We start from the raw sequence: 72089 nt of genomic DNA, 5'->3' as shown, positions 1-72089 counted from the left end.
TAATTAAATGGCGTAAAACAAATATTCTTTGAACAATATACACAACTATTATTACATTTTACACAATTTAACCATCCCTCTAAAAAAAATACATAAAAAATGTTGAATTTAATTCGCTAAAGACAAGTTGACCTTTGCATATTGCCAGCATATGTGCAACCACATGTTGTTCCACCTCCGCTCCTGCATATTTGACATATGTTTTATTCAACTTAAACGCATTCTTATATTTGTGAAGTTTGCCTCAGCCATTTATACAGTACCAGGAAACCCAATATATTTCCACAATGCTAAACTACAGAGCATCAAATGGCTTAGAATTTTAAGTACTTGAATTTCATCTTAACATAACCATTTTCCAATTTGCTGAAATGCACTGACATTGTTTTTCTGCTAATACTCACTTCTATTCAGTGCTGCCCTCTTTACGTAAATGTTTTCACTCGCCACCAGCTTCAAGACTGTGATACCTTGAGACTGTCGTTTAAGAATTATAATACTGAAAAGAAAGAATAAGTTAATTTTGATAAACATTAATAAGCTATAAGTATCAATATATTTATATCAAAAGTAACACGAGCTAACCAGTAAATAGCAGCAATCTTAATGTAACCCGTCTAACGTCATTATAATATTACACTAGTATATTAGTGTACTGGCTAATTGACACATTTCATGATAAGAATCTTAATTCCTTTAATCAACATCGCAGAGTTCCATTCTTAGACAACATATTTAAATTATATTCTAGGTGAAGGAAAAAAATGAAAATATCAATTGTATATTAAATGAGTTAACTGGTGAATAAATAACTCTAACGATTACTGACAATGTGCAGTTAAATCTAAACTCTTTTACCTACCGCAATTACTACTTAAAAATTCGAGTTTAATTTCATAGTTTTAAAACTCCAAACCTTCCTTAGTCGTAAGCCTATTTTATATTAGAAATATTTAATGAGTATAAGACTCATAAGTGCCATTTAATTATTTTTTTTATAAGACATCCATTTCAAAATATTGATACTAAACCATACGGATATTGAAATATATCTAAAATGTTACCCTGTCTTACTTTAGTCGTTGTGCCATTATATCCAAATGTCTTATTTTTAGTATTTAGATCTCCTATTATAATCAGTCTTTGGTTATGTTCATTCAGTTTATTTAATAGGTTTACATTTGTAGTCTTAGAGGACGAGCAGTGAATTCTTTCTTCTGTAATTGGTTTGGTTTGTTTTTAATTTTGGCAAAGCTACACGATAGTTACCTGAGCTAGCCGTTCCTAATTTTGCAGTTTAAGACTAGAGAGAAGGCAGCTAGTCATCACCACCCACCGCCAACTCTTGGACTACTCTTTTACCAACGAATAGTAGGACTGGCCGTTACATTATAACGCCCCCACGGCTGAAAGGACGATCATGTTTGTTGTAACGGGGATTCGAACCCGCTACCTCAGATTACGAATCGAGTGCCTTAGCCACCTGGACATTCCAGGCCTTTGAGTGTTTGAATGTTACATGAGTAAAACTTAAACTAGAGACATCACCCAGGCAACTCGACAGTTGAATCTCTTGGCTTTTATCTGTTGGGAGGTTGAAAATTACATGAGTCATCCTTTGTCACAAGACATTGTGAATGCTCCTCTTGAGTTCGTTGAATCTGTGCAGCATGGCAGTGACTTTGTCCGTTTTTTGTTAACAGAATTTTCATAACTTCCCAAAGTTATCACCATAGCTTATAAATTTTAGTTTTTGTAACCTTGAGGGAAATAACATGGTTTGGATTAGTTTTCAAACAAAAGACAAAAGTGTTAATGGACACTGTCACTGTCTGATGGATAAATCCACTCGAGTTTAAAAAGCTAAGAATTTAAATTGCATAGTACTAAGAAACCTTAGATGGACTCAGCGAGAGGAATAGTTGCAAATAATTATATTTGTAATAACTGTTAAAGCTGTGGTTACTGATATCCAAAATGGATATATTTTCCAGAGAGAATCAAAGCCAGGCTGACCCAACTGTGCTTTGTCAACACCATTGTTTGTAAAGTCGAGAAAGGAAGTTATTAGCTTCAAACTATTTCTAGACATTACCGAACAAATTGGAGGTGAGTCAAATGCTTGTCATTAGTCTACACGTTGATTATTTCAGCACAATTCCATTGAAATCTGCAATGCTACATAAGCTCTTAGTTTGGCGCATTGTAAACAGGATTGTTGATACACTGTTTCGCATGTCTTTTCCCCTCTTAAGAAATAAATTAAGAGCTACATCTCAGAAAAAAAAAAGAAGAAAATAATCAACAGGTTGAAAGTTTGTAGTATTCACAAGTACACCATGTTGACGATTTTGTTGTGGTAACCAGTCATTGTCAGATAGATTTGATTATCACATTCCTGCTAATCATCAATTACAGATTCTTGTTGCACTTGAAGGGGCTGTGGTACAACTACAGAAGCTTGCTGCAGCTGATCAGCCCTTCCTCTCCTTTCTCTTCCTCTGTATACAGCACTAGAAGGTGTTTGAATATTCGTCTGGGTTGTTGAAGGAGCAAATAGCTGGACTTCATCTGAATTCTCTCCAATTTGTACAACTGTATGTACTTTGTAGTGGATAATACTGTAAAAGTCTTTAGTTGCTGAGGACAGCTACCTTGTAATCAGTAGCAAACTTATCATTACTATCGGTTTCAACTGTACATCACCATTGCCATTTGTTATTATATTTTGTGTTTTCTTAGCTCTGAATACTTGCATGTGTGATTTGGATGCCATTTTTATAACGTCCAAAATACTATAGAATTTAAACTTTGTTTACATTTTACATCTTTGTGATTATTAGTGATAGTTGGTATTATTTCTCAAATATAAACATGTAACATATTTCTCAAAACATTTATTTTCATTTTCTAGATGCATATTTGGTGTTACAAAATCAAAGGACACAACATATTTTAGCCAAAGAGACCAAGGATCGTTATTCCAACAGCTGTCACTATCCACACCATAAGGGTTGATAAATCTCAATATGATATTATTATAAATATCATTTGTTTTGAAACGTTTAAGTATTTACTTGTTCAAGATTATTAACCTAAATTTGAAAATTGTCTGTTTTTCATACATTTATGTGATAAATTAGTATTTTCTTCATATTTATTTTAAATTAATTAATCTCTAAAGTTCAATACAAACTTTTAATTTTTTTTCTAATGGAATCACTGTTGTTTTAAAGGTGATTATAAAGATGCTGTAAGAACTGACTAAACTTTTGAAAATAACAAAATATAACAAAGGTATTATAACCACACCTTTGACTGTAATAAGCTTTTCGCTTATTAAATACAAACAAAGAAAGACAGGAGTAAGAAACCAAGTAATCTCAGCATTTTAAAAATGTACACCTTTGTATCTCGAAACGGCTGGTATGGGTATTAACACTTTTATTGATAAGGAGAGAACAACGTTTCGACCTTCCTAGGCCATCTACAGGATACACACTTAGTTTATTCAGTCATATTAACACGATACACTCCAACATTAAGTTCACCTGTGAATAGGAAAAACTAATCAAGTAGCATTTCTTAACTTCAAGATCACTAGAACTGATACACAATTCAAAACAGAAATCCACAGAAGAATCACCCTTACTGGATTATACATTCCTTGGGACTCAGCACATGAAACAAAACAAAAACTCAACATATTGAAAAAACAAATAGATACAGCTAAAAACTATGTTCACCTGATAAAATTAACGATGAAATCAACAAAATAAAACAACACTTCATCAACATCAACAAATTTCCTCAAAAAACCGTGGTAAAAATTATACGCACACACCTAGATCAACAACAATAAATTCCAAGACACAACAAACTACAAAACTACATACTGCTGCATACCATATGTTCCTGACATCAGCGAAAAAATAACCAACATTTGGAGAAAACTTATAACAAACCACAACATTCCAATAAACATCAAATTTATTCAAAAAACCAGATACAAAACTGAAGTGCATACTATGTAAAAACTACACTGACAAACACAACAACAACATAATTTGTAAAATACAATGCAACAACTGCCACAACTTATATATTAGAGAAACAAGCAGAAAAATGTAAACTAGATTCAAAGAACAAAAAATAAAAACACCTTCACACGTTTTTGAACACTGCAAATCAAATAAACACAACATAACCACAGAAAACACCCAGATATTGAGAAAGGAAACAAATATAAACAAACGTAAAATCAAACACCCCCTACTTATACAGCAACTAAAACCAAAATTAAATCAATTTATACCTGTGCAAATTAATAACCTAACATCCAACTGTAACGCCTCCTACAGTGCTGTAATCGTTTATACTCTCGTCCCTAAAACATGTGTCCGGAAACGGTCACTTGCAAACTCTCTCTCTTAACCTGAAGATGACCCAGGAAGGTCGAAACGTTGTTCTCTTCTTATCAATAAAAGTGTTAATACCTATATCAGCCATTCTAAGATACATTTTTTTTTATTTCGAGTGGGTTTCTCGTCAACAAGAGGTACACCTTTCTTTGTTATGGGAAAATTGGGAATTACTAAATTAACTGTGAGTAAAGGTGTAGCAATGTTACTGTTATGGAAATCAGACTATCATGAGAAACCAGAAGTATTTTGGTTAGAATTCGAAATAATATAAAAATGTTACTAATTTTCTTCGAATTTTATAATAAGAATAAAGTGTGAAAGAAGAATTTTGAATATAATGAGTATGAAAAAGCTATTATATAACTTAAAATGGAAATTATAATAGACATTTATAAAGTAAACTAATGAAATGATATGCTTATAGCAGAGAACTGTGGGAAGACTGCAGCGACTAAATTCATTAAATCACGTCTGAATATTACTGTTTTCCACTGAATGAACCCATGAGAAAGATAAATCGACTAAAGCGGATGTTATTTATTAATGAAGAAAATGCACAGGAAAAGCTTCATCTGTTGAATCTAACAGACAGACATCTCTTAGTGATATTACGAGACAGAGAAATAAACTTCCAAAAGTTATTTAAATATCAAATAACTCACCAGCTATAGCTAATTTTGATAATTTCTGACTAAACGTAACAAAATCCAGACACTTAGAGATCTGGAAGACATCAGTGACTCTTTGCTAGATTGCAAGAAATTTATGACAGAGAGGAGTACAACACAACAACCATCATCAGTGATATGGTATGCCTCAAAAGTTGACATTAAAAACTGGCATGCATACAAACACAATCTGTTCAATGTGCATTTAATGAAAGTAATTTTATATTGTATAAGGTAGGTGTTACAATGAAATATTAATTAAAGCTGCCAAAAGGAAAAGATGAGGGCATTCTGAAAGAGGACCAGAAAGAAAATTTGAATCAACAGAGATCAAATACTCCTAGAAATGTTACCATACCTTTTAGATCCCCAAGACGAGGAAAACTTTAGCAACTTTGCTTTTGATTAATGGAATAAAACTATGCCAAATATAACTTCATCAACACAAGCTATAATGCTATCTGTAGAGGTCTTGATAAGCACAAAGCTACACAATGGGCCATTTGTGCTCTGCCCACTATGTTTATCAAATCCCGGTTTCTAGTGTTACAATAACTCTGCATACATACCACTGTGACACTGGAGGACAGGTACAAACAGCATACAAGCATGTGGTTGATCTGCCAGACTTGTTCTCTATGCAAGAAGCCAATAGTAGATTCTTTCTGCACGTCTATGATGTAGTTACAATGCTGCCATGCAGACTCCAGACAAATGTGTTTTTGTTTTTGAATCCTTCTTGTAGAATGACCTTGACAGTAAAGTATCTTTCAAAACAAGAGTAAAACAAAAGCTCGTGTGTATACTACTGCATTTAGTATCAGATAACTTTGGCCGCTCATTGAGAAAATTACTTTTGGCGTTCCATGATCTTAATGACTGTGATAGCACGAGCAATTTCGTGGACAAAGGAAAAAAGAAGGACTTGCATATACTGAAAACAAATGAGAAAGAGCTACAGAGATTCCAAGACCTTGGCAATTCTTTCAAAATTACAAATGACATTACTGATGTATGTGTAAAATGTATTTGTTGACTCGACTATCCAAACAGAAAGATATCGTACATCAACTTTCTCCTGCATAAACTGTTTTGTAAGCATTCCAAGCAGAATTATAGTTTATTGCAATGTATGAATAACCTAGTCTAACACAGGAAAAGCGTGGTAAACTTCTAATGTGCTTTCTGGAAAATGGCACTCAAGCAAATACTATGTGGACGAGGATGGGCACAAACAGGAAAGTTATTTGAACGTAAACTAGTGACACAAGCATCAGGTCTGAAAGAGTTGACCAAACTAACTACATGCCAGTGTGTAAAGTCAAGGTGCACATCCATACAATGTAAATATATTAAGATAGAAATGAGATGCACACAAGCCTGTGTATGCTGAGGTGATCCAGACACATGTGACAACGGAAACCTAACCAACACTTGCAGTGATACACATTAAGAGTTGGAATCCGACGAGCACATTAATAATGACGGAACTTATACATTATAATTCTAAATTGTTTATTTAACTCTGTTGTATGTGGGATCAGAAAAATTACATTTCGCTTCCATTTCAGAGATAGCGGTTCTTCAACAACTAATGTTACGTGTTACGCTTCTGTTTTTTGTGGTTTGTCAATCTCTTGGGCTACTCATCTACCTGCGTGGACACAAAATTGAGGATTGTGGGAAGGAAAAAGGTTATTATGGTTGCATATTTGTTCTGTTGAATATCTTACATGGTCTTCTTTTTATGTAAACTGTTTGATAGACAATAAGTCAATAAAACCACTTGCCACTGGCCTGTTCACCAACTTATGGTCCTGTGAAATATTATTTAGTTAATAATAAATACAGTCATTTATTTCCAATTCTTGAATTATAAAACAAAAACATAATATTTTAATAATTCACTATACTCGGTAAAAATTAGACGGGATAAAGGTTTTTCCAACTCTGATTGTTCATTTTTAATAAAATTTAAGTCACATATGAATGATGTGTTCAAATGTATGAGAAAGACTTTTGACCATTTTACACACAATTGAACTCGATTTATTTTGAATCAGTAGCTTTTTCTCATTTCTTGTCAGTATTCCAGAGTTACAAATTTCATAGATTGCGTTCTCATTTTGTCAAATTATGTTCATAGAAACATCACCACTACACCTCTTTTCTTTTCAGAGCTAACTAACGTAACCATCAAATCTTTTTTAACAGGTGGGTGAAATGGAGAAAAGTTTATGAGATAAGGTCACAAGATTCAAAAGTTTAGTACTTATTATTTCTTGAAACATTTTCAACTACATAATTTATTTATGTTCTTCAAGTCCTTAAAATATTTTCATATGGTATTATAATCATTGTGTTGGCGCTGTTACATCATTGAAATGATAAATTATTATTGTTCAGATTGTGAACATCATTTTTCAGTGTATTGTAATGTTCAAAAGGGTAACCCATAGTTTATACTTATTGTAACACATTTACAGGAAACATAAAACAACGCCCGGCATGGCTACGTGGTTAAGGCACTCTCTTCGTTATCTGAGGGTCGCGGATTCGAATCCCCGTCACACCAATAATGCTCGCCCTCTCAGCCGTGGGGGCGTTACAAATTTTCGGTCAATCCCACTATTCGTTGGTAAAAGATTAGCTCAAAAGCTGTTGGTGGTGATGATGACTAGCTGTCTTCCCTCTGGTCTTACACTGCTAAATTGGGGACAGATAGAGCAAATAGCCCTCGAGTAGCTTTGCGTGAAATACAAACCATGAAACAAAGAATTGGTATGAAACGGTATCTTGAATGAACAGTTTTTACAATGGAGAAATTATTTTGTAATTCCAAACTCAAAAGATACGAAAACCTGAATTTCATCAACGTGATGAAGTGAGATGCGAGGCTGTAATTCGTACGTTTTTGTTTACCATTTACATTTTCTCCAGGATATAGAAATCAAGGAATTATCGAATAAATTCCTATTTTTTATTTTGAAACGGATTAGGAAATCAGAATTCACGAGTAACTATTCGGTAATCTATGAATTTGACAACAATGAAATAGCTTTTGAAGGTTATAACACGTGATAAACTTTGTAAATTCTTATTTTCGAAAGAACGTAATAATTTTTGAAATATAGTACATAATGTTAAAGGATTTGATGAACATAGTATCTTAAATTACTTTATTCGCCAGTTAATAAATCATAACATTAACATAAGTGGCGAAAAATTACGGTTATGAAAATTAAAATAATCGACAGCTATGGTTTCAAAGCCCTGTTCTCAAAATAGTTTGGTTTAAAGGAACTACAAAAATGTTATTTCCCACATCTTTTCAACAAAACCTTCGACCAAGAATAATGAGGGCGTGTAACAGATCCTAGATTTTGTTCTCCCGACAATTAGTCAACACTTGTGAGATGAACGTTTGTGGAGTGACACAAACTGAAACGAGAGGAAGAGATGTAGACGTAAGAAAAATAACTGTCATTGTTGACCCTTATTAACATTTTTGTTGGAAGTTATATTTATTATTATTTTTCTACGTATTGCCAGTCAGACTTAGATAATACTTTTTTACAATGTCTTCTTATCATGTAAGGTGTTGATAAATAAGTCGGTAAAACCACTTGCCACTGATTCGCCCGCTAAGGCATTATAAAGACACTGTATAAAACATCGTGGGTAAGTGGTGGTCCCAAAAACTACGGGTACACGCACGACGATGAAAAGCCATGTTGTAAAGTTAGAGGGTTTGTCCACAATTTTGTATTGTGATATCAAAGGAGGCAAGATCAAGACAATATCAGTTCCGGGATTAGAAAGTAAAGAAAACAAAAAAACAGTCGAGTGTGAATACCAAATAGTAAGAATATACCAGATTTATCATTTTCTTATTAAGTCTAGAAATATGTTTTTAAGAACTGTACTGGTACTTTTCTTGAATTAAAGGAGAAATTTCTGATTCGCCCTCTTACTGTGTAACATTGAAGGCAAAGCAACATTAGGGCTTACTGTATAATGAATGAGTGCAATTGAACCGTGCAACATCGATAAGACAAAAAATATCAAGAAGAGGACAATAATATTTGTTATCATTTCTTTAACTTCTTACTGTTAAAAATATAAACAGGATAAAAAATAAAACGAGACCAAAACAAAAATTATATGTGTAATATAATATTATATTGAAGCTAATAATAACTTAAATCAGTGCGCCGCGACATTCCAGGACTCTGCGGAGAACTCACGGGATCACCGCGGGATATTTCATATTTTCGAGGGAAACACAGCGATATCGGCATCTGTTGGACACCGCTCGAACTACTACCTCAAAGACGTGAAAAGTTCGATAATTCCATAATGTCTAGATTAAGAATGAATAAGGTGAAGATGACGAGAACCAAAATGTTAAGAGAACAAGATTAGTTAGTTGTAGACGATGATGAAAGGGATGACGTAACAGACAGAACTTAACCCTTGATGACAGATAGACACGACGACACTCTAATAGCAAGGAAATACTAATCAAGTTTAGAAGACAGTTCAAGAGAAAGATTATTTGGTAACAAGTCGAAGTGCGCGTTAAAAGTGAAATGCGCGAGTGATTTATAACGTGGCAGTTCGTGACGGGAATTTGGAAGTCGCTTGTGACCCGATACGCATAAGACGAGAACGTAGTCGAGATCGTGAAAGAAAACATTATCAAGTTGAATGTGGTTAGTTACACCTAACAGACTGATATGACTGCAGGAAGAAAAAAGGTAAGACTGCCATAGTAGAGATAAAAGGATTCTGGTGTAACTGGCACTTATATTGGATCGATAATTACAGTTTCAAGGCACAATTTTCACTCCAGATATTATATCAAGAAGATATATGGTATATCGAATGGTATACGACGTATCTACACGGGTTGAAATGAAGGCGAGTATTACTTCTCATGCATGGTGTGAGTATATGTAGGGACTTAAACCAAACCTACGACAACCGGTAATATACTCCAAGGAACTGGAAAAGTCAAGGTTGATTAGTAGAATAACCGGGATGATTTGTGTAAATCTGGAAAACGTTGGTTGTCCTCCTTAAAGATCTTTAACCAGCAATGACGCAGTCGTGTGTAACTGTCATATACAACTGTTCGAACATTACACCAAGTGAAAGGCTCGAGTGTTATATGAATGGATCATCCAAAGCGACGAATAAATATTTAGGTATTTCCGATACAAGTTGTAATGCCAAAGAGAGGTCTGAGCGTCTGGGAGAAAGATATCACTTGATTGTCAAGATGGCCTGCAAATTGAAGTAATAAGTAAACGTAATATGAAATAATTTTATGAAGTGCTCATATAATTAGTGTAACATCATATTATTGTGAATATTATAATTATTTTATGTGTATTTCAGAATATGTTAACTATTGTTGATAACAATAAACAAAGTATATAATGATATGAATACATATATATACACTAAAAAACATCAGTTTTAGGATGGTTATTGCTATGAGGTAAGAGAATTAAATAAGGAGTAGGATACTGATAGAAAAATTGTAAATGTTGACCAGTGTATAAATGGAAGGGTGAAAGCGAGGTTTGGTGATGAAATTTTTATCAGAATTAGAAAATTTTCGAAGGGAGAAGGAGTGAAGCACTTTTGAACATTACAAATGTTTTGACTGTTGATTCTTTGTGAGAAGTATATGCAGAGACATCAAAAATAGTTGTATTACAACGCTTGCCTAAGAGGAGAGACGTGTTGGGACACCTTCTGCTGGAATGTTTATGTTGTTACACTATCAAAGTCAGAAAAGGGTATGAGAAACTATGAAGGCTCATTAGCGAAACTAATCTGAGAAAATTCCCCGACAGCTTGGAGATGCCACAGCATGGGCTACATCTGTGGATGATTAATGATTTTCGTCTATAAAACTGCCAGATAAGGAAGGGAGTCGGCCCTCTGAAGAAGTAATGATAACAAGAATGTGTGTATAGATGTAAGAAAAGAGTGCAGATTTACTGACTCCATCTGCAACCAATGAATAAGTGGTTTTGTGTTTGTTCCTAGTTGCACACGATCACAAGGAAATTGACCAATTAAGTGTCAGGACTACTTGAGGGTAGTTGTGTATACTATTTGAAAGAATGTAAAATTACTACGGGAAATTTTAATGAAAACTCATGTAACGAGCAGAAAATCAGTTCTCCTGCAGCTGAAAAGACTGTATTCAAACTCCACGACCATTGAAGCCATCAACAAAACAAGAATGAACATCACAATGATGAGTTCACTGAACGTGTCTCGCTTGAATTCTGTGAGTAACAGATTGACACTATTCATAACATTGGTTAGCATAATAAAGGAAATTACACTAAAATCAAAACGTTATTGCTTTAGCAGTGCCCATTGATCGAACTTGTAAGATTTTGCTAGACTAAATATATAATGTTGAGCGTAAATTTTGTTATATGAAAAATTTATTAAAATAGTTTATTTGGAAACTCTTAGTCTCAGAGTTAAATCCTTTGCTTTAACTGTAAAGCTTCGAGTTAGTGTCTGTGTGCTCCACTTGCCCATTGCATCTTCAATTGAAACAAATTTTAGACAAAACTTCTATGGTTATGCTGAATCTATCCGGTCTGTCTCCGTTACATAAGAACTCAACATGGTGTTCACATTCCCTAGTTTGGTATTTAGTCTAGGATAATCATAAGGAGCACGTGAATGTGATTTTTAATACGAATGTTCGTTCAGATATACATCTTCTATAGGAAAAAAAAGTGATATAAGGGATTTCTCTTATCATTTCATTTTTTCTTATCCTTCATTACCCGATCGTGGTGTTTCAAATTGGTGAGTCAACTAAGTCTGCAGAATTGACTGGCTGTCATGCGAGATTCAATATTTGTCCTATTTTATCTGTGTGTAGTCTATTCCAGTTGTCAGATTATTTTATGTTCTATCATAAGGTAACGGTTTTCTTTCTACGTTATGATCCGTTTTAACTAGCTTTGATTTGTTTAAGAACTTGGTCAGATGTACAGAATATACGTTAGGTTTTTAAAATTTTGTTTGTGTTTATGGAATAAATTACATAAGTGTATCCTGAAATTTGATAAAACGAATAGTTGAAAACCAAAAAAAAAAAAAAAAAGATTTGTTATTATAACGTAATAACAAAACAATATAACAACATGTACAGCCCTAACTTCTGTAATAAGTGAAGAGAGAACAGGCGTGGAAGTGTTCGAAGTAGTATCCTCACAACACGAGATACTGGAGATGGTTGTAAGAATAATAATAATAAAAACGTTTCTTATCAGACAGCTGTTAAAGCATCCGAAGTAATGTCTCCAAAACAAAAGCTGAAGTAACGGCACATTATACGACAGAGGGTATAAAAATCCAGTTGAAATCCTTCCTAAGTTTCAGACGGAGCTGTTCTTTATTTTCAACTGCTAAATAGATAAGGACAACTAGTAGCAGTAGTTACCACTCTGATGTAACTATCCTTAACCGAATAAAGACGCTGATTAAGGTACTTAAAACACCGTGCAGTCCTTGTTTATTGTTATCTCCAGACTGTTTTAAACTTAAAGTAACCCGCATTTACTCAGGCCCCTATCTACACATACACTTGGTGCAAATAAATCATTTCTCTTTATGGTTCCATAATTATTTGCGCTTTCATTAGATAGGTATTAACTATTAAACATTTACATAAAACCCTTCAATGTTTATTAATTAATCCCTAAACTAATGTGGAGTCTAGTTTATAGGTGGCTGTTTTCTTTTAGTTTGAAAATATATATTTACTGAGGAAAGGTGTTTAGGACTATCCTCATCATGTATGCAGTATCTGTCTAGTTCGCTTACGAGTTCACTTTTTCTTCAATTTTTGTCAAAATAATTCATTGTACTATGTAGCAGTACTTTATAAGCTGTTGTAAGTAGTGTATTTTGTATTGTTTGTAGTTTTGCTTGCAGTAGTGTTTTTGCTTACATTTATCCATGCATGGGCTGCATAGTCAGTGACGGGTCTAATGTATGTTTTATATATTTTTTATGATGTTATCTGCCGTTGCTTCACTGTTTTTACCAGACTCCTAGCATAGTTTGTTCTTCTCCAAATTTTTGTTTTAATATTATTTGTGTGGTTTACCCATGTTAGCTATGAGTCAAATGTTAATCCTAAAAATTTTGCAGATGTAGCAATCTGAAGGAGTGCTCCATTCATATAGATCTGAGGTTGTGCTTTTTTATGTTTAGTTAGCTTTGTGAATACTACTAGTTGTGTTTATTTTAATTCTATATTTTTTACAATATTCACTTATTCTATTTGTGGCTGCTATTGGTGCACTTTTCCAGAGTGCCACATCGTTTGGATCTTTCAGAAGCATATTATTCACGTACGTGATTAATAGGGTAGGGCTAACCACCCATGCTTGAGTGACGCCAGCTCCTGGAGTAAAACACTCTGAGAAGGTCCCTTCTACATTGACTCTACATATTCTGTTTTCCAGAAAGTTTGATAGCCAGCGGTAGTCCCATTTCTTACATTCGGAACCGGAGACCGTTATGCCATGCAGTGTCGAGATCCTTCTAAATATCGAGAAAGCAAGCAACAGTACATTCTTGTTTATTAAAACTATAAACACTTGATTCTGTTATTCTAACTAAATGGTCTGTAGTTTGTCTGAATTTTCTGAACCCATTTTGTTTAGTAATTTTGATATTATCTCCAAGAATGTGGTGAGTTTGTTACTGATTATTCTCACAAAATTTTTGCCTAAACAGCTTGTTAGACTGATTGGTCGGTAGCTATTTGGATTATTGGCTGGCTTTCCTTCTTTTTGGAACCGGAATATAACCAGAGTATAATGATAAATTTAAAAATTGCTCTGAGATGTTCAAATAATTTCGGAGTGCTTTTTTTTAAAAAGGATGGCTTGTATACCGTCTTCTCTTGAAGATTTATTTTTATTATTTGTTACTGCTTCTATGAGTTCTTGTACAGAAATTGTGTTTGTGTATTCGTTTGTGTTGTTGATTTGATAGTTGTTTAAGTCGACTGCAAAGAATGATTCAAATAATTCACTGTTATTCGTTATAAAGTTGTTTACTTTGTCATAAAAGTTCATGTCCGAGTCGTTGTGTATTTTAAACGTGTTTTGAGTTGTTGTTTGAATGCTTCAGCTTTTACTTTGTTTGTATGTGCTGTGGTATTATGGTGTTCTGGTGTGGGTATTTTCTTGTTGCTGTGTCTCCATTCGTGAGTCATTTTAGGTGTATCCAAAATTGTTTCGAATCCGTTTTCTTATTTAGTTGGGAGCAGAAATTGTCCCATACAAATTTCATCACGGCAATTGTATGGTAAGTGTAAGTCTTTCTATTTTTGTTATGTATTTGTACTTATCTATGCAACCATTATGTCTGAACTAACATATATTACACCACTATTAACAGTACACCCTCATACGATAGTAAAGAAACTTAGAAATTTAAAAATTATCAACAGAAGAAATAACATCTATTTCATTCAACAATGTTGAAAGAAACAACTAACCCCTAACTTTGTAAAGGTAAAACTTTCAAACAATTTTAATACATACACAAACATTATCCAAAATTTACAGAAAAAACTACTTAAAGCCATGTTGAACACAAAATACAAAGAACTCCATAACTTACAAAAACAAAAAATTAACCTAGACCATCAACTGGCATGCTGCATTAAACCAGAGATTTACGGACTTATACAACGAAACATAAACCAAATCAATACTAAGAACGACAGAGACAAAAAGATCTGCCACAACAAAAAACTATGATGCAAACAACAGAAAAGACACCAAAACGACAAACCGTTGACTAACCTCATAATTAACAGATCCGACCGACAAGTAAACACAGACGAGATACATCTACTTAACAAAGGACTCAACTTCGCAATAGCAGCTAGGTACATTCCAACCTTAGAAATTAAAACATGTTTAGAAGACATAGCCAGGAGACTTGTGATAATTTCCACAGAAAACATAAACAAGAAAACAGCCAACAGAAAGAAGATAGCTTCAACAATTCTAGTGACATCAAACAGCCAAACTTCCCAAGTAAAATTACAAATTTATATTTTCCAGAAACAGCTACAAACATCTTAAGCGATTTTTTCATAAAATCATAAACATAATTTCACAAAACAGAAAACTAAAAAACAACCTTCAAAAAGAGACATTAATTCCATCAAAAACCTAAAACAAGACAAAAATATTAAAATTCTAAAAGCAGATAAAGGAAACGCTATATTCACAATAAATACATCCAAAAAATGGAGGACATCCTATCAGACACAAACAAATTTAAACCAATACACACAAGTCCAACAAAGACACACGAAACGCAACTAAACAAAATACCACTAAAGATGAAAAAAACAACAAAACCTCAGAAACAGTTTATTCCTACCTACGCAAGACTGACTCACGCACACCACAAATATACGGCATCCCCAAACCTCATGAACCAGATTGTCCACTACGACCAATAATGTCCACATATGAATGATTTAATTACAATCTTGGTAAATAAATAGCATGGGCATTCTCCACATATGTAACATTAGCCAGCTCATTCATCAAGAATTCTTTTAATTTCAAATCTAACCTTTATCAACTAAATCACAAAGCCTCAATGGCCAGTTTCGATGTTATATCCCTCTTTACAAAAGTCCCAACCACTGAAGCTTTGATTTCTCCAAGCCCGTTCCCTTGGCTGTGGTTTCGCTAGATAGGGACAGTGGGAATCTCGTTAATCTATTCATGCGCGTCACTAATTAGATGGCGAGGCATTTGGCTACCGATGAAATACAATTACCACAGTTAACATCAGGGTCGACGACACCGACAGATACCAGTGTGAGCGCATAGTTACTCCGTGCCATTTTTACCCGCGCTTGGTTGAATTTCTTCACTTTGACATTCAGAGCACTGGGCAGAAATCACATTGCGTCAGCACCGTCTGAACTCAGGGTCTCGGATATAGAGGCTTAGGCCATTTGTTTGTATATAGTTGTGGTTGTTGAACATGAAGTTTGGGCAATCCAGTATCATCACAAGTTCTAGCCAATATTTTTATGACACAAGCAATTAACACAGCATTACATCCACCACTATAGTGGTACAGATATGTAGACGACACGATTGCGGGATTCACATCTACATAATACACACTTAATTTTTTAAGTGGTCAGCTATCGGTCAGTTACCTTTTTCTTACTTTGTAAACCTGACGATGACCGAAGAAGGTCGAAACGTTGTTCGCTCCTCTACATAGTGCTTTCTCTATCCATACCAGCTGTTTTTACATATATATATATATATTTTTCTCTACAAGTGGGTTTTCTTGTCATCATGGATTAATTCATTGTAGTATATAATTCTGAGAATAGTGTGGTAAATGTGCTGAAAATCACATTTATCTGACAGATTAGTATAATAATTGCTTCTCAGAAAAATTGACATCTTACACTAAATCTTAAGGAAAGCAAATAACCATATGACTAATCTTGCTCCACATTCATTACAATTTGTTTTTTCTGTTCACTTTTACTGACCGTAAAATATACTATAAAAACAGTACCAGAAGATATGTTATATTGAATCGATTCTTCTGATAGTTTGTGAATGCCATTAATTACATTTATTTCAAAATGAGTGGGTATTTTCTGAGGCAGTATATTCTATTCCCTAGTTTCACACTCTGTGAAATGGGTGCTTTACATTATTTTATTCTGATCTTGTTTCTGGGCATCTGGAGTGATAAACATCCAAAAGAGTCCAATGCTATCAGTCTTCTAAATTTCACATTTTTGCGTGAATGAAGGTGATTGATTGACGTAATGCTATTTATGTGTGTAAAATTCTTTCAACTTGCTTTAAATCAGTGAGGCTGAATTATAATGCATGATTACCAACATACACTTTCCTATTTGGAGTGAACATTTTTTCTACTAGAGATTATAATTTTTAACATTTATAACATCCAATCCATCACTGGCCAACATTTATGAGCCAAACTGTAGCAAGTGTAACACAACAATGCACAGCTTGGTAATTACGTGAAATATACATTGTTGAAATTGCACAAAAGACAAGGGTTTTGGTTTTTTCGACAAGTATCTCAAGACGCATACTTTCCGTGAAATTACAACCATATAGCACACAATTTCAACAGTTCATTGCCATTATTTCACACCAAGCAACTTTTATGTTTATGAAGTAAACTGTGGATGCAAGTTTGTAAAACAGGTATCAGTAAATATTGTGTACTGTTAAACAAAACAAAAATACTATTACAAAATAATTTTATGATAAAATATATTTGTGACTAGTATTTAATACAGGAAAACGAATATTATATTGTGGAATTCTGTAATTTTCCTGAAAGAGGTTCACCTGTCTTAACCACTATACAGTGGTGTGTTGTTTGTCAGTCAATCAGTATACACTAAAGTGGCATCACGTAAGTGTCATCAGTAAACTGTGCTCACATCATGAATCACAAATAGAATTATACACTGTATAGGCTGCAACACATAAAATATGAACTTGAAAAGCAAGAAATAAAAATATTTGTTTCTCTTAATTTGATTTTACTTATCCTCGAGGCCTCTAGAAATATATGAAGTTTATATTTAGTTTTAACTAATATTCTATTCTAAATGGTGTTGTCATAGGAAACATTATAGGTGATCACACTACTCTTGTTAAGAGAAAAATTTTATGACCTTACAACAAAAATGACGAAATTACGTCATTTATAAACTGCCTAATAATTATTAAAACGTTTAAACCTACTGTTATTTAGAACTTTACACAAACAATAAATTACCCATGTCAGTTGAGGACAAATCATAATTACCATTAGTTTCACAAATACACAAATCAAACACTGGAGAGTAATGTACACTATAGTCTTTGTGATGCACATGAAAGATGAATACATATTTTCATGACACCAAAAACTTATGATACTAATTCAAACCCACTGCTGCCATATTTGATCCCTGTTAGGTAATAGGGTGGGTGTGTTTCACATTCAATGCTGTGCCCAACAGCCTGAACTTCCACTATATATCACTTTATACAATGAAATTTGTACAAGAAACATTAATCAAACTGTAACATATGGTTGTAAGAAAAGAAACAAATGAATTAGTTGTTTTCACAGCTACTATGTAATGATAAATGTTCTGTATATTCTCAAATATGTATATTTTCTTCAATCAGAAAATATTATTTCTGACAATATACCACTGTAAGCCATTAAAGATGGTAGAACTTGTTAGCAGAAACTAAGAATTCAGTGACCACTTTCAATTGATAAATTGTTTTTGAATTTTGCACAAAGCAACATGAGGGCTATCTGCACTAGCCATCCCTAATTTAGCAGAGACAAGAGATTAGAGGGAAGTCAGCTAGTCATTATCACCCACTGCCAACTCTTTTTGCCAATGAACAGTGGGATTGACTGTCACATTATAATGCCCCCATGGCTGAAACTGCACGCATGTTTGGTGCGATCGGGATTCAAACACTCAGATGATCAATTAAATTTATCAACTGATAAATTATTCAGAATTCTTCCATACTTTGCATAATTATTTACTATAGTAATTTGTTCTTAGCACTCCAAGTATCATCTGGTTAATCTTTCTCAATGGATAAAGTTCAAATGTTACATAATTTTTGCAACATAACAGAAAACTAAAATTACTGATAAGAATTTACAAGTGAAAGTGAAGAAGAGAGTATGTCAACCATACTACATTACTTATACCTGAACAGTTATGCAAAGTATAACACAAACTTTATTTACATCTATAGTTGAAAGTACAGAGCAAGTGAAACAATATGAGTAAATAATTTAGACATGAATCTTACAAAACTTTCCAAGGTGTAAAAACACGGATTTAAGTAAATATATACACTATTGAATTATTTAATCATATTTTTATAATCTATGTGGCAGGCCAAATGCTATGAAATATAAACTGTTAACCTAGAAAATGGTATTTAATATTTGTGTCCCTACAGGGTGATTGCATTCTGAACTCTATGAATGCTAATGCTGATTGGCTCAAGTTTAATATGATACATGTCATGAGGTGAGAAATATTCAAGGTTTCAAATCTTCTGCTAAACAAATAAACCATTATGTGTGAAAAAAAATCTTAATCATTACAAATCACAACAAACAAACAAACCAAAAGGAAAACATTTCATACAACAAAATGTTACAAGTAACTCTTTTTTCAGTTTGCTTCATGTAATTAATTTCTTTAATCACAATATTATACAAATTACTTCTAGTGTGGACCTAATTTCTCTTCAATACAATCAAGGGACTTGTGGGTATCACAGAAATCATCCACAGTCAGCTGATTTAATAGATCACCTGGAGATTCTGTGAGTGTTAAATCTCCTGAGTCACCCAAGTCACCAAACTGAAACAGAACGTGTAGATTATGTTTAATAAGTACTTCTCAATAAAGCTGAATACTGTAATGTAGCACAAGTTTAAATTACAAGCCTACTGAGAAAAAAGTTGAATCATAAATTTATTGAAGCATTCAGTAAGAGAAATATCCATAAGTCCATTTACCAATAAATATGCACACACACATTTGGTGCTTATTAGCTATAATTATTAGTAACAGTATAAAAAAACCAATAGGAAACAATGTGAAATTACTGTACCCTTCTATGACTACATATTATTGTGTGCTTCCTTTGCCAGCATATTAGCTGGTTTGTTCTCAAGGTAGTTAGTTATCTATAAGCACACAGGCTTGCCTAATGAAATTACCAAAAATGTCCTGAAGATTTCATAAGAGAATTAAACTGATCATCAATTAATCATTCTTACCACTTCAGTATTTCAGCACAACTATAGATTTTGTGGAGTATTTTAAATGAAAGTTATGACACAGAGGGTATTTGAAACTTTATTAGAATAATACGCATAAACCAGTAGAAACGTATGCTACTGCAGAAGAGAATTGCAGTACATGAACAACTTATTTAACATCATTATATTTATGCCAGGTGTAACGTATCACAGCCTTTTCTGAAGAGGGATATATCTAAGCCTCAGGGAAGCCAGTTTCTAAAAAGTTGTCCACAGCAACAGCAAAAAACATCCACGAGATGTAAAATCACCTGAAAGAAATCCCACAACATATGGGGCTACAACAATCTCTTCCAGTTTATGGACTGGTCATAAAGACTTTCACCAAATGATGTTAACAAGTTGCATGTATCTCAGTAAGTTGTGGTTAAAATAATTCTAAAAGACTTTGCTCTCCTTGGGTAATTTGCTACCAAAACTATAAGAACTCTTCCAACACAGTATACAATATTGCAATAATAAAAAGGAAACTCAGTATGCTTTATATGATAGAAACCATTAGTTTCTCATATAAATTTCACAAAGGTGCAAAGTAAAAGTGAACTTTAGCTGCTATCAGAAGAACTTGTCATTAATCACATGAAGTGAAATTTCTGCACTGTAGAGCTGAGACACTAAAAAAAGTATGGTTACTTTAGAGTAAGCTATCTAAATCCATAGCAGTGTTTAAATAAATCATGCACAATAATAACAGTGTTTATGCTGTTTCATTTTCTGATATCCCTGTCAAGTTAACTGACAGTGCATCAATGAATCTTCATGAATTTGTTTGGCCCATGTGTAACCTTTCAAGCATCAATGAAAGTTTAATCTCATCTTATATTGATGAAGACTGTTATAATGCAGTAGCATAAATGATGATGAAGGAATCAGTACATTACCTGGATTACTATTCTTATAATATATGAGTAACCCTCTGTACAAACCACATTAATGCACTTAATTAATATTAAAAAGAAAAACAGCACAGCATTAATTCACAACAAGTACAATAAAATTGGATTAGTATATTCCATAATAAATATTTCTGTATTCTTTTTAAAGTGAATGCAACAAACCACAAAATTTTACAAATTTATGAACTTTCAAATCTGTTGTATCAAGAGTTTCATAAGAAATGGCTGAAATTTTAGAGAATATCTGATGGACAACAAATACAAAATTTTTTATTTTCTATAGTTAGTTGAATGAAATGACAAACTGGAAATAAAATTATGTGTATATTTTTCCAAAATTAAACTGACCTGATCTAAACCAAAAGTGAACCAGGCTGAACAACATCCAAACCAAGAGCAGCAATGTCATCCATTGACTGAAAATGTTCTGATTCTTGTATTAGAGCATCTGTTGTTGCTGCCACATCACCAGATGTCTTATCTCTAGTCTTTACCTGAAAATATGTCAAGGTTCACTATTAAGATTTTTTTTTCTAACATATTATTATGTTAATATAAAGAATATTACAACCATCATACTCATATTACTATAATGGAGTAGCAGTATGTCAATATCTGTTATATCACAAAAACTCCCGTGTCATCTACTGAATTGCACCACATACAAAAGTTCATAACAAAATCTTACACTTCAGGTATTCAAGATTCAGACAATTAAAAAAATAATGGTGGTATGTGCAACAATCATTTCTTTATAATAAATAGCATACAGTTTAAAATAAAGGTACTATCTTCACAGCAAGAATGTGACATTCAGTAGGACTGTACATCAGGATTTGAATATATCTTTATTGGTGCAATTTTTAAACGAAATACTGAAAAACTGAAGTTCTTAAAAAACTAATTTTTTTCAATAAATGGCAGCACTTTTAATACATGTATAAACATTAAAAGTTTATATATGTAAACTTTATGAAAATTATGAGCTTTGTACATTCAATTATTTTAATGCAATGTGTTGTAAATGACAAAAGAGCACAATCCAAGCACTTTTCCTATGCAGCACTTCAAGCACTCATCCCCAAAAAATATTTTTTTAGAAAATATTAATTTTTCCTAAATTTTTCAATGAGATATGAATGCTACAATTAGTAAGCATTATGGGAAGCCTGATCTTGCTCTTTGTGTGAGATCATCAATGAGGATGGAACTACTGAGAAAAGTAGAACTCAGTAGTATGCAGCAGTCTATCTCCATATTACATCTCAACTGAATTCAAAGCAGCAGTTAATTTTCCTTTTTATGCACTAATGTGCAAAGACCATAGACATATTAAGTTTTCCTACTGTAATACATAACATAAACAAAACTTTTAAGTTCATTGCAAATATACTTTTATGAAAAGAAAATCATACCTGAATAATCAAATTTATAAACAATACGAGGGCTGTTCAAAAAATACGCGGACTGACGTCATAAAATAAAATGTACTTTATTTAGAAGTTACAGGTCTGGGACCCCTTCAAAGTACTCTCCTCCCCAACGCACACACTTATCCCAACGGTGTTTCCACTTGTTGAAACAGTCCTGGTACGCTTCTTTTGTAATGTCCTCCAGCTCCTTCGTCGCATTTGCCTTAATCTCGGGAATCGTCTCAAATCTTCTTCCTTTCAAGGGTCTATTCAGTTTGGGAACAAGAAAAAATCGCAAGGAGCAAGGTCAGGTGAGTAGGGGGGATGGGGAAGAACAGTAATCGAATGTTTGGCCAAAAACTCATGAGTTCTGATGCACAAATTTCGCAGAAACGTGGTGCATCTTCAATTTTTCTCGTAACAAAATCTCGTAACAAGATCCAACTGATATCCCACACTCTTCAGCAAGCTCCCTGACAGTCAGACGTCGATTTGCCCGCACCAGTGTTGATTTTGTCGACGTGTGGGTCGTCAGTTGACGTGGAAGGACGTCCAGGACGCTCATTATCTTCAATGGACTGTCGACCATCCTTAAAACATTCATGCCACTTGAAACATGCCGTACACTTCATAGCAACATCACCGTAAGCCGTGTTAAGCATAGCAAAAGTTTCAGTCGCAGATTTTCCAAGTTTAACACAAAATTTCACAGCAAGTCGTTGCTTCTTCAGGTCATTCATTCTGAAATCAGACAAACGAAAAAATCGCACTTCACTTAAAACCGAGTAGCTAATACACAAATGAAGATATCTGCAATCAGGAAATGGCGTCGTAATCAGCTGATCTGTGCAAACCTAGCAACACCAAGCGGATTCCCCTGGAACCAACTGGAGCCGCAATTCAAACAGTCCACGTATTTTTTGAACAGACCTCGTATACCTTAATTTAAACTAACAGTGAGTATGTCCACCCTTTTCTTTCAAAATCATTGAAATTCTTCTAGGGACAATTTAAAATAATTTTGACATAAACTCCTCTGTGATGGTGTTCCAATGCTTCTTCCAAGATCATTTAATATGATTTTTTTTTGTCCAAACAGCCCCATACAGCTTCACTGATACTGATATCTGAGCCTTGAGGGGGTCATACCATGCACTGAAAGACTCTAGCTTTCTCTTTCTTTGGTAAAAATTTTATTTATTCCTGTCAATACAAAAGTATCATTACCCTACTGTAAGATGAAGTTTGGAACAATATGTCTTGCACCACCAGGGATAGCATAGTGCAGTGGTTCTAAAACTGTGCACCACAGGATATTTCAAATTTTCAATGGAAACACAGCGATATCAACATCTGTTGGTCACTGCTTGAAGTAGTTGACAGTTTTAACATTAGATCACATGTTCTTGAATGTTTGAGATATGTTTTTTCTTTAATTGTACTTTCGGCTACCCCACTGACTTCTCAAACTTTCTCGTTTCTCAGATTTTGTATATAAACATCTGTTGACTCTCCTGGTCCATCAGTAATAGAAATAACTGAAAAGTATTGTAATCAAGTGTCTGCAAGGTCTAGCAAAGTTCAGTGAATTATTTTGTTAATTTTTAGTCCTTGTGCAAAAAAATTGAAAGATTTTTGAACTGTGGGAGTGAAGAAACGGAAGGCGAACCAAAAACCAGTGACAAAATTGTGAAGAAACAGAAATATTGGAAATATGACAACAGTTATCTAGATTTTGGTTTTACTTCGGTAGATGTCAATCAAGAAGAGTGTCCACAGTGTGTATGATGTCTAAGTTTTGGCTCCAGAGTGCATACTTCCAAGTAAACTGAAATGCCACTTAGAGACTAATCATCCTAACATGGCTAATAAATCTTGTGATTATTTTACCAGAAAGTTAAAAGAATTGAAAGAACCAAAAGGTGCATTTTTGAAACAAGCATCTCAATACCAAGCAATGCTTTGCTAGCATCCTATAAGGTGGCATATGGAGTCACAAAATGTAAAATGCTTCACACAATCACAGAAGAGCTGATTTTACTGGCTGCAGTGGATATTGTAAATGTTATGGTTGGTGAATCTGCAAGAAGACTGCTTTCAAAAGTGCCTTTATCCAACAATACTATCAGTCATAGAATCAAACACATGGCCAAAGACCTCAATGATCAGCCAATTGAAAAAATGAAAGGGAAGGAATTTAGGTTACAGCTAGATAAGGCAACAAGGATGCTCATTTGATTTACTACACACAGTTTGTGAATGGTGACAAAATTGTGGAAGGCCTTCTCTTTTGCAAAAGTATCACTGCTGGTAGAAAGGCTCAAGACTTGCTTGAGATCCTTGACACTTTTGTGTGTGAAAACATTTAGACTGGGCTAAGTGTGTTGGCATCTGTAGCAATGGTGGTCACTCTATGTCCAGCTGTTATGGAGGATCGCAGGCACTCATAGAAGCAAATATCTTGAAGCACTGTGGACCCACTGCATAATCCATAGGTAAGCACACGAGTCCACTGAACCTAGTCCTGGAAAGTGTGTTGAAAGTGGTGAACTTTATAAAAAACTTTGCCACAGAAGGCAATGTTTTTTTTAAAAACTGCGTGAGGATATGGAATCTGAGCACACATCTTTGTTGTACTACTGTAGCTCGAGATGGCTCTTCCGTGAAAATGTACTGTTTTGTGTGTTTGAATTAAGACAGGAACTATACTATTATCTCAAAAAAGAAGAACACGAACGTGCTAAAAACTTATTGGATATTGATTTTTTTGTCAAAATTAGCATACCTGTGCAATCTCTTTGAAAAAATGAATATGTTGAATCTTTCTCTGCTGGGAAGCAACACACATATTCTGAAACTCACAGAGAAGGTTTCAGCCTTCAGAAAACGTTACTACTATAGAGAATAAAAATTAATGAAGATAATGGCAAACACTGTTTCCCCCTGTTGCAGCAGTTTATTACATCCAGTGAAGTTGATTTGACCGACAATTTTCGAGGAGCACCTAATACAGCTCAGTGACTGGTATGAAAATTACTTTCCAGAAAATATGGAGAAGTTTGCATGGATCCAAAACCCATTCAAGGATAAGGCCCCATCTGAATTCACCTCTGCAGATGAAGAAAATTTTATTGAGCTGTCTTGTGACAAGACTTTAAAAACAAAATTTGGCAGCATGGAACTAACTGAGTTTTAGATATCAGTAAACGACAAATATCCACTACTAAGTGCTAAAGCTCGGCAAATCCTAATTCCATTTGCAATGCCATATCTCTGCGAAGCTGGGTTTTTAGCTGTTGCTGTGATAGAAAGCAAGTATCACCCAAAAATCAATGTGGAACATGAAATGGGGTGGCAGTGTCCAATCTGATTCCATGGTTTGAGAAGCTGTGCAGTGTTCAACATGCACACACATCCCATTAGTAATTGTGGTTATTTAAAAATGGAATACAAATATTGTTTTTACTTTCAATTTATGTGCATTATTCTTTCAAACAGCTATGAATTTGTAGAACATAAAACTTTAGTATTTAAGTTGTTTGGATCTAACTACTTAATAAACAGAACTGTTAGATTCTTGTTTTTGCCTAGGAACACCATGAAAAAAATGCTGAAACACTAAGGGTGTCATGAACTGAGAAAGTTAGGGATATGCTGGCATAGTGGATTAAAATTTGTTTGTACCATGCTGCAGTCAGTGTACCATACACTTTCATCAACTTTCCGACACTACTTGAGCATATGTAGCCTCAAGCTTGTACTAAACCTCCTCAATGCTTAATTTTTGGCTTAAAGCAATATTTATAAATTCCACTTGTTCATCATCTCACATACTGTCTTCTTTTAGATCCAAGTAACGGAAACTTGATTCATCTCCCCAAAGCACTTTTGACTATTGTTCTATAATCCAATTTCAATGGTCCTGTGCACACTTTAACCTTTTAGGCTTGTTCCCCTTTCTTAACAGAGATTTTATTACTACAATACATCCCTTAAGTTCTAATTTCAGAAGTACCTTAACACTGTTGATGAAAGGACAACACCTAAACCTTCTGCCAGTTCTACTGTCAACTCAATGCTTATTTCTCTTTCTTAAGGATATTATCTTCAAGTATTGCTTATCCTTGTTAAGTAGCTTTTTGGGTCATTCAGTTGTTGGTTTGTCAGTTATAGATGATGCTTTTCTGTATTTGTTGAATGTGTTTTATACCACATCTTGAAAGTTGAGAGATGCAAGTTATTTCCCTGAATACATTTTTCCTTTTTTATGCAAAAACACATTTCTACAGCAAACGTCTGGTGAAATGTCAGCCAGTTTTTTAAATAAAAGTTAATTCTGATAGATTCATATTTTGTAGCATAAAAGAAGCAAAATATCTTTGAAAAAAAAAAAAAGGTGAGTAAGCAAAAGATAGAGAAAAATAAGAAGACTGAAAATAAAAGAATAAAAGTAGAAGAAAAGTATTCTCAAGCTGAGAGAAGAGATTCAAGGGATAGAAGTACTAGAGGAAGAATTTCAATCATGAACTAGAGGAAAGGAATTTTAAGTTTAGAAAGGATGCAGTAACTAAGAGTCAACATGAAGTACAGACTAAAAGAACCTGCACATATGGAAAAAACAGATGTGAGAGGAAGAAAGGACAAACATTTTGTGAGTTCAGGTGCATGCAAGAAACTCACTCAAGAACAGGAAAGAAGGAACACATCATGTACCTACGATATCAGAGAAGCAGTGGACAAAGATTAGTGTTACCTGATCCTAGTCAGAGATAGAAGAATCAGATACAAGGGCAAATTGTGAAAAAGTTGGTCAAAAACATACAACAGCAAGGCAGACTCAGCAGAAGATACAGAATTAAAAGGCCTTGAGTTCTAGGTCCAAGATAAACAAACCACAATGTTCACCATTGAAATAATTCTAATCACCAATAAAAGAAAATAAGACAACTTCTACAAAGGAGGGTCTGGAATTCAGGAGTTTCATAAATGTGGTTGTGAGAAATTGTGGGCAAACAGGTTCATGGTGGTTTTGTTTTTATTAGTAAGTGTGTCATGTCCAAGGTACAAAACACTGAGTTAACAATGATTGGGGAGTACACCCTATAAGGAAACCATATCACAGTTTCAGGAATCTGCATGTTTTAAAATCTCAAGTTCGTCAACAAAAAATATCAAGTTAATGTAAGAAAATATAATAATATATAGTACAAATTCACTGAAAGTTTAATTAATATGCACAGAAATAGCCATAATTTATAATGAAAAACAAACATCAAAACACACTCAAATTCCTACTCTAGTTCTGAGAAAAAAATGAGCCTTTGATATTTTGTGTATTCAGGAGAAGTACTGGTGGAGGGCTGTAGTCTACTTTTAACTATCATAGAATGATTAGGTAAATGGGTTATTAAGTGTAGAGGTGGGAGCTTCTTTCAGAGACTTGGCATGTGCACAAAAACCTTTTCCAGTGGTGCAAAATAAGAGCTCTCAGTTCTGTAAAAGTAAGCAACACTTTTGAAATAAAAAATTCTTGAGACATTATACAGATCTGTGTTGCCCTTAAAAAATAAAATAATATTGATAACATAGTTACTAGATTCATATTGATAAAAGGCATATTAAAAGTTTTTATACTACAATTTGCTGATTTCAAGTATGTTTTCAAATCTTCCTTACCCAAAGGTTTTCAGTATGAAGTTTTGCAGAAAGTCTTGCATGAAGTATGCAAGCCGAATCCTCTTCCAAAGGTACAACAGGAGTTTTACATTCACCCTTTTCTCCTCCACAAGGTTTATATAATACTTGTTGGGGATCCACAATTATATCTTGTAAGAATTGAGGAAGAACTACAAAATGAAAGTATTATGCACAGGCACTAGAAATACAGCTGAGTTTTATACTGAACTAGATCAGGACATTTTTAAAGTAGTTGTTCTTTAATACTAAAGAATATGTTCCAAAGATTTCACTACTGTGGTTTAAGAACTATAAAAACATGCTAACATATAAACAATATTATTAAGTTTAATAAAATCAAGATAATACTATTTTTTATTGCAGGTATGACCATCATTTGGACCTACTTGTATAGTTTTATCTTAACATAGCACTACAGATATGTATTATGACAAACATAGTACTACTCCATTTTATATAAAATTTTGGTATAAATATATGCAAAATTTTATTAAATACTACAAGTGGCTTCTACATAAAACTGTATTCAATGAGCTTAAAAGTAATTAACTTGAGCATGGGGTACTTATTCATATACACATAATACCATAAAATTCTTTTTAACTTGTAGCTTGCATAGAGATTAACTTTACCAAACAGTCAAACTAAATTTTTTCTGGTGTTCCATACTGACATTGATGAGTATCATATTTCCTTAGTATCTTATAACCATATTACCTAAAATATTCTACACAAACAGTGTTAAGCTAAACTATACCTACTGTCTATGAATAATTGTTTTATAACTTTAGGTTTGATGGATACTATTCTGTTGAAGTGAGACCCCCTTTAACAACAGTGATTAAATAAAAAAAGGATACGAGTAAGACAGAATTTGCTTGATGGTAAAGCTGACTTAGTGCACTTCTGATCACTAGATTTGTGAATACACTGTGGTGCAGCAGGAGCAACATACTTGTTTCCATCTGCCATCTCTTTCCTCCTTTCTCTTGCTTGGTGTTTCAGAATGGCTTCTCTACCATACTGCCTGTGATACCTATGAAGTGCCTTTAGCTTCTGATAGGTTTTCATCTCAGTTGGTGATGAATGTGAACTATTGCTAATGCTTCCTGTCATATAATAGGGAATATACACTATTTATTAGTATAATAATACTGAATCTGTTATGCATATGCACTTCAACTTCACAATTCAACTTGCAATTCTAAGTGAAAGTCTAACTGCATGTAATTTCAGTACAAACAGAACAAGTAATTCACATAAACTACTGTTAATACTTTCTACTACACATGCTTTTTTAATTATGCTCATATACTCAAGCTTTGATGAAACACCTGCTTTTTTTTTTTTTAAGAATTACATTCTCTGTATTCCCAAAATTAATTATTAAATTTTACTTCTTACTAATTTGGTAAATAATCTAAGAGTCTATGTTCTTCCCCAGAGGATTAAGCTTGTACTCAGAGATGTTGACAATTATCTGTACAGAAAAGTATGTAATATGATAATTCATTTGACAGATAAAAACCTTGGCTTTCTAGGTTATGAATAACATAATATTGAATTTTTGAAAGAACTATTGGTGATTTATGAAAAAGAAAATGTGACACATGAGCATGAGAAGAGGGGTTTCAATTTCATATTCTTCAATAATATTGAAGAATATGAAAATTATGTTTTGCCAGAGCAGTGATAACATTATAAGACATTTACATTAAATTTCATACTTGTTGGAGGGAAAACAAAATAGAGAAGAGGTGATGCCTAGAGAAAAAATGTCAATTCTCACACTGTGAAAATTAAATATTTTTTTAAAATACTGACTTATAAAATTAAGAACTTAAAACTTATACACCTTTAAAATATTGATTACTATCTATATTTTTATGCTATACTTATATAAGCTTTTATTGTGAATTATGGGAGAATAGGATGTTATTTTGGACAATAGCTGCAAAGTCATAACTAATTCAGCTTAAGATTTATGTATGCATATCATTATTACAAAATACAAACCAACTCCAAATCTATTAAAGGTCTCATAAGCAATCTTTTAAATTAGGTTTATGGCAACAAATAAACAGTTCCCGAACAGCCACAATATAAACTCATTAAACTCTCATGAGTTTTAATTTTTGTTTACAAGTTACCTGAATATGTGTGTATATATAAGACATACAGTACTGTGCAACAGTGTTAGGAGAAAGTCAAAATGGAAGGTGAAACATCAATATTTCATTAATCCTTATTTTTAGTACAACAGGAACACAGTGGAAGTGTTTGGGTTCAGCAAACAGTTAATATTTTGTGTGTCCCCTTTTGCTTTAATAACTGCAAGCAATCATACAGTTATTGTTACAAAGTACTTAAAGAATCCTTTGGGTTTTTACTCAATGTTTCTAATACACTCCCATAAATATTCTTTGGAAGTAACTTTCAATTTGTCAAGTTTTTGATCTATCAAATTTCAGATCTGCTCAAATGGGTTGAGACAAGGGTTCTGTGGGGGCCACTGCATCATTTTAATGATCCTAGCAGCTTCTTTCTTAGCTAAGTAATTTATGCATAAGTTAGATGAATATTTGGGGTCATTATCTTCTTGGTAGTAGAATTCTTTACAAATAATATGCAAACCACAAGATATACCATGATGGATCAGTATTTGATGGCACTTGTATTGGTCTATTATTTTATCTATTTCACAAATATTTCTTGTTGTTTCAGCACGAAAAACATCCCAAAACAATCACACTGCCTCCCCATGTTTCATGTTGGGTGCTATGCACTGAAGTATCTTTCACCTTTTTTCCACTGAATTTACAACCTACACTTTGAATTAAATGTTTCAAACTTGGACTCATCTGTCAACAATTTTATTTTTGTACTTTTTAGCAAATTTCAGTCTCCGACATTATTTGCAGATCAAAGTAAAGGTTTATTAAACTGCTACACAACCAGATATTCCATAATTGTTGAGTCTTCTTGTTACAGTACATCTAGACATTTTTCTGTCATTTGGTACATGGTTATTTTATCTCATGCTTGAGATCAGTGGTAGTCTTCCTTCTGTCCTGAAGACTACATAAACAAATATACTTAACATAAGTATCACTGAATTTAGGTGTTCTGTCTCTTCCTTTCCTATTTTCAAATTGTCTTTGTCACACAAGCTAGTGTGTACATGATATTTCATGTATGCAGAAATTTGTTGGAGAGTCTAACCAGCATCACATAAAGATTTTAAGCAAACACTTTGCTTTACTGACAATTTTCTATGGATTTTTGGGCTGTGGCATGACAACAAAACTTTATATATAATGTTAGATACTGTTTTTATAAAGATTTATTTGTACAGTACTGTTGATTTCTTCTAACACATACCAGTAACATATACAGACTTATTTTTACATAATTAAGAAACTGCATGTGAAACCATGGCATTTATTTCAAACCCTTAATTTGATCAGTACACACATTCAAGCAGAACCCTTATGACATGCTCTTGGTACAAGTAAATATGAATTCCAAAGAATGATACGTATTTTCAATCTGGCTCATTCAGTTATCAACAGGGATCACTGAAGCATTAATATACTGTTGAAATATACATTCTGTAATGGAATGAAAGATTTAGCTCCATAAAATGGAAAATATATCAAAATATTCTCTTTAACACTTTTGCATAATGAGCTTTAACTCTACAAAATCCATATTTAGTAGAAAACATTACAAAATAAAAATGAAATGTGGCACTGTTTGAATAATTGTTGTAGACACTGTATACACTTATATTTATTTTAGTGTCTTTTTCTTGCTTTCAGATCTGTTACAAATTTAACTGTTAAAAAAACATGCAACTGCAAATGTCTATGTCCATTTAACTTTTATGATAACAGAAAAAACATAAGACAGATTATTGTTGTTCTTTTTATATTTTCATTGTTAAAAGCCACCTAAATTGAATATTTCTTTTTAAAGAACTTGTGCATATTTTTTTTTGCAGAAAGTAATGTTTAGGATCTATTATCATCATATGCTGTCAGAAATTATTTTCTACACATAAGCTAAAAGACAGAAATCCTGAAAAACCATCAACATTTTGCAGTGCTTCAAATACAAATATTTTCAGGAAACACTTGACCAGTTTTAGTTGTTTCATCATGAAAGTCAAATACACAAGCCAGAAGTCACAACAGTGACTGATAATAGAGGGAGGAGAGGTAGTAATTGCATAGAGAAGTTAGTGGCAAAATGATAGAGTGGCTTATGAGTGTAGTAACAGACACAAGGAGTTCAAGAATTGTTTTTTTTTTTATTTTAAAAAGAAGATATGGACACAAACTAAACAGGCTAAAGTCACTACAACCAAATACAGCAGGGTATGCTCAGACTACATGGATTTGACTGATCTGAAAAATGTATGGACAATTTAACTAGAACTGGTTCCCAAAATAGACATCACACCAACAATATCCTGTAGTACAGATATATGAAAATCTAAAGACACAGGAACAAAAATATTTTTAAAAAGAGCAAAATATCAATGTGATAAGCAACAACAGCTGGTTAATGGAGTACTAGACTTTAGAAAGCATATGAAAAAATACATTGAGTGTTCATATTCCTTTTTGTCTTTGTGAATAAAAGTGTAGTTACATCTGTTAAACAAAAATATTAAAATATAATCTGTTGAAAGGCTGAGCCAATTTCATTGACTTTATAACCACCAGACAGCCATGAAATTATATACAAGTCTGAATGTACTAAATATATTTTCATGCAAATTGGTAAGCTCTTAGTAAACCTTATGAGGATGTTGTATGTTAAAAATTATGTTTTAATGTAGTACTTTTACTAAAGATTTATCTGTGAATTTATGAAGCCTTTGCCAAGTCATTCTGTTTCTCACCTCACAGATGTCATCTTCCATTTGCATAACTTCCTGAATATCAATTGTCTGGGAGGTTTACACTTTTATATCTTATATTCTCTACTCTAACTCTACAGAAATCATCAATTTACAATAAATGAAATATATTGTATTCAAAGTCAAATGACTACAGACTGTAACAAATAATTACTATTATTTATCCTGACAACTTCAGACATCTTAAGTTTTTACACATCTGCTTTTATTTAATTTTAATGTTTTACTGTTCTTTGAGCCATATCTAACTACAGTAACAAAGGAATAAATCACCCAGGTTACAGTTTCAAGTAAACAATGACGTACATTACATAATGGTAGTTTTCATGTTCCTTGAACAGAGATCATGAGAATTCTTTTATTTAATTTTTTTTCATGCACATTCTACCTCAACTAATAAGTTTCTGATTTTTTACATTTTAGTTACCTTTGAAAGCAAAGCACAAATTAAGCACTTACTTTAATCTTGAGAATTTATGCATTTGAGTTCATGAATTTAAAGTAAGGATATTTATAGGGATATTTTTTTCAGTTTGCTACTTGCCCCAAAATAATTTAGCTTTCAAACAATATATCAGGCACTAGAACAGCATGTACCAAAACTACTGTAATTTATGTTGTTTTTTTTAACTAATGCATAAATAGATTTGAAAAAATAAAGTAATGTCTTTAGTCTAAATTCATCAAGCACTTCTTGTGAACTATCTGCACTGATCACTAAAACAAAACAGACAGTTAACTTATTTAGGTAGTGTAAAATGTGCTATTTCTACTGATTATATGCATGTCAAATAGCAAAGTCAGAGAGAACTACAAACATTTCTTAAATGCCAGAGGATATGAAGGGAATTGCATGTAGATTAAATAAATTTAGTGTTATTTCAGTAAAATACAAAGAGATTGAAACAGTAAGTATATCTAATTGTTTGAAAAATCTCAAGCTCTAGTGATGAAAGGAAAAGAAAAACAAATATATATGAGTTGTTAGAGTGCTGTTGGATCATGTGATTAAGAGGTGCAGATTTAGAATCTATTTATACATTTTCTTATTCAATTAAGAAGCTGAAACTGAAATAATATAAAAATTGGAATTATAAATTATGGTTTGATGACATGGTTATTAATATACATTGAAAATTAAGTAGTTTGACTGAACTTTAAATATAATTCTGTAAATAGGTTCTAACACATTCACTTTGAATAATCCATGTGCACAGGATTAATTACACCAATATTTTCCTTCAATCCAAGATTCTAACTTCAATATTTTTTCCATTTCTCAAATACCCCTGCAATCATAAAACGAATTATTAATAAAGGTGGGCCTTGAACAAAAACATTAGCCAAGAAAATAGCAACAATAATAATAATGTCAAATTAAATCAAAACTTTAACCTACCCACTAACTGAAAATTACAAACCTAGTACCTGATGGTACTTTTCTGTTTGTCAGAGACTTCTTGCTTCTGCTTAGTGGAACCACACTATCAACTAGTAAATTGCTTCCACTTGATGGAAGACCACTACACAGGTTTTGTTCTTGCAAACATACACAAATATTAGTGTGCTTTATGTGCCAATATCATGAATGAGAACCAGTGCATCATGAACTACCATGATATGATATAATGCATATTTACCAGTTACTGTTACTAAGCTATTTCCTCTTCACTTCTTCCTCTGCTATGCCTCAAACTCTCTTCAGAAAGCTCAAATTGATAAGGTTAAATGTTATGTTTATTACCATATATATTTTCAAACTCCTTCTCTAATTTAATTTGACAAACCAGCTTGACAGATGAAACTTCTTGCATAGGATTTCCATTACATAATTAGGCTATGTGACTTGCTACTTCATTAAATTATATGACTTAGAAGTGCAGCAAATTATTGATGGTTTACCCTATTTTTTTGGTCTGTAGGTTGCAATGTTGCATAAAACTGTGGCAGCATATTATAACAGACCTTGATTGTTAGAATGCTCAAAAAAGGTTTTAAATCACAAAAAGCTCAAAAATTTTTTTAACTCATAAATCCTTTAATTAACTGTACATACCCATCATTTCTTTTTCTTGCTTAACACAATGAAGATAGTCTCTTCTCTTCTCATGAAGAACATGCTGAAGCCACTTGAACTGATCAATGTAAAGCGACTGAAGGCGTATCAACTTCTCCCTTGTAATTTGGACTACTTCTTCAGCAGTGTAGACTCCTGCATGTCTGAGAACAATTGGAAACATATCTAATATAAAAAATCTCACTATGTGACACACAAACATCTTAATTTCAACCATTTCAATTTTAGAATGCATGTTTTAAATATCAATTTTGTATGTTATTAAACAACTGAGGCTGTTCCTTTCCCACCAAATCAATTGTACTTTCAATTCTTCTTCAACTATTTTTGCAGCTATATTTTTCTTCCAATTAGTTGGAAGAATAATTAAAGAAAACACCACATCATATAAACTGTCTATGCTTATACCAAGCAATCTGTCATTTTCCTGGTTTGTTTGTTCGTTTCAAATTTCTTGCAAAGCTACTCAAGGGCTATCCGTGTTAGCCATCCCTAATGGCTAACACGGGCTACTATTTTACCAACAAATAGTGGGGTTTACCATCACATTATAATGCCCCCATGGCTAAAAGGGTGAGCGTGTTTGGTGTGGCAGGGATTTGAACCCATAACCCTCAAATTACGAGTCAAATGCCTTAACCCACCTGGTCAGGCCAGGCCCCTTTTTCCTGGTGAGATCAGACTTACACAACATGAAACAAAACATATTTGTCTAGTTCCAGCAGTTATAAAATAAAGCATGCACTGATGATGCTGTTCTCACTTGATCTAAATTCATATTCTTCTTTATTATATACAAATAAAAGAATTTAAAATAAAATTTAAGAATGAAAAAAGAATAAGTAAGAGTAGAGATCAATGATTCAAGACCTACATCTAGAACAATCTGGTTCTTGATATAAATCAATGAAAAATAGAAACTTACTTCAGTGGATCTTCCAGTTCATTTTCTACACTTTCAGCATCACTTTCATTATCTCCTTTCCACAGCTGGTCAACAAACATTCCATCTTTTTCACTGTTACTGTCACTGCTGTAACCTATTAGCAATAAATGTTTTAAAAGTAAACTTACACAATCCAAAATATTGATTAAGCTCTCTTTTAGTTTTCAACCTAAAAGTTAGTTAAAAAGTTACAGATGAATTATTAGCATCAAAATTGATACAAAATCCATTATAATCACTGGGTAGACATGAACTACTAGATTTTGACTATGAGAGTCTCTGCTGAAGTGGCTTATACAACTGAAAAGAACAGCAGCACAGCTGTTTCCATATTTAGATAACTAAACTATTACTTAACAAAGCTAAGATATTAGCAATTACATTACACCATGACAAATAAGGTTGAAAATTGCGACTGGTAAAAATTGATAAAACTACACTCATACTGAAGTTACATGGTTTCAAATTAATGTTATTTAGGTTTAAAATATTCAAACTTTTCTCCTAGAGGGCTATGAGTACCATATTATATGTAGAATAAATTAAGAAAATTCACAAACACTAATGTTTTCATTCAGTATACTGAAATCAACTCAATCAAAATTTCTAATATTTTTAACATCTAAAATTAAGTAAATTGGCCTTTATGTGGAAGAATGACTTAAAGTATACTTTCTATAATCTCTTATTTCAATGGTAAAATTCTACTGTCTGAGTTAAGATACAATCATTCAGGCACCATAAAGTTAAGAGAAGCAAAGAGCAATGAACGGCAAAGATATTTCAGAATACATGTTATGTCTAACACATGGTCTTTGTATAATGCATCAACTTAAAAAAAAAAAAAAGAGATTAAACCTTCACACTTTAAACCTGAAAAGTAACTATATGTTGTAAGATAAGCTTTCCTGTTACAGGATCACCTGGAGTAAACATATTGTATGGAAAGCAGTAGGTGCATGAGGCATAATCAGATGACTCATGAGAAAAGACAGTTTATTTTCCAAATTGCCTGTTTGATCACATATTCAAAAAGTACTGTGACTAGCTTACAGATTCCAATGATTAGTCACAAGAGATGAATAACTTGTGAAATGCACATTTGTACAAGCTAAGAGCTAAGTATACACAAGATAGAAAAAATCTATCTAGATTGAACAACGACTCATAAAGGAAAAAGGAAGAATATTAAGAAAAATATCTGAAAATATCTATTTTTCAATACAGAAGCTGAAGTAAATCAGCTGAGTATGAACCTAAGCAGCAATCTGGAAAAAAGTTGTTTATGGTCTATGAACAATGATTAAATTTAGTTCAAGAGCTGTACATTGTCAAATATTTACATTTTATTCCACAGTTCTGTATGGATATTCTAAAATACTGAAAAACTACTGCATTAGTCTTACTCATTGCATATTTTGTATTAATAAAAATATAATTTGAATTTATGGATCCAAACCTCCACCAAATTCACAAAAACATTATTCATACCAATGAGCACCCTCTTCCTCTTCAAATTACATGCTAATAAATAATCTAATCTTCAGCAAAAACATGTCCACATATTTCAATCTTCTAGGCCTAGAACCACCCTGATAGCACTTCTCTTAAACATACCAAAAAACGTTTTTTTTTTTCTTAAATAATGATACCAAGACTAAACACACAATTCCCAATCAGGTCTAACCACCACCTGATAGAATGAACTGAAAGCATTCTTTAACTTGTCTCCAGCATTTATATTTACACAATCTAAAATTATCTTTGCCTTATTATTAGCTACTCAAATACACTGTCCATAGTTTTCAGAAATTTTATAACGGCAGTCCCCAGATCTTTTATTTCATAAACTTCACCTAGCTTCCCAAACATGGCTATAAGAAACAATTTATGCTATAATAACCAATATGCATGACTTTACTTTTACTAAGATTAAAATTCATATGGCATAGTCTAATTCATCAATTAATCCAAATTTCTGCACAAAACTTCAGTAAAATTTGAAATAGCTTTTAACATCATTTGTGACAGTTAAAAAAAGTTAATTAACATTAACACATTTAACTTAAACATAAATAAAATTTACTTGGAAAAGAATTACTGTACCAGTTTGAATATCTAGATGAGTTCCATGTTTATTTTTTGACTGCCGTGATGAATTCAAGGGATATTTTTCAGAGACATGGTGGTCTTGACAGTAATGTTCCAAAGATTCTAGAAGAGAGGCTGTGGATTCTGTTGGACATTCCCTTCTCTTCAGCTGGCGTTTGCTCCATAACAACTTTATGTGTAATGGACATAAACTGCTAGAAAAAAATGAAATAAAAATACAATGTATTTATACTAAAACCTTTAATTTTAAGATTACTTATTGTAAGCCTATGTTTCTTATAAACTTGATTTTATTCTGATTACATAAGGAGATACAATTATTTACTTTTCTTTAACTCTTTCAGGATGTGCTCAGTCCCTGGGACTGACCTCGTAACTATTTTTTGCTTGTCATAGTTTTCATTATATAACTTTCAAATTAGCAAGCATGTGTTCATGAAATTGAGCAGATCACAAGTAAATATTACAATGCTTTCATATGCAAAATATCAGATTCCTATGCAAAATTTAAAGTTTTTTATCCATACCTTTTCACTCTTCACATGCTATCCAACATGCAAAATAATTTTCATTTTTAGATTAAAAACATTTTTTGTGTCTGAAAATTGCTAAATTTCATAAGCAAAATCTTTATAACCTCCAGATAATTATCAAATGTTTTTTTAAGAAAAAGCAACTATATTTTATCTGTTACTTTACTGACTCAATCTCTCCTCTCTACATGTTTAGCAGATATGACCAATCTTGTAACCACCACACAAAATTAGGAAATAAATATACATTGTGTAGTTTTCATTCTAGAATGATTAGCAATTATAACTAAAAAACACAAATGTTTAGCCTAAATAGCATAAATATCATCATTACATTATATACTCATATATATTTATTATATTGATCTTTCAACTGTGCCTAGCTGACAACACAGAAGCCACAATGACATGGTGCACTTATATTCACGTTACCTTATCCAATGCTATAAAACTAACATTTACAAAGTGACCTGTCTTGGTTGTTTCAGTGGACTAGTATTTTGTAATACTATATATAATACATTATATATATTACTATTTACAAATTTTTCAACTTATTTTTCTTAGTACATAAGACAGTGCAATAAAGAATTACATTTTCTACTTACAAACTCTACACTCATTTCCTGCTTGTTGAAGGTTGCTAAGCCTTATAAAATTTTGCATGTGCAGGTTGTGCAGCAAAATAAATTTATTAAATTGTATATACATGTATATAATATTCATTTGAAATAACCAAAAACTATAAATTACCATTTAGATGTCACAGAATTTTAGTATAATTTATCATGCTTAGTAATTAAACCATATTTGGACCTAAAAATTTTGAGCAAACTAAACACTCAAATTTATGATTTGAAGTATAGCTTTGAAAGAATGAATCAAAATCGTAATTCAATTGCTTATTTACATGTCATACATAGAATTAAGTGTGTGTAAGGAAGTATATCAAAAACAATGGAAAGAGGCGAGTAAACCTGTGTGTTTGATTCAGTATATAAGCAGTATCTCAGCAAATAGAAAAGACAGGATGTTTGTAATTTACATTGTAGCTTGCCAGTATCAGTAACCTGAGTTCATAATTCATAAAAATTTATAGACTTTGTATCTTGACATAAACATTTAATTTAAACCACTGCTGCAATCAAAATATCACTTGACCCTCACAAAAAATCAATGTTTAGGTATTTCTTTAATATCTGCTTTTAAATTAAAAAATCAAACAATGTATATTGTATATTATAAATGAAAGTGAACAAATGCAATGACATGGCTTTTGATCTGTGCACAGAGGGTTAAAGAGTAACAAAAGAACACAACTCACATTAGAAATTTGGAATTGTCAACTTCTGAGGAGAGTGAAGGCTGGAAGTTGAACAAGAAAAATAATTTTTTTTGCTAATATTTAGCAAGATAGTGTTGACTTAATTAGTGGGGATATTTTGTGTTAGAGATCTTGACAAGAGTCCCCATGTTGATAAATTTTACTACAATAACATTTCTTACAATATCTAAAAGAATGATGAATGCAATACTTTGTTATTTTTCTTTTTAATCAAACAATACCAAAAGTATAAAACAAAGCGGTTTCTTCAAATTATTACAAAGAGGTATTTTTCTTGCTGTTGTGCTAAATGTGTTATCTGTAGTGATCACTGTTTCAACTGTATAAATATTGTTATTTTTGTTTCAACTAAAATGTAAATAGTTGTGTTGTATTTACTTCAGCTGGTTGGCAAGCAGTATTTTATAATCTTGATTCCAACTAGAATATAATGTGTAATGCTTTATGTATACATGTGCTTGAACACAAGATAATAATATTAAGTGCCAAAAACTAAGAACCTATGTCCAAGTTAATGATTAATCTAAACCACAGGTCACCAAACTATGGCCCTTGGGCCAGATACGGCCCTCGATGTCATTTTGTCCAGCCCGCCAGCAGTTAGCCTCTTGGAAATAAAAAGTGACATTTCATCAAATGTCCAACTGTCATAACAAAATAAATCACACTGATGGTTGCTTTAAGCTGGCAAACACAAGACATTATGATAAAAAGAAACAAGGCTGTCAGCCGCATTTTTAACCAATAGGAAAATCCTTCTTTTGTCCTTGCTGTCCGTTTATTCATATCGAGGCATGTATCTATGAAAGCATTAGGAATGCAAAAACAAGTACAGACTTGTAAATTCAGCGGCCTAGGGTTACTGCTTCAGCAAGCTCATTTCTCTTAGTAGTCAGGTTATAAGCTTTTCATAACTCGTTCCTAGGTTAAGTGTCGAAGCAAACGTATGCTTCAATATTTTTTTTTTGTGCGTTCTTGAAACAATAAAATATTTTTCTCACAGCGTTCTGTGTTTTTCATTTTCAGATCCTGTTTTTTTTTCACACATCTTTATGGCTGCTTTTAAAAGAAGAAAAGTGGACTCTGAGTGTTGTGCTTTCAATGAAGAATGGGGAGAAAAGTACTTCTTTGTGGAAACAAAAAACCAGAAAGCTACTTGTGTTATATGCACCAAAAGTTTTGCCGTTTTGAAAGAGTACAATCTTCGGCGTCACTATGAAACAAAACATCTATCAACATATTTGAAATTTTCAGGAAAGCTCCTTTCTGAGCAATTTGAATCATGAAACATGTTTTTGTATTTCAAAAGAATCTCTTCATGAGAAAGTTTGCTGAAAATGAATCTGTCACTCGTACAAGTTACAAAAGAGTGCATAGGATGGCAGAGCAAGGAAAACCTTTAACTGATGGCAACTTCATCAAAGAGTGTATGATAGAAGCAGCAAATGAGCTGTGTCCTGAAAAAGCCAATTTCTTTGAAAGTATCAACCTTTCAGCAACTTCAGTTGTACGGAGAGCAGAAGAACTTGGAGAGAACATCGCATTACAGATACGCCAAAAAGCTAGAAACTTCCAATGATATTCTCTGGCACTGGATGAGTCTACTGATCTTTCGAGTATGTCACAACTTCTCGTGTTCATTTGTGGAGTTAATTTGGACTTTCAGGTCACGGAAGGGTTGACATCAGTTTGCAGCATGCAAGGAAGAACAACTGGAAAAGACATTATCATGGAAGTGCATAAAACTTTGCAAGACTACCCTTCAGTGGAATCAACTTAGATTTGTAATAGTTGATGGAGAAAAAACATGGCTGGAGTAAAGAAGGGTCTGGTGGGGCTGATCAAGACACAGTTGGAAGATCTTCAACTCCCAAGCACTCTGTTCATACACTGCATCATACATAAGCAAGCACTCTGTGGAAAAGACTTAGATATTTCTTGCATACTAAAACTAGTCATTTCTGCAGTGAACTTCATTCGGGGTCATGCACTTAATCATCGCCAGTTCAAGGCATTCCTTGAAGAAACTGATTCGGATTTATGTGACTTGCCTAATCACACGGAGGTGAGGTGACTCACCTGCGATAAAGTCTTGTCTTGTTTTTGTAAGCTGAGAAGGCAATGCTATGGTTATAATGAAGACATTAAAAAATGTACATCTTATTAGATACAAACAAATTTAAACCAGTACACACAAATACAACAAAATACACACAAAAACTAGTTAAACAGAATTACTACAAATAGGAAAAAACCAACACAATCTCAGAAAACCTTTATTCTTACCTATAAAAACCCAACTCATGTACACCAAAACTATATGGCACCCCTAAATCTCACACACACCCGATTATCCACTACAACCTGTAATGGTGGCCTATGAATCATTTAACTACAATCTCAGTAAATACATAGCGATGCCATTTACTAAATAAGTAACATCACCCAGCTCTTTTTTTCAAAGACACTTGTAACTTTAAATCTATTCTTGATCAACTAAATCATAAAATCTTAATGGCCAGTTTTGATGTAATCTCTCTCTTCCCAGAAGTCACAACCACTGAAGCCTGTAAGATAGCCTTAGAACTCTATATCTAAGACTCCAACACATTGATACACACCCCTAGCAACCCTTCAATAATACACTACCAACAAAACTAACTTTCGTTCAATGACCAAAACTACCTAAAAATAAATGACCTAAATATGGGGAATACCATGTCACCAGCTCTAGCCAACATTTTTATGATACAGATTGAATCACAAGTGATCAATTCAGCCTTACACCTACCACTATACATCCCAACATTAAGTCCACCTGTGAATAGGAAAAAAGTAACCAAATAGCATTTTTACCTCACAATCACTAGAACTGATACACGATTCAAAACAGAAATCCTCAGAAAAATTACCTATATTCAATTACACATTCCCTGTGACTCAGTACATGAAACAAAACAAAAATTCAACATACTAAGAAACCAAATAAACGCAGCCACAAAACTATGCTCACCCAATAAAATTAACGATTAGATTAAGTCAACAAAATAAAACACTTCATCAACATCAACACATTTCCTGATAAAACCATGGAAAAAATTATATGCACACACCTAGACCAACAACAAATAAACAACAATAAATCCCAAGATACACAAAAACAATAAAACCTTATACTGTTGCATACCATATGTTCCTGACATCAGCAAAAAAATAACCAACATTTGGAAAAAACTTATTACAAAAGATAACATTCTAGTAAACACCAAATTTATTCAAAAACTAGGTAAAAACTACACCGACAAACATAACACCAACATAATTTATAAAATACAATGCAACAACTGGCATTACTTATATATTGGAGAAATAAGCAGAAAAATGGAAACTAGATTAAAAGACCACAAAAAAACACCTTCACACATTTTTAAACACTGTAAATCAAATAAAAACAGCATAACCATAGAAAACACCAAGATATTAAGAAGGAAAACAAATATAAACAACTGCAGAATCAAAGAAGCCCTACTTATACAGCATCTGAAACCAAAATTAAACCAATATAAAGCAACACCATTATACCTATACTAATTAATAACCTAACATCCACCTGCAATGCCCCCTACAATCCAGTACCCATTTATACTCTCATCCCTAAGACATGTGTCCATCAACAGTCACTTGGTTGGTTGATTTGGTGTTTTATGGCACAAAGCAGATAGACCATCTGTGCTAAATATCCAGTAAAAAGTTAAAATTAAATTTAGTAAAATTCATAAAAGGAAATTAAGGTAAAACAAAACAAAGTTAAAAAAAACAACAAATAGCACAAAACCAAGTTTACATCTTGTCTACAATATTAAGAGAGAAACTACAGTGAACCAAGTTGCAAAGGACTTTCTGTAGCATAACTGTAATTATCATAACTCATCAGGAAGATTAACAGGTAAGTACAAAAACAACTGTCAGTCACCTGAAGTTGGCCTTTCCAGTCCTGGCTTAGAGTATTTTGACATTACAGCCATTTTCTAATTTCAAATTGAACCAGATGGACCGTGATTCTTAAAAGGGATCACATTAAAAAAGGTCTAATGTATAAATTAAAAAACTTAAATGGCAATTATAAAAAGTAATGGCCTTTAGAAAAACTAAAAACACTACCATGGTGGACAGTGTCACCATCACCAATAACACTGGCTAAAGTAATGGACAAACCTTGAGACAAAACATGTTTAAAATGGTGCTATCGTTGACAGCTGTAACAACAACAAGAAAGTAAAATATAGCTTATTGTGATCTGAGTGTTACAAAAACTACACATTGGTGCATCAGTTCCAGACAAAAGAAAACGATGAGTTAAAAAACTGTGACCAAAGTGTAGTCTAGTTAGAAAAACTTCCTCTTTCCAATCCTTATGAAAGCAAGTTGGCCAAAGTACAATAAGGTTTTATTTGGAAATGCTTGTTTTCATATTGCTCACTCCAACTCGACTGCCAGCTGGTACGGAACCTAACCTTGAATACAGGATCATAGTCCATGTATTGGACAGGCACAGCAGTGATAGTGCCAGAGCAGATAGACTTAGTTGCGGTGTCAGCAAGCTCGTTCCGGCAAATACTAAGTAGATGTTAAAGAGAAATGGGCCAGTCAGTTTTGAATATCGGTGAGAACAGGGTGTGAATCAATGTGAAGCGATTCGAGGGCCAGTAAAGAACTAAGCGAGTCTGTATAAATAGTGCAGTTTGAGTATTGCTTAGCTTCTATGTGATCCAGGACAAGAGAAATGGCATACAGTTCAGCAGTGAACACGGAAGCTGTAGAGGGGATTCTGCACGCAACCACTGAACCACAACAAACCATGGCAGAGCACACACAGTCACCTGATTTCGAACCATCTATATAAACAGGAATGGAAGGATGGTTCGAAAGATGTTCAGCAAATAGCAAACAGTATTTCCAATCAGGAGTGTCTACTTTTCTCAGATGACTTAAAGATAGGTCACAATTGGGGACTGTAAGAAGCCATGGTGGGATGGGCTGACCAGTGGATACAGCAATGTTATCCAAGAACAGACCCAATTCATCCAACTACACCTGGATACAAAAGCCAAAAGAAACAATGGCAGATCATCTGTTCTGAAAACGTAAGGTCCATTGATAAAGGAAAACACAACCCCAAGTGGGATGCTTTGATAAGGAACAAAGCTTCAAAGCATACAGTAAAGACAGTTGCAAATGATGGAAGTGCAAAGAAGGTTCATGAGACTCTGTGTATAAGCTCTGAACTGGGGAAGTGCAAAATGCCCCAGTGCAGAGCCAAAATTCTTAATGATGAATAAAGTCTAGCATCTTTAAAGACAGTGGTCTGGCAAAGCCATAGACCAGTGATCCATAGTTGAGTTTCAACTGAATAAGAGCACAATATTTCTTTAGCATAGAACGTCAATCCACTCCCCAAGTGGTGGAAGAGATGACACGGAGGATGTTCAGTGCTCTTGTACATTTGACCTGTAGCTGCTTGATGTGTGGTATAAAGGTTAGTTTACAATCAAAGATAAGCCCCAAAAACTTTGTCTCAGGGACCACAGGCAGCACAACTTCACCGATACGGAGTTCAGGATTAGGGTGAATACCCTGTTGGCAGCAAACATGCATGCAAATGGTTTTAGAGAGAGAGGTTAAAGCCATTTGCTGTGGTCCACTTCAGTAAACGACTGAGGGCAATCTGTAGCTGCCGCTCAATATACCCCATGTTCGACGACTGACATGAGATGTGAAAGTCATCGACACAGAGCCTGTTTGCAACAGTGAGAGAGAGTTGTTCAGTGGTGGCATTAATGTTTATACTGAAAAGTGTGACACTTGGAACACAGCCCTCAGGGACTCCAAATTCCTGTAGAAAAGAACAGGAAAGTGTTGAACCCACATGAACTTGGAATTCACTGTTCATTAAAAATGTTTTAATAAAATTGAGCAAATGGCCCCATAACCCATATATATGGAAGTCTTACAAAATGCCATACCTCCATGTTGTATCATAAGCCTTCTCAATGTCAAAGAATATTGATACAAGATGCTGTCATTTGAGAAAGGTTTCATTTCAAGTCGAATCAGTTGAAATCCACACTGGGTGGGCAAGAGGAGATTGTTTGATTTGAAGAACCAAACAAGACAAGTATTGACCATCCTCTCCAAGGCCTTACAGAGACAGCTCGTCAAAGCAACTGGATGGTAGTTGGAAGGAATCTTGGAATCCTTCCCAGGCTTAAAGAAAGGTAGGACAATAGCCTGATGCCAGGCATCAGGAAAAACATTCTTGTGCCAGATCCTGTTAAAAACAATCAGAAAAATCACAAGAGAAGCAGAAGATACATGGCGCAGCATGTCATAGTGTACATCATCAGGTCCAACCGATGAACTGCCAGACCAATGAAGAACCAGTTTTAGTTCTACCAGTGTAAAGGGATGATTATAGTCATAGAGACAATCAGCTTGAAAGGAAAGAGGTATCAGCTATTTCCTGGTCATCAGAGAGCAAGATCGAGAGGGGAGAGAATTATATTGCCCACTGACCTTTTGAATCTTGTCCCATATGACTCTAGAACTGGTGGTAGAAGATATGCCAGTTGTGAACTTAATCCAAGATTCCTTGTGGCTTTGACTTCTTACCCACACAGCAAGTGCAAGGCCTGCTGGAAAGTGATGCAGTTAGAGAGTGTGGGATATCTACTGAAAGTATTCCAGGCTCGTTTTTGAGCCTTCCGTGCCATGTGGCAGGCACGAGTCCACCATGAATGAAGATATAGTGGAAAACGTGTTGAGGTTTTAGGAATACATTGAGCAGCTGCTTGTACAATACAGTCAGGTACTGCTGCCACACAGTCGTCTACTGATACCTTACAGATGATGGCAGGTTCAAGTTCTGCAAGAGCAGTGAAAGAGGGCCAGCTTGCCTGATCCAGCCTCCACTGGGGTACAAGAGTTGGGTGGCATCGACCATGGCCAGTCTCTCTCAAAATTATAGGAAAATGATCACTGCCTCATGGATTATCATCAACCCTCCATGAAAAATGGAAGAAAAATGAAAGGGAGGAAATTGAGAGATCAATAGCAATAAAGGACTGCCTAGATGTATGAAAATAAGTAGAAGAATCAGTATTGAAAAGAGAAAGGCAGTGATCAGAGAGCATATGCTCTACAGAGCAACCCCTCCTATCAATATCAGTACTTTCCCAGAAGGGATAGTGTCCATTAAAGTCCCCCAGGATGAAAAAAAAGATGGCAACTATTCAATGAGAGCATCAAGGTAGAAAGAACAAACACAGATGGCTACAGCCTCCAAGAGTGTGTCAAGTGGCAAAGACAGGGTGGACACATGATGATCAATCAATAATGTCACCCCTCCATGCACTCATCCATCACACAGCACCTGTCATTTCTGTGCAAAGAAAACCACTGAAAGGTACCTGCATCAGCAGGTTTCAGAAAGGTTTCCTATAAGGAAAGACATACAGGATGGTGGGAAGCAATCAGTGATTTGATGCCATCCAGATTATAACATAAACCTCAACAGTTCCATTGTATCAGGGTGGCCATTTTTATTTACATGTGAGTGAATTGGGTGGAGAACCCTTCTGTTTATTACTCCGTCTTTTTTCCTTACTATCCTTATTCGATGGAGGCCTATCTACCTCCATGGATCCTGCCCTGGGTCGATTGGGCAGGTCTTTGCTGTTGGAAGGAGATTCCAGTGACTGAGAACGTGAACAAATGATTGTTTTGCATCTTGGGATGGGAGAAGATGATGTATCTGAGGAAATGCCTGTACCTGGAACCAAAGGATGTGAATCTTGGGGTTTGTTGGAATGTATGTACGGGACAAAGATAGGCAATGAAGTTGATTCATCAATTCTCTTAACCATAGAGGTCAAAAGACTTTTCATTTGTTTGGAGAGCGATTCTTTTGGAGGCACAGAGAGATCTGTCTGCTCTCCCACTGTAGTTGTGGAACAAAGTGCAGCAGCATACATCCAAGATGAGGTGGTGGACAGCAATTTTTAAGCCTCAGGATAAGTAATGTTATGAATCATTTTCAAATGCTGCACCTCTTTTTCTTCCAATCATTTATGGCAAGAATGAAAGTAGGACAGGTGAAAACCATTGCAATCAATCAATGCAATGAGGGTCAGTTTCACACTCAGGTATCATGGTCCTTGCCACTGAAATGAGCACATGTCAAGGAACCATGATATGACGTCTTCAGGTGACCAAACCGCTGACAAATCGGAGAGGGTTTGGAACGTATGGCCATACCCTGCAATTAAGATAACCTGCCTTGATGGTGGCAAGCAGATGTGGTAATGTAAATGTGAGAATGAAGACATTGATCAGTACCATAATTCCATCTTTTCGAGTAGATATATGCCTCACTGCAGAAACTCCTTGGGTGGAGAAACCAGCAAGAATCTCTGACTTTGGGATGTTTTTCAAATCCCTCTCAACAATAACTCCTTGTGATGAATTCAAAATAGCATGAGGTGTAACCTCAATAGGTATATCCCCAATTGCCTTTGAATGCAGAGGGAGTTCAGTGTTGAGATGTGGATGTTTCCACCAGCATGTCACCAGATCAAAGCTTCTTTACTGACTTTGGAGAGTCAGCAAGTCCCTCTAGTCCCTTCTGAATGAAAAAGGGAAATATTTTCCCTAAAGGTTTGCCTGAAAGTGAATGCAATACAAGAAAATGAGGTACAATAGGCAGTACAGATGGTGAGGATTGGTGCTCAGATCTTCAAAACATGGTCGTTTACCTATACTGTTTTTTCACTACCTTATTAAGATTTTCAATTAGAGCATTCATGTCCAATAAATTTGTTTGAGAGATCTGCATGTTCTGCAAGTGCAACATGTGCAAAATCCCTATAAAAGTGAAGGGTTCTCGGTTTCCATAGCTCAGTTAAGCTGGTCGGTTAAGCCACCGACACGCAATATAGTTACGCCAAGACTGACTGAAGCACAACGCAACAATGCCATTGGTCGCTTGGAAGCAGGCGAATCTCGATCAGATGTTGCCAGAGTTGTGAATGTCCACCCAAGCACCATCACAAAGCTATGGAATCATCACCAACAACAGGATCATCTCATGACCATCCACGATCTGGCAGACCTCGTGTGACCACGCCCGCACAAGATCACTACATCCGGTTAAGTCACCTTCAGGATAGGACTACCACTGCGACGTCTACTGCCTCAACCATACCAGGGCTGCGTAGGATTTCCGATCAGACCATACGCAACAGTCGACGAGATTCTTAGGCCCCATGTGCAACTCATCACAATGAACGTCAACGACGTTTTTCAACATGACAACACCCGTCCTCACACAGCCCGACTCACCACTGTCTTTTTGAGACACCACAACATCAACGTTCTTCCCTGGCCCTCCAGATCACCAGATTTAAACCCCAACAAACATCTTTGGGACGAGTTGGACCGACGTCTGCGACGGCAACAACCTCAACCGCAGACTCTACCTCAGCTTGCAGCAGCTTTGCAGGCTGAGTGGACAGCCATTCCACAGGATGTGATTCGTCATCTCATCGCTTCCACAGGCAGGAGATGCCAAGCAGTTATTGATGCTCACGGGGGGCATACTAGTTATTGACGTTGAGTGAGGTTAAACTTCAACTAGTGAGCGTGGACTTCACCTTTGCAGACTTTGGATGTTCAGCAGTGAATGTGCAAAGTTTCACACATGTCATACAGAACTACCCAGAATAAACTTGTTAACAATGTCTCAAATTTTGCCTTTGCATTTTTTTTTGAAGAGTATATATATTATACAATATACAATAGATGAAAAGTATAAACTGACAAAGAACAAGATCAGAGTTAACATTTCTCAAATATGTAGTATTTTCAGTCTATACAACTGCACAAGAGTAAGGTAGTGTACTAAAACAATGTGGTGACACATTACTAACTTTTAATGTATTTGTAGAAAGTATATAAATAACCCATTGAATAGTGCATTCCTCAAATATATTAAAATTAGAAATATGCAGTCATCACACAGTTTCAAGCTTTAATTAAAGAAAGGCTAACCATTTTATTAATCTAGTCACTGAAATTTTAAACCATCACATGCATACTCTGTCATGCAATATGGAGAAGTCCTGTAATTTATTATTAAAAGGAAACAACAGGTGTTTGTAATCCTACATAGGTGTGATTCAGAATGGGCCTCCAAAAGTCTTTTCAATTCTACTGCCTCCAATAACTTATCAAAAATGAAAAAAAATGTTTCACTTTACAGATGATATATATTACAAAATTTAATTGAAATAACAGCTATTGACACTATTTAAATGATACATATAAACAGTTATTGCAGATATGTTTTATGATCATACACTTTAAGCCTATGAAAATAATTCTAAGCAAACCAGTAATTCAATACTAATAAAATTACAAAAGAACAAAACTACAGATATCTGAGTGTAATTTGTTAATGTACACTGATTAAGAAATTAAATGTGTTATAAATAAATTGGGGCCTTATAAGACATTTTATAAGATTTAATAAGCCTAATGTCTGTCATAGTAATTTAAAACTTTACCTAACAAAACAGGAAGACCAAAAATAATTCTTACTCTAAATTGCAGAAACAAACAGAAATACATTTCCAGAATGCACGAAATCCACACTTATGAAAAGCTAAATTCCAACTGAAAAAGATCATTATTAATTCTGTAGTAACTATTTATAATATTAATTTGGAATAAACACATTTTATTCTTGCAATAAAGTATTTTTAACTATTTTTGATAATTTAAGTAAAGTGTGGTGCTTCTTAATAAACCCCAAATGAATAATAATAAACAAAAGGTGAGATATTTCCTTTCATAAATGAACAATTTGGCAAAGTGTGACTAGAAATTTAAAAATGATCATTGTTTTTCACTTCTATAATAGTAACAATGATTACATGGCTATTCTAAATTAAACATTCCAGCATAAGAATAAATGGCAACTAAAAACATCCTGTTACCATTATTGCAGTATTTTGAATTTTCTTTTCAGATACTAGTGCATGTGTGAAAAATCATTTTTGTAAGTACATCAAATATTTAAATTCACCTTGTAAAATTCCTCAAAAATCTCAATCTGTCTATTTTTCATCTGATCCACCAGCAATTTTTTTTTCTCACAATGGTTTATTTAAACTCAGTAACCCCTACCAGTTTTCATGGCAGTAACTCATGAATATATGACATTCAGTGAACTGTTGTAATATATTTGACTAAGGACAGTTCTTAAAAATGTGTATATGACTTATGAACAGAGAAACATATATGATTTAATATATTAAATTACATTTGCATAGCAAAATATTCCCAGTGGCACAGCAGTATGTTTGTGCACTTACAATGCTAGAAATTGGGTTTCAATACACATGGTGGGTAGAGTACAGACAGCCCACTACATAACTTTGTTTGAACTACAAACAAAATACAGTCAGTATTACTTTGTGACCAAATAGCATGTATCTAAACTACATTTTAACACAGTTTGCCATTTCTCAGATATTATGAAGCCAATTAAAACTAATTACTTTTTCATAGTGTATTTAAAAGCATACAATATTCATACAATTAGATTATAAAGATGTTTAGATCAAAGACCTACAATTTTAAAAATGAAGATGTCCTATGTACCAAATGGCACTGAAAAGGAAAGGAATAAGGATCAACTAGAACCATCAGGACTATCCAAAAAGAGACCTGCTAATAAGTCATATTCCAATTATGATAACCAAAGTGTGAGATCTTGTTTTCCAGGCTAAAGTACCTATTATTATCAAGAATAATCTCAATATGTAAAAGCAGCACATCAATTGTTGTGTTCCTCAAGCAACTACAAAACGAAATTCATATTCATGCCATTCCATATGAAAACATTCTGGTCAGGTTGTCAGATGAATGCCTGTAAATTTCTGTGTGGCTGTACTGTTGAAATTGGCACTGAAAACCAATGTCCTTTTACACAATATGGATTATGAAAAGTTATGGGAAAGAATGGTGTGCTCTGGACATAACAGTTTGCAGCAGAGTCTTTTCAATGGAAACTATGCTGCAAGGCTATAATCAAGAGGTATTGCTGTCAGATAGCACATGAATGGATATAGCAACATGGACTACAATAACTTTACCTTGAATATGAGGGCTGTGTCATATGAATGTTTCACTTATATAATCTAGTACTCAAATCTGATTACATATCTTTGTTTTAACTATTTTCACTTCATTTCCAAGGGATAATAGGTTATTTGGTTTATCTAAGCTCTCCCATTTTATACTACTATACTACTCCAAAATATGCATTAAAATCACCTTTTCTTATTCCCAACTGATCTCTTTCAAAGTTGCTGTTTTTACCACACTTGAAAGTAAACTATTCTATACATAGACTACTGTATTATAGAAGTTACACAATGAACCAAAATTGTTTCTCAGTTAGCCATATATTAAACTTATGTTGTCTAGTCTTACTGCCTGAAAATATTATCAAAATATCATCTGGATATACCAGGTATGTGAATGGGCTAGGGAAAAAATGAGGGAAATTAACCTGTGGCTCAGGACTGCCAATCAATATCATATTCTGATTCCAAAAATATTTAAAATGGTGTATATTTTATGAGTTTAGTTTTTGAACTGAAAAAATGTTGATTATTAATTAAAACAAATGATTCATATATACAAATACACATTAAAAACAATATTAGCAATTCAAATGTTTTTTCTTCTTCCATTACATTTTTAATTAAGAAATACTGTGCAGTTTCCTTTCTTCAATTTCCTTCTAAACATAAAATAATTTGTATTTTGCAAAGGAGTGTCTGCTAAAAGGAAAACAGAATTTATGAAAATAAAGTATTCAACAAATTTAACTTCATTTAATAAATTCACTGTGGATAAAATACAAAACATATAATAAAAGTTCCATTTGTACCACTTCAAATGAAAAATTTAAAATCATGTGATTTCTAATCACTGTGAACTCTTTCAGAGTAACTTTTTACACTCCAAAATCTTTACAGTTAAACAGATCTGCTATTCTATATTTCTGTGGAGCTAAGAAAATTATTATTACACATAACTATACATCCCATATATTGTGCATGTTAAAGCATGTTTCATTAGTCACTCACTGATTATGGGATATAGTTGACATGAATGCACACATATTTATGAGTTATCAAAGTCTGGAAGGAGACATCAACAGAAAAAAACTTACTTATCTTTCTTTTCTGTTTTTGGTGCAGCATTTGGACATCTTCTTCCTCTCTGAGGATGCATAAAACAGCACTGTTTGAATGGTGCACTCTTGTCTTCTAAAATGTGGCGAATGCAGTATTCATAACCATCAAGTCTGTTTTGCATGCATATACGATGAACATATTTGCAAAATTTATTCTCTTGTGATAATTTTGTTTTTTTAATACTGGAAACTCTCCTTGATGAGCTCATTTCTGGACTAAAAGGAAATTGTATTGATAAAAATGTAAACTTTAAATTTAAAAACATATTTAATATTTACATATTTAATTTAGTAAACATGACTACACAAAAAAATTCAAAATTGGCTAAAAAAAAGTGTTAGGTCTCAGGTAAATATAAAATTATGCAAATTTCACATAACCTTTTGTCAATAATTTGTTTACTAGAGTTCTTCCAATACCAATTTTTTAAGCTTTTTGTTACAAAAAAAATATATAAATAAGGTTATTTTGATACTTAAACTATGGATTAATAAATTTCACACATAATTTAGTTTAAGAAAGTATTTAATTTTACTCGTGTAAATCAAAATTGGCATTTCTTGTAAGGATCTTATGTAAAAATGACAACCCTCATTATTCTTTACCAACACTATCTATAATCTTAATGGTAGCAAGACACACCTTACTGTGAGTAGCAAAGGGGCATAATAAAATGAAAAACAAATTATATTGCAAATAAGCTGCTGCACAAATATTACAGTTTAGTCAAGAATAAAAAAATAATCTCCCGACTTATCACTTTAACAAAGAATGACATGCTTCTACTACTTAAAAACAAATTACAGCCTATTCTGATTTAAACAAAAATGTAAGCAATCTTTATCATACAGGAAAAAAATAGTTTCACAATCACGACAAGTTCTCAACAAAGAAACCACTACCGAGCAGAATAAAAACTTGGCTGACTTTTGCTTTTTACTCTTTGCTTGTCATTTGTTTCTCAATTGAGATTATCTTTAATTGGGATTGTGTAATGATTAAATGATTGTTTAAAAACTATGTTATACTTAAATTTATGCAGGCATTAAAATAGGACAGTATTTTACATTTTTTGTATAATTATATCAAATATTTGTCCTTTTTATATTTTTAATACAAACTGTAATCTATTTAAAAACCTTTTGAGTACATCAGTTGATCAAAACACCTGCTACTGTTAGCATACAACACAAATAATTTTACAATGACATGTAACTAATATCTTAAAAAAATGTATTAACCTTTCAGAATTGTTTCACTTTATAAAACTAGTTTTTAATTATTGAAAATTTAATTATGGATCTAAGAATCAAGCCTCTTTAACAATTGATGTTTTTCTTCATATTACATACTCACTTAACTATTTCTAAATTCTATGGCTTAGCAAAAACCTATAATGTTACATATCATTATGAAAAATTATATTTGCATCTTAACAATATGGTAAATAACATTTGTTGAGCAACCATTTGCTTATAAAAATGGATGTGTGTAATAAATGCAAGTTAATACTACTTACTTACGACAGTACTATACTTCAAATTTTTATAATCAAGATAAATTTCACGACAACTGGCTCACATCACATAGACACTTCAGTACAAGTATCACACCCACTTCCCGTCAGTACTAATGCTAAATGGTTAATATTACCATAGGCCTAATGATGCTTGTTGTTTGGTGCAACAAACTAAAATTGCAACGAGTTTAGAAATTTTACTCACTTGGTAATTTCTTGCCAAAAAATTAAAAGCCTTTCTAAAACCAAATTTGGCTATGATTTGATTAATCCTACTTCAAATATTTTAATAATGAAAGAGCTTTAAAAGTTGATTAGGAAAGAAGCATACCCACTTTCAAACGAATTACCGATTTCAGCACGAATATTAACAAAACCTTCACACACACACTTCGACAGCGAACAGATTGTTACCGCGTCACAAGGTTTGTAACGCTACTACCGTGTTTCTCCGATAATAAGACCTAGTGTCATATTTTGGAGTGAAAATTAATATAAGCCCTGTCTTATTTTCGGAGAAACACGGTAGCAAATATGCCCCTCCCTCTGGGTTCGAGATTTATTCAACTGTTTTAATTAATACCTTAGACGATATATAAAATTAACAACATTGTTGAAACGATTAGTAAAATGTTATGTTTTATGCTAGAATTATTGAATCCGTATGAATATGAGTCATCTTGTACATGAATAAGACGTAATTGTAAGTGATTACAGAATAAATTAATTTTCAACACAAAATAGCCCAGGTTACGATACTCCACCATGTGTGGTAGAGAGACTAAAAAAGAAATTCGTAATCATACTTTGAAATGCAGTTTGAAACCGTATGAATGTTAAACGGTTATCGTTACCGTTTTGGTACTTGCATGTGTAAGAAATATTAAGTGGTAACGTTTTTTAAAACGAGAACCCATTGTACTATATATGAAATTAAAGGCGTGTTGTGGACTTGTAATTCATTGTTATGGTAGCCTGTATAATGTATGGAATGTCACTTTATGTTGAAATATCTTAAATAGTTTTATAACTTTTAGATTTCATTTAAATTTGGTTTAAACCTCATGAAATTTAAATACACGTCTACTAATGAATGAAAAGGTTTGAAATTTTGTATTGAGAATTTTATTAATTCTTAGTTGGGACTTCTCAATTTAAAGTTTTTGTTATTTAGAAATGCCTAATATTTTTATTAATGTTTTCATTGATTAAGATAAATCTATTCAGTGAAAAAAGCACAGGCAAGAAAATTTTCAAGTAGTGTTGCATTAGGTTATTCCACATATGTATTAAAAATGGAATATAACATTCTTTAATTTTATTAATTATCTGGATTCATGGAATGATTTGTAAAAACATGATTTTTGAAAGTTGTGCAAAAGCAATGTTATTGATTAATATTTTCAAAAGTATTTAAAAATGTATTCACTTTTGATGAAAATATATATGAAGACATTAGGTAAGTAACAATTTCAGTATTTGAGTAATATTTTTATTTTACTTAAAATGGATAGCAAGGTGCTATTTGGCCTAACTAGGCTTTCTGATTTTTTACTGCCATTCATTGGCTTATAGTAATGACCCCTTTTTCTTATAACCAATTCTGATGATAAACACTAATTGAATACCTTCCCAAACTCCATCAGTGTTTTTGCCTCTACAACAAATGAATGCATAATACTCCATTGGTCTCAACTGGAGTTATTTCTAAGGTTTTTTTGATATTTTAAAGTTGTATTTTTAATGTTGATGAGTGCAGGATATTTTTACACTGAAAGGCCATAAAAATGAGAAAAGTTGTGATAACCAATACTTCAGTAATATAATAGAAACATTTATAAAGTTAAGTATGTGCCATGGCTATTCTTGTATACAAGTCCATGCATAGGACAGTTCATAATTAATGCAACATTTTGTGATTATTATGAATGCAGGATGATTAATAATTCATACAACACTTTCTAATGATTGTGCAAATGGGAAAAAGATACACAAGGGAAAACGTTTCTTTAACAGAGACACATTGTGATACACCAATTAGCCAACACAGGTCTGCTGTTCAGTATTAAAAAAAAAGCCTGGATATTTATACTTTTTAGTACTCATAACAGGAGAACAGTCAATGTTTTTTAGTATATTTAGTTATAACTGAGTTAACCTTGTGCAATGTGATGGTTTTGCTTAATAACGAGAAATCTGGCAAAGTTACTTTGAGCACTGGGCACCAAGTGAAATATGAAATGAAAATTGTGTATTATACCTTGCTAAATATAAAAACAGAGTGTGTGTTTGTATATTTTCTTTATTGACAAGAATGATTGCTTGTACTGGATCTCTTGCCATCAATTGATCAAGCTGAATCCACACATTAGACTTCACAAATTTACCATTCCTTAGTTTACAAGAAACATCATACTTACCCAGAGTGACTGGTTCCAGTTCAAATATAAGTAAGATCATAAAGTTGAAATACCATTGAAGGACACTAATGTCAATGTACTCTCACACTTGCAGTATTTCAACAGTAAATATCATGGGAGAAACAGGTATTATCTCCTTAAGAATAAAAGAAGAATGAAAGCATCTAGAATGAAATCAACTTAATGGCTTTCTTGATCATATGTTATGTAAACCTGCATCTATGCAGAATAAGTACTATAACATTACAAGAAGGTTTTCGGAAGGTCACTGTGCAGTTGTATATTTATTAACAGACATGTTTCAATATAGAATACAGGAGGTAAATATGAATTACAATTATAAACAATGTTGAAAGTGACACTCGTTGGAATCAATACAGGTCTGGATCCTTCTTATTTTGTTTCTAAACACTGCTATCAGTTGCTGGCTTGAAATAGACTGAATGAATGCTGTTATTGCTGCTTTCAAGTCATCCAGCGTGTATAGACAATCTCAATATACTGTAGATTTTGATGCTCCCCACAGATAAAAGTCTGGTGGATTAAGATCTAGTGAGCGTGGGGGCCACACATCTTTGAAAATAATGCGGTCTCCAAAACATTTCTATAATAACTGCATAGATCTGTGAGATGTGTGGGCAGTAGCATCATCCTGTTGAAACCATGAGTAATTGATTTCATCACTTGTCATTTGACTGATGAAGGTGTGAAGAATCTCCAAACAATAGTGCTCATTGTTCATTGTGTTCATAAAGAAAATAGGACCAACAATTCGACGTCTGGAAATCACAACCCACACACCAACCTTGAAATCATGTAGGGGTGTTTCATGCAAACTGTGAGGATTATCGGATGACCACAATCTTGAATTTTGTGAATTAACGTAACCCGAGAGATGGAACCATGCTTTGTCAGTGAAAAAGATCACATCCAACACTTTAGCTGTATTCTCTTCGATAAATTGGTTAAACCATCTGCAATATGGTATTTGTTTTTCATTATCATTTGCTTCTAGTTCTTGTACAGCCATTATTTTGTATGAGAAGAGCTTTAATTTCTTTCTGATGACTTTATTAGCAGTTCCAAGACCAATATCATGCTGCTGAGCTAACTTTTGTAATGATTGTGATGGACTCTGCATCACACTGTCAGAAATATCCAACAGTTTCTCCTCCAATAGCTTTGCTGGCCTTCCACAGCATTTGGCATTATCCACTGATCCTGTTACCCAAAACTTATCAACAAGGTTACAAACTGCATTGCAATATGGAATAGCTGTATCTGGGAATTTTTCAGCAAATCGCTGTTGTGCCACATCTGTGTATCTACCACCTTCTCAGAATATGTGTTCAATGAGCCATACACGTTCTTCAGTTGTTAAAACCATATTGGGATCAAAATCTGAAATATAATAAAATATTATTACAAAACTGCACAGTGACTTTCCGAACACCCTGTATATTCAAATAACAGAGCTTTACACTTGCAGAGTTCAGTGAGCTAATTTTGCAGTATACAGCTAGTAATCACTCTGACAGAGACACAATTCCATAATGAATGGTAACCACATTAGTGAAATGATTCCTCTGGACTGGAAACACAGAGTTGATATTATTCAACAACCAACCATCTGATGGACAAATGGTACAAAACAGAATGGCTCTGTATTACTCAGTTTTCTTTTGCATATCATGCTATTGCATAATTTGCAGTTGTTACAATGTTATGCAAGTGATGAATTGTTCTGTACATGTGTATGATAATTTTAAAGGCTTATCAAATTTTTCATTTTGTTTTTTCAAGATGTTTAATGTCATTTTTCAAACAATTATATAAAAAGAAATCATGGAAAGTTTCAAGTCCTAACAGTGTATTTTTTATTCTAAAAAAAGTCCAGATATGTAGGGTTGGAATTTCATGTTTATTCTTCATGTTATGACATTTCTCATATATTTTTGTCTGTATCATATTGCCTGAAAAATTATCTTTTAAAACACTAACATAGCCTTTTCTTATTTCTTTAGTAATTACTTTTTCTCTTGGACATGTTTTGTAAATATAAAGTGTACCTTACAGATTTAGACACACTGAATTTTCAGAATCTGTTTTGTTAGATAGGTAGCATACAACTTAGATTTTGGTGTACTCTCACTTACAGTATAACAAGTATTCAGTAGTAATAATTTGACTGGACTCCATTAATAACAACTTGTTACTTTTTCTAATCCAACTATCTTTCAATTCAGTTAAGTTACTAGTCTTTCCTAGTAACTGCTAATATGATTTCCTCAGTTAATCTTTTGTGTGGCTTCATATCAAAAGTTTTTTTTGAAAATCTAAGTCTACATACTTTCTATCATCCAGATAGCATAGAATATCCTCAAAAGAAAAAGATAAATAAAGGAAGGAAGATTTCCTTATAGTAAATCCATGTTGATTTACTTTTATCATATCATATTTCACTAGATGAGTTGGTAAAACTTTTATCAGACTGTCTAGAGTTTTATAGACTAATTAGTCTATAATTTCCAAAAACAAGAGTAACATTAACACAATTTTTCAGTCTTCAGTGATATGCCCTTTAGTCTATTGACCTTCCAAAAATGAGAGAGAGAGAGACTTGCATATCTGATCCTTAACCACCTTTAAAACTTAAACCTGGGTAATGCATTGACTGGTCATAGTGAGTTATTTTGAGTATCTTAGTCTTCCATTTTTACCACCAAGAGATTCATAGTTACCTGATTCATGTCAGTTCAAATATTTTCCATAAAGTCCTCAGAGTTGGGAATATTGCTAACATTCTGCTGTGTAAAAATGAAAGAAAAAATACATTTCAAATCTCAATCATCTTGCTATATCAGTATTCTAATATTTTGATTATTTTTTACATACTTAAAAAAATTCTTGCTGTTAGAAAATTTTGGATTTCTTATTTGTTTTACAAAATCTACAAGTTTATCTATAGTTCTATAAAAATGTTACATTATCTGCTAATTTAAGATCTTTGTCGTTTCATTTATTTTTGACTGTCTTCTTTATATCCTTAGTAAAACAATTAGATTTCATCTTCCTTGTTGTCTTTTGCCTCATTATTGGAACATACCTGTTTTAAATTGAAAGCAGTTCAATTGATTTTAAATATTTTCCAACTTCATCCTACATTGTCTTTTTAAATTGTCATTCCAGTTTACTGATGACAAATCTTGTATTGTGGACTCAAAATTAAGCACTAAAATGTAGTTTATATTTACCTCAACATGTGGCAAAGTCAATCAAACCTTGCAACTTTTGCAACCATATTTTCATTACTGGCTAACATTTGATCTAGAATGTCAACAACCCCACTAGTTAGCTCTCTACATGACTTAAATTGCTTAAAGAAATCTCTCTCCATTATTACTTAACTTCATTCAATCCCAATCTTCATGTCTAAAAATTAAAGTCTTCCATATATTGGCCTATGAATTTAAACTTCATAAAAGTTGTTTTGGTTCTAATAATGGATATTTCATAATTCAGTAACACAAAGTTTGAAAATAATATTCTTTTTTTTCTACCTCATAAAGATTTTTAAGGGAAGAAAAAAAATATTCTTACGTAGATGAAATTATTATTTTGTTTTCCCCAACTCTGAAGAATCTTTTGGAAGGCCCAGATTTTTCACCAAATCATTACATTCACCTTATGTGAATAGTTATGGTTCACCAGATGTTTCAGGTTGAAAACAATCCTTATCACCATTTCTATTGAAATCAGATAAAACTATATCAAGACATGTCTTATAGCAAATTGAAGGTTCAGGTAAAAAAGTTCCTTTTTATTTCAAGTATTGCAGCCTGATACATTTCATGAACCAGAATAACAGTAATCCTCGCAATTTCCAGGATCATGCCAGACTTCCTCCTACCTTTAGTCCACTGTCTGAACTCTTCAACACAAATGATGAAACTTTATTCCAGTGAATATGGAATGTTTTTCCTTCACAATACAAATACCCAGAGTAATGAATCAACATTAAGGGAACATTTGCAGAACCAACTCTTTCTTTTCTACCCCATCTTGTGTGTGCATACAGTTGGACAGACCACTGAGCTGGATCATTGAAGATTAACAGGAAGGACACAATACAGTTACTAGGTTTTGAAGTATGGTACCACGAATCCTTAGGCTCCATATGGTATCATCCCTATTACTTGTTGGTGACCCAAGTCAGTGATCTGCTCTGTTGTATATACACATAATGAGTTGTGGTGGAAAGCATTTATTCTGCAAATGTCCCCTTAACATTGGTCCATTACTCTGGAGTATTTGTGCTGTCCCTATTAATCAAAAAATAGAATAAAAACATTTCTTTCAATCAGTAGATGTATTTGTTGCAAGTACAAAATATTAAGCAATGTTAGGCTAAAAGTAAGTATTTTTAAGGCTTTTTTTCCACCTGTCAATAAATGGTTCTTCCTTCATAACAAAATTCTATTATCTTCTGCTAATTAAAGCATAGTAAGTGGATTTATTTTTCAAAACCATTATTGTTATAAGAAGGTTTTCAATAAGCTGGTTAGATGTATCACAAGTAGCAAATAAAATCTATGTGAATTTTCACTCCAAACTGATGTAATGTCAATATCTCATTTTAAGTTATTAATCCTATGTTTGCAGTTTGTGTAAATCTGCCTTCTACCCCGTGGTCATAAATTCATGAATTTTTATTGCAGGCCACTCAAAATGTTATACATGAAATAATTGTGGTTCATTGTTTAATTCTTTTAAAGTCTGGATGTACTGGTTTTCAGAATTTTAAAGTTAAGTCTGTCTAATTTGAACTTTACATTTTTAGAAGTAAATGAACTGCAAATAAAATTACTTCTGAAAAACTTTCTCTCCTGCTTTCCCACAACCAAATTTTAAACATGACTAATTTTGAAACAAATATAATGTATGACAGGAAAGCATAGCTTATGTAAGATCTACATATCTTCTGAGTCATGTAGAAGAGTGGAATAGAAGTAAAAAACATGTAGTATGCAAATGTATAAAGGACATTTGGAAATTTTAGTCACATGAAAATATGAGTTCAAAATCAACAAGGAAATGCTTTCAGTACTCAGTGGAAAGTACTTTTTTAAATTTCTGTTTAATTCTAAAAATGTAAAAGTTAAAACATTTTTTACCATTAAAACACCTGATTATAATAAATATAGATTCAATCTATTTTCTATCATCTTTTAATTCTTTATTCCCAAAACGATGCAGTTCATTCTTTATATAAAGAGCCACCCCATTCCTTCTTCTAAAATATCTCACTACTAAATGACTTATAACTTTGAATTTCAAAAGAAATCCTGTTGGTATATTTACCAAATCTAGCCAAGTGTCAGTAATTTCTATTATATTATGATCTATTTCAGCTTGAGCCCTGAACTCATCTATTTAGTGCATGATACTCATAACATTTTAATGACAGCAACTAAGCTTATCATTAAAATTGACAGACATATCTTTAAAACTATTAGTTAACGTGTTCTAATCTAAATATTTTTCTAATTTCCTTATTGGTTTAACTATCCTATCAATTTCTTTACTCTCATTTTCTCAGTCTCCTTCCCCACTATGCAAGTTTAGATTGTCTTTACTGTGTTATCTTTAGATCTTCTCTCAGCATCCTGCTACATAGCTTGTTTAACAGTGGAGCCTATCTCTAGCATATTATTTATTGTGAAAAACTAAATATTTTCTACTTATAGTAAAATCTAATATCTTGTCTATCACCAGAGATTTTTCATACTTTCTTTAAAATACCAAATTGACAAGCTAATTTTTCCATTCATGTCCATTGATATTTCTAAAGGAACAGTAGGCTTGATGGATCATTTTTTAGAGGACTGTATGACTGAAATCAGCATCTTCTGCTACAGAGGAACTAAATACTGATTTGAATGACTCATCACACCACAACAGTCAGCATAAGCTTTTAGTCCAGGGATCTGAATTCAGTCAAAATACATTCATACAAAGAGGTATTTGCTAGAGAAACCTCATATTCATTATGATTTTATAAGGAACCTGGATTGATTGAAACTCAGATAATCACAAAAGAGCCTGAATTTTGTTTCTATTAGCTTAAATAATCTATTTTATATTTTGAACAAACTTACTGAAGCAAAAGAAAATGAATGTGATGATAGTATTGAATAGTTCAAAAACTTTGACAACTTTAGTATTGCCAGTTTGTATATTTGATTGTCCCAACCATCAGAAACATCACAATTTTATACTTTTTTTTTTAATTCAAGTATGACCAATAAGATGAAGAGGCCAGGCCTATGGGATGTGAGTTAAACACTTTTTACTGTTGTTTCATGCACAAGTTTTCACTGAAAGATAGTTTCTAACAACAAAGAGAGCATTGTTGACAATATAACTGAACACACTCACTGATCATCCAGATATAACTTGAACATGGCTTTCAAAATCATTAGAAAATGTACTTCAAAGCTTAGTGTTTATGCAAACAAATGTTGTTATAGGTAAATATTCAACTGTTAGAGGTTTGAAGTCTTTGGTATTTTGTATAAATAATACATTAAAAATTGTTAACAAGATGTTGCATGATGAATTTGTTACAACAGCAGTGACAGAGTTAATGTACTCTCTCAGTACCAGATTTACTGGTTTGTTTTTTTTAATATTGCAAAAAGCTACATGAGGGGTATCTGTGTTTGTTGTTCTTAATTTAGCAATGATAGACTAGAGGGAATGTAGCTAGTCAACATCTCTCACTGCCAACTTTTGGACTGCTCTTTTTACCAATGAATAGTGGTAATGAATATCACATTATAATGCACCCATGGCTGATGTTTTGAGCATGATTAATGGATTGTAAATTCAAACCTGTAGCCTGTAGATTGCCAGTTGAGAATCGTAACCACCAGGCCATCAGGGTTTATTTTTAAGTACAAATAGAAATTCATTTTTATTTTTTACAGACAAGTGTCTGAAATATTTTGAATATTGGTATGTTATGGGGTCATAAGAAGTACTAAGTGAAATAATTATTAGTGCATTTATTTCCAAAATTTCAAATTAAATATGCAATATTTATTGTTTTTATAAAAAAATTAAATATAAAATGACTGATGTTATTGTTAACTGCTCGTCAAGAAATTTAATTGATATCATATTTTTATAGAAATGAATGACAAAAGTCTTTTAAAACCTTTCCCTATCTACCTGAAGATTATTTTTGTATATCAGTACTTCAAGACTTTCTTTAAGAGTGTCATGCTTAACCATGCATTTGCTGTTTATTTCACCTCAGCTGGTTCAAAAGATTATGCTGTGTGTCTAATTTTATATGACTGTGGCAATGCTGTAAGGGAGACACATGCCCATTGTTGTGAAAGAGTTATACTTGTAAGGATTCTAGATGTTTTCTGTATTTGGTTTAAATATCCATAGCAGTTTTCTTTAAGGAAAAAGATAATTGCATTCTCATTTAAAGATTTGTGTGAGACCTAAAAATTATAAAACATTTCAATGTTTAAATTATATTGTTATTTAAAAAACTTGGACTCAGAAAATAAAAATATACTTATAACATTTTAATATGAGTTAAAAAGAACTGATATATAGCTTTTTTTGAAAACACAAGATTCAAAACAGTGATACACACTTGTTCCAACGTTCCTGCCATTTTCGAAAGCAATTCTGGAAGTCTTCAACTGTTATACGACCAAGTTCTGCTTTTACATTATTATGGATTGTTGGAATGTCATCAGATCTATTTTCTTTCAACTTAATTTCGATTTTTGGGAACAGAAAAAAAATCGCACGGGGAATACTGGGAATGTTTTTTCCTGCCAAAAATTCTTGAACAGACACAGCAGTATGTGAAGGCGCGTTATTATGATGAAGAAATCAGTGACCATTCTCTCACAAAGTTAGAAAACTTTCTCGCTCAAGCGAATTACGACTTTATGAAAGGTCTGGTTAACTGTCTTTCACCTTGGCGACCGTTTTTTCAGTGGATGATGTCGACGGTCGCCCAGAACGTGGGTCGTTTTTGACCGATTATCGACCATCTTGGAAACATTTTATTCACTGATAAACAACAGCCTTACTTAAGTATTCATCACCAAAGGCAGTTTTTAAAATGTTGAGGATGTTTGTTCCTCCTTTAGCATTTTTCATCCAAACGTGATGCAAACATATAGCTTTTCTTTTCTGTTCATTTTTATTATGACAGGGGCAAGAGGTACGTCTGTCTTTGAACACGTTTTCGCAATATAGGTATAATGCCTGGAAAAATGGCTTGTTCGTGGGGTAGATCACTATTTGTACTTTGTGCATGGCCCGGCATGGCCTAGCGCGTAAGGCGTGCGACTCGTAATCCGAGGGTCGCGGGTTCGCGCCCGCATCGCGCTGAACATGCTCTCCCTCCCAGCCGTGGGGGTGTATAATGTGACGGTCAATCCCACTATTCGTTGGTAAAGAGTAGCCCAAGAGTTGGCGGTGGGTGGTGATGACTAGCTGCCTTCCCTCTAGTCTTACACTGCTAAATTAGGGACGGCTAGCACAGATAGCCCTCGAGTAGCTTTGTGCGAAATTCCCAAACAAACAAACAAAAACTTTGTGCACACCTCAGTAAAGCTCACTGCCTCTGTACTGGAACGTGTAACAGAAGAAGTCTTAAAACTTTTTGATCAGACCTCGTATAAACTTTGTTGATTATATTAAGTCTACAAAAACACAATGAAAGTGAATTTGATAACAGAAAGGATTCTGGTCAAGTCTTCCATTTTTTGTTAAGAGTTGTTAAAAATATTCTATAATAAAAAAAACTTGCTATTTACTTAACGGAAGTTTAGAGGTTACGTAAACGAGAATATCAACCAGTTTTATTTAGAAGAAATTTTGCAATGTACGTGTTTCTTCAGTATCTCATACTAATTAAAGAATAACGAAAGACATGCTCGCCCTTTCAGCTGTGAGGGCGTTAAAATGTGACGGTCAATCCCACTATTCGTTAGTAAAAGAGTTGGCGGTGGGTGGTGATGACTAGCTGGTGATGCCTTCCCTCTAGTCTTACACTGCTAAATTATGGACGGCTAGCGCAGATAGCCCTCAAGTAGCTTTGCGTGAAATTCAAACCAAACGTAATATCCTATAAAGTGTACACACTCACACAATTTCCTTCTTTCTTTGAATATTTTCCATATCCATACAAACCTCCTTTTTCGTACTGGTGCCTCACTGTTAAATATGTTGGTTTATGAAGTTAAAATCTGCATTTTGATATCTACGATAGGTACAACACAGACAGTCCAGGCCCATACCTAGAATGTTTGAAAGAAGCTTGTTATTTGTGAGATCAAAAGCCAACACATCCTTGTGCAATGCACAATCAATGTGTTGATGCCATGAGGTTCTGAAGGTATGTCCCTCACCCTCAGAAAATTTAGAAAAAAGTAAGTGCTATAAGTTCAAATCTGGAAGCAATTTTGCATGAAATATAATTTAAACAATTGTATGGCTGTTTATTCACACAAAATCTATACACATCTAATGAAAAGTCAACAAATTATCATTCTCTTGTAACACTGCACATGGAGCTAGATTCAAATTAGCATAATTATTTATGTTTTATTGCACTATCTACTCTGCATTATTTCAATAATTCTATATAAAAACATTTTTCTGGGGTGCTCTACCATAAATCATTTACATATATTTTCAGTGTTGATAGTAGTATCATAATGATTATGTATTAAAGATAGAGCACTTGGTTTGTTTTCGGTTTGTGTACATTTCAGGTTATTATTCAGTTGGTGAAGAGCAGATGCCAAATGTTCATATGAACATGAACTTAGTGAATTTTTTAATAGGAGGTTCGACTAAATCCCCCTCCACCATCACCTGCTTACGTGCATGCAGTACGTTATGTATTAGGTTATCCAGAAATAAATGTCGTTTTTAAACTGCAATGTTTGTAAAAGTATAAATCAGTGTTGTAAAACATGCTTTAATCAAAGCAAGCACCATTTGCTTCCACACACTTTTCCAACGTGTAACGATGCTGTTTATGCCCCTGCTGTAGAAATAAGTTTCTAAGGTCAATAAACTCCCTGAAAGCTTCTTCTGCAGTTGTCTGGTTTTGAAAACGTTTATTGTTCAAAAAGTTGTCCCCTCGGTGTGGATTCCTGTACGTGGTGAGGGGACCTCCCAGGGAAGGTTCTGTTCTATCTGGTTACCTTCTCTGGGATCTAAACATCCACCCACGTGTTTGCCGTGCGTGGCGACCCGTGAAGGGGAGGAGAAGATCCTGGTGGTTGAGGGGTCCAACCCTAACACACCACTTTGGCCTCGAATTCCTGTAGACGGGCGGTCTTTGGGTGGCCCCCCTTGGGTCAATCGGCTGGTCCACTTGGGCTAGAGTCAACCAAGTACCAGTGTTGGAAGTTCTCAACGGGTGTTGTGGACATTGTGCCTGATGCTGGTGTTTGGGTATAGTGCTCACGAAACCCTGGCGTTGCTGCATTGTCCTTGCGTGACTTTGTAGTGCGTCCCCTTGTAGGGCTCCATGGTGGGTGGGGTCAGTGGGTACCGAAATTTTTTCCCTTTCCTATGGATCCTCAAAAAAATTTAAATAAAATTGTAAAAAAACAGTCAATGGGTAAGCGACCACGTCTTGAATACTCAGAACAGCAATCTTCAACATCAGTACCACATGTACCTCATTTTCTTATATTACATTCTCTTTCGGAAAACCTTTAGGGCAAATGTCCCCTTTTTTATTCAAAAGGGACTAGAGGGACTTGCTGGCTCTCCAAAATCAGTAAAGAAACTTCGATCTGGTGACATATTAGTTGAAACATCCACATCCCAACACAGTGAACTCCTGTTGAAATCAAAGGCAATTGGGGATATACCTATTGAGGTTACACCCCATGCTGCCTTGAATTCTTCACGAGGAGTTATTGTTGAAAGGGATTTGAAGAACGTTCCCGAGTCAGAGATTCTCGCTGGTCTCTCCACTCAAGGAGTTTCTGCAGTGAGGCGCATCTCCACTCGCAAAGATGGAATTACACTGCCAACAAATACCCTCGTTTTAACATTTACTTCACCACGTGCACCTGCCACCATCAAGGCAGGTTATCTCATTTGCAGGGTTCGGCCATACATACCAAACCCTCTTCGATGTTTCCAATGTCAGAGATTCGGCCACTCAAAGACATCTTGTCGTGGTTCCCTGACATGTGCTCGTTGTGGAGGCAAGGACCACGATGCCTATGACTGTGACATGAACCCACATTGCGTAAACTGCAATGGTTCTCACCCTCATACTTTCATTCTTGCCCAAAATGGTTGGAGGAAAAGAGGTGCAGCGTTTGAAAACGACACATAACATTAGTTATCCTGAGGCTCGGAAATTGCTGTCCACAACTCCATCTCGGACATATGCTGCTGCACTTCATTCCACAACTACAGTGGGAGTGCAGACAGATCTCTCTGTGCCTCCAAAGAATCGTTTTCAAAACAAATGAAAAGCCTTTTGACCTCCGTGGTTAAAAAGGTTGATGAATCAACTACCACACCTATCTCTGTCCCTCCCATACCTTCCAACACACCTCAAGATCCACGTCCTTCAGTTTCAAATACAGGCATTTCTTCTGATACATCTTTTCTCCCACCACAAGAGACAACACAATTATTCGTTCGCGTCCTCAGTCACTAGATTCCCCTTCCAATAACAAAACCTGCCCACCCGACACAGAGCAGGATCCATGGAGGTTGATAGACCTCCTCCAACTAAAGACAGTAAAGAAAAAAAGACGTGGTCGTAAACCGAAGGGTTCTCCAGCCACTTCACCTACCCGTTCTTAAAATGGCCACCTTGATACAATGGAACTGTCGAGGTTTACGTTCTAATCTGGATGATATCAAAACGCTGATTGCTTCCTACCATCCTGTTTGTCTTTCTTTACAAGAAACATTTCTCAAAACTGCTGATACTGTCTCCATTCGGCAGTTTTCTCTGTACAGAAATGACAGGTTGTGTGATGGTCGAGTACATGGAGGGGTGGCACTGTTGGTTGATCAACACGTGCCCACCCTGTCTTTGTCACTCAACACACCCTTGGAGGCTGTAGCCATCCGTATTTCCTTGGGTCATACCATCACTGTTTGTTCTCTGTACCTGTCCCCTGGAAAGACATATGATCAATCAGATCTGGATGCTCTCGTTGAACAATTGCCATCTCCGTTTCTAATCCTAGGGATTTTAATGGACATCATCCCTCTGGGAAGTGCTATTATTGATGGGAGGGGCCGATCTGTAGAGCGGATGCTCTCTGATCACAATCTTTCTCTTTTCAATACTGGTTCTTCCACTTACTTTCATGCACCTAGTCAGTCCTTTACCGCTATTGATCTCTCAGTTTGCTCCCCTTCATTATTTTCCCATTTTTCATGGAGGGTTGACAGTAATCCACTAGGCAGTGATCATTTTCCAATCCTTATAAGAGAGACTGGCCGTGGTCGATGCCACCCTACCCGCGTGCCCCGGTGGAAGCTGGATCAGGCAGACTGGTCCACTTTCACTGCTCTCGCAGAACTTGATCCTGCCATCGTAAATCAGCCATCAATAGACGACTGTGTAGCAGCGGTAACTGACTGTATTACACATGCAGCTGCTCAGTGTATTCCTAAAACCTCGACACGTTTTCCACGATATCCTCGTCCGTGGTGGAATCCTGCTTGCCACTTAGCACGGAAGGCTCAAAAGCGGGCCTGGGATACTTTTCGTAGATATCCCACACTTTCAAACCGGGTTGCTTTCCAACGGGCCCGTGCACATGCTAGGTGGGTAAGACGTCACAGCCAGAAGGAATCTTGGATTAAGTTCACAACCAGTATATCTTCTACCACTAGTTCCAAGATCATATGGGACAGGATTCGAAAGGTTAATGGACACTACAATTCTATCCCCCCTCTCGATCTTACTCTCTGATGGTCAGGAGGTGACTGATGTTCGGAACATCGCTAACACTCTAGGTGAAAGCTTTTGCCGGGTATCTAGCACTTCTGCTTGTTCCTCCACCTTCCTGGCCATCAAGACTCGGGCGGAGCGATCACCTCTTTCCTTTCGAACTAACTGTTTCTTTGACTATAATCGTCCTTTTACCCTGGTGGAACTAAAAAATGGCCCTTCATCGGTCTCCCAGTACGTCTGTTGGACCTGATGATATTCATTATGACATGCTGCACCATTTATCTCCTGCTTCTCTTAATGTCCTTCTGATTGTTTTCAACCGGATCTGGCAGAAGAATGTTTTTCCTGATGCTTGGCGCCAGGCTATTATTTTACCTTTCTCTAAGCCAGGGAAAGATCCCAAGATTCCTTCAAACTACCGTCCAATTGCTTTGACGAGCTGTCTCTGTAAGACATTAGAAAGGATGGTTAATGCTCGTCTTGTTTGGTTCCTTGAATCAAACAATCTCCTCTCGCCCACCCAGTGTGGGTTCCGTCGACAGCACTCCACCACAGACCACTTAATTCGTCTTGAAACATCTATCAGAGAAGCCTTTCTCAACCGCCAACATCTTGTATCAATATTCTTTGACATAGAGAAGGCTTACGACACAACATGGAGGTATGGCGTTTTGCGAGACCTCCATACATATGGGTTACGTGGCCATCTACCCATGTTTATTAAAAATTTTTTAATGGACAGGAGATTCCAGGTTCGTGTGGGTTCGACACTTTCCCGTTCTTTTGTACAGGAACTTGGAGTCCCTCAAGGATGTGTATTGAGTGTTACACTCTTCAGTATAAAGATAAATGCCATCACTGAACAACTCCCTCTCACTGTTGCGAATGGGCTGTATGTCGATGACTTTCACATCTCATGTCAGTCGTCAAACATGAGATATATTGAGCGGCAACTACAAACCGTTCTCAATTGTGTACGGAAGTGGACTATGGCGAACGGCTTTAATTTCTCTCTCTCCAAAACTGTGTGCATGCACTTTTGCCGTCGACGGGGTATTCACCCTGATTCTGAACTTCATATCGGTGGAGTTTTGCTGCCAGTTGTCCCGGAGACCAAGTTCTTGGGGCTTATCTTTGATCGTAAACTGACCTTTATACCACACTTAAAGCAGCTTCGGGTCAAATGCACAAGAGCACTGAACATCCTCCGTGTTCTCTCTTCTACCAGTTGGGGGGCAGATCGCTGTTCAATGTTAAAGGTATATCGTGCTCTTATTAGATCGAAACTCGATTATGGATCAATGGTCTATGGCTCTGCCAGACCCTCAGCCTTAAAGATGCTGGACCCCGTTCATCACCAAGGACTTCGACTCTGCACTGGGGCTTTCCGTACCTCTCCAGTTCAAAGTATATACATTGAATCTCATGAACCTTCTCTGCACCTTCGCCGTTTGCAATTGTCTTTACAATATACTTCGAAACTTCATTCCTTACCAAAGCATCCCACCTGGAAATGTGTTTTCCTTCCTCGGTGGGCAGTACTTTTTCAGAACAGACGATCTGTCATTGCTCCGTTTGGCCTTCGCATCCGGAAGCAATTGGATGAATTGGGTCTGTCCTTGGATAACATTGCATGTTCCACAGGTCGGCCCGTCCCACCATGGCTTATTACAGCCCCCAAATGTGACCTTTCTTTCAGTCACCTAAAAAAAGGCAGATACTCCGAATTGGAAGTACCGTCTTTTATTCAATGAATATCTTTCAAACAATTATTCAGTTCCTATTTATACGGATGGTTCCAAATCAGGTAATTCAGTGGGCTCTGCTATG

The 72089-nt window shown here is 34.1% G+C and overlaps 1 protein-coding gene across 8 annotated transcripts; it reads right to left on the bottom strand.

Annotated features, from left to right (window-relative positions):
* Window positions 1–18936: 18936 nt before the first annotated feature.
* LOC143222712 (KAT8 regulatory NSL complex subunit 2-like) lies at window positions 18937–58413 on the bottom strand. Of its 8 annotated transcripts, none has more exons than XM_076449597.1 (9): window positions 55051–58413; window positions 53302–53541; window positions 38118–38317; window positions 35991–36105; window positions 35045–35208; window positions 28922–29170; window positions 28041–28189; window positions 21301–21446; window positions 18937–19592 (listed from the first exon to the last, which is right to left on the bottom strand). In XM_076449597.1, exons 2-8 carry the CDS (start codon window positions 53532–53534, stop codon window positions 21306–21308), a joined length of 1251 nt encoding a protein of 416 aa, XP_076305712.1. In that variant the 5' UTR covers window positions 53535–53541; window positions 55051–58413; the 3' UTR covers window positions 18937–19592; window positions 21301–21305. The 8 variants fall into 8 exon arrangements, with proteins under 8 accessions (XP_076305712.1, XP_076305715.1, XP_076305720.1 ...); XM_076449600.1 differs by having other exon boundaries at window positions 38118–38314; window positions 55051–58097; XM_076449605.1 differs by having other exon boundaries at window positions 55177–58097.
* Window positions 58414–72089: the final 13676 nt, after the last annotated feature.

The sequence above is a fragment of the Tachypleus tridentatus genome, chromosome 8, assembly GCF_004210375.1.
Source record: "Tachypleus tridentatus isolate NWPU-2018 chromosome 8, ASM421037v1, whole genome shotgun sequence".
Taxonomy (NCBI): Eukaryota; Metazoa; Arthropoda; class Merostomata; order Xiphosura; family Limulidae; genus Tachypleus; species Tachypleus tridentatus.
This window is presented reverse-complemented; position numbering and strand designations above follow the sequence as displayed.

What these genes read in the sequence shown, in the direction of transcription:
- LOC143222712 (XM_076449597.1), bottom strand. Translation starts at nt 53,534, where the DNA reads ATGAGCTCATCAAGGAGAGTTTCCAGTATTAAAAAAACAAAATTATCA. An exon ending in TCATCTAGATATTCAAACTG is followed by an intron (nt 36,106 to 38,117) that starts GTACAGTAATTC and finishes TATTGCTAATAG; the next exon opens with GTTACAGCAGTGACAGTAAC. An exon ending in TTCATACTGAAAACCTTTGG is followed by an intron (nt 21,447 to 28,040) that starts GTAAGGAAGATT and finishes ACATATTTTCAG; the next exon opens with GTAAAGACTAGAGATAAGAC.